At 38.2% G+C, this 71,590-nt stretch overlaps 5 protein-coding genes and 1 long non-coding RNA gene across 7 annotated transcripts in view; 3 read left to right on the top strand and 3 right to left on the bottom strand.

The window, feature by feature from the left end:
- Positions 1-7,775, top strand: part of LOC128022514 (uncharacterized) — an 8,528-nt gene extending 753 nt beyond the window's left edge. Inside the window, exons 1-8 of the mRNA XM_052610154.1 lie at positions 1-458; positions 530-633; positions 717-811; positions 976-1,100; positions 2,911-3,023; positions 3,108-3,297; positions 5,689-5,777; positions 6,295-7,775. The exon at positions 1-458 is cut by the window's left edge and continues 753 nt beyond it. Of these exons, the coding sequence (XP_052466114.1) occupies positions 1-458; positions 530-633; positions 717-811; positions 976-1,100; positions 2,911-3,023; positions 3,108-3,297; positions 5,689-5,777; positions 6,295-6,435 (1,315 nt within the window). The 3' untranslated portion in view covers positions 6,436-7,775. The remainder of the gene's footprint in view (positions 459-529; positions 634-716; positions 812-975; positions 1,101-2,910; positions 3,024-3,107; positions 3,298-5,688; positions 5,778-6,294) is intronic.
- A 131-nt stretch (positions 7,776-7,906) lies between these two features.
- On the top strand, positions 7,907-15,404 carry LOC128022510 (arrestin domain-containing protein 2-like). Of its 2 annotated transcripts, XM_052610150.1 has the most exons (8): positions 7,907-8,036; positions 8,179-8,439; positions 12,264-12,333; positions 12,436-12,583; positions 12,671-13,030; positions 13,112-13,274; positions 13,372-13,526; positions 14,238-15,404. In XM_052610150.1, the coding sequence occupies exons 2-8, from the start codon at positions 8,181-8,183 to the stop codon at positions 14,289-14,291; spliced, it is 1,209 nt and encodes a 402-aa protein (XP_052466110.1). In that variant the 5' UTR covers positions 7,907-8,036; positions 8,179-8,180; the 3' UTR covers positions 14,292-15,404. The 2 variants fall into 2 exon arrangements, with proteins under 2 accessions (XP_052466110.1, XP_052466109.1); XM_052610149.1 differs by lacking the exons at positions 7,907-8,036; positions 8,179-8,439 and adding an exon at positions 10,840-11,405.
- Positions 15,405-21,939: 6,535 nt separating this feature from the next.
- Positions 21,940-22,657, bottom strand: LOC128022515 (uncharacterized). The gene is made up of 2 exons (XR_008185938.1): positions 22,289-22,657; positions 21,940-22,218 (listed from the first exon to the last, which is right to left on the bottom strand). It is a non-coding gene; the product is annotated as an uncharacterized LOC128022515 (long non-coding RNA).
- Positions 22,658-33,140: 10,483 nt separating this feature from the next.
- On the bottom strand, positions 33,141-34,509 carry si:ch211-1a19.2 (uncharacterized protein LOC100142650 homolog). The gene is made up of 3 exons (XM_052610153.1): positions 34,057-34,509; positions 33,913-33,980; positions 33,141-33,830 (listed from the first exon to the last, which is right to left on the bottom strand). The coding sequence occupies exons 1-3, from the start codon at positions 34,116-34,118 to the stop codon at positions 33,475-33,477; spliced, it is 486 nt and encodes a 161-aa protein (XP_052466113.1). The 5' UTR covers positions 34,119-34,509; the 3' UTR covers positions 33,141-33,474.
- An 8,594-nt stretch (positions 34,510-43,103) lies between these two features.
- Positions 43,104-47,489, top strand: LOC128022512 (uncharacterized). The gene is made up of 5 exons (XM_052610152.1): positions 43,104-43,550; positions 44,054-44,150; positions 46,490-46,643; positions 46,820-46,947; positions 47,073-47,489. Coding segments are annotated over exons 1-5 (693 nt in total). The 5' UTR covers positions 43,104-43,238; the 3' UTR covers positions 47,075-47,489.
- Positions 47,490-68,766: 21,277 nt separating this feature from the next.
- LOC128022508 (uncharacterized) lies at positions 68,767-71,271 on the bottom strand. Its single transcript, XM_052610146.1, has 5 exons — positions 71,184-71,271; positions 70,961-71,105; positions 70,279-70,421; positions 69,586-69,802; positions 68,767-69,025 (listed from the first exon to the last, which is right to left on the bottom strand). Exons 1-5 carry the CDS (start codon positions 71,232-71,234, stop codon positions 68,910-68,912), a joined length of 672 nt encoding a protein of 223 aa, XP_052466106.1. The 5' UTR covers positions 71,235-71,271; the 3' UTR covers positions 68,767-68,909.
- Between the last annotated feature and the right edge of the window lie 319 nt (positions 71,272-71,590).

Here is a 71,590-nt window from a genome sequence, read left to right as displayed (position 1 = left end):
GCTTCGCTCTACAATCTCAAATTTACCGTTTTTGGATGGCGCAGACGACATGTTTGCGACAACGAACAAGAGCCACTTCAAACTAGTAGATGCCAGCGTCAAGTCGAAAAGAGATGTTGTCCTTCAGCCCGTCTCACCACTCTTCCAGTGTGAAGAACAGAAATATCTGGCAAAGTACCAGAGAGAGACAGCGCTGTCCTTCCCGTCTCATCCAGCACCCCCCGTCATACAGCCAAACCTGACCCACTTTAACCTGCACTCAGAGGACAGGTGTGGAGACTATGAGACATCTCAATCTGAGTTAAAGCCCCTGCCCAAGTGTGCAGCCAAAATCCGTCCCACCACTGCAGTCAGGACAAGTTTGCCGGAGGACAAATATCCTGAACCCACCTATAGGTCTTCCTACGTCAAACATAAAGTGTCCCGGATCTTCAGAGCAAAGCAATCGGCGAAAACGGGTAAGTACTGCACACTCACACTCTCCACCGACATTTAGTTTTTAATAAGATGCTTTTCTGGTATCGATCAGGTGTCGGATCGAGTCTAATTATGGACAGAAGGGACAGGTTCAGATCCAGTTATCATGAGCAGTTCCAGTACAGATGGTATCTTCGTCCTCCAGAGACAGAGAAGGCAATTTGATATTATTTGGCAGTGGTTTCAGAGAGCGCCAATAATGTTGCAGTTCAATAGCATCTTTTTGTCTTTTATTTTAGCATCAAATTCCGTATTCATCTGTGGTGATGGGAGAGCGAGAAAAGACATACAAACAAACATATTCCACCTCATTCGGACAGTCAGGTGACCACAGGTGCGTCTAGTGTGCCTCTGTATGCAGCATAAACAAACAGAATGCACATTTTCATAATGTACCGTGTCTGATTGTATAAAGCCTAACAAGAAAGCTCTATAAATAACATGAGAGAAATCTAAAACCATGTGGACAGTCAGAAAAAAATCTTTATTTTTCAACAGCTCGGCTGAATTCAAAGAATGTCTGCTTCCCAAGATCAAGAAATCTCGGCGCATCAACCTTCGGGAAGTTCCTGATGACAAATGGACAACAAACTCATCTGAGGAATTTCATGCACACAAATGTGGTATATTTGATAATTGCACACTGTATATATATATATTGTTCTTTAAAGGGACAATAAGTAACTTTTTAGGTATTTTATTATCTAAAATCAATATTTTTATTCATAAATATGCCCTCAATGGTGTACAAATACCTATGCCAATGTTTAAACTAATCCTTGTAAATGAAGAATTTATTATCTTTATATACATGGGACGGGTAGGTCGACGGAGGCTTCCATGTAGTTCCGCCATCTTGCAAAACTATAATAGCAGAGAGGGACAAAAATTACTAAGCCAACGCGTTTCCACAGCGCGTTTTCGGTCAGAGCCAGAAACGCAGGTGCCGAGCAGTGAGAGGCGCTTGAAACTGCACCTGCAAGCTTAAAAGTCTGGATTGCATTCTTATTATGGACCATACATATGCCGCGCCACAGGAGAAGAAAACATCGTCGCCAAAACAGTCAAAAATAGAACGTAAAAGGAAACGTGACCGTAGATTACAGAAAACAAGAGTTAATGTCGGGGAAGCTTTTTCTAGGTGGAAAGAGCTAATGCTTGATAAAGATTTCAAAAGAGACGCTGAAGTGGCCAGTTTTCTTCTCGACAGGTAAGTCAGTGTTACAATCTATATTATAATATTTTTTTTATATCTAACAATGCATATAATTCAGAAAATATAACAAATAAATTAGACATAACTACTAATTACAATATTTCATGTTTTCCAGTCAGTAATTCATACTGTAACATTCGTTTGTTTATGGTCATGTTGCTGTTTGTTTGAAATAACACACCTGTTCACCTGAAGGAAAACTCGACGAAGTGCTATTAGAAGACATCCTGTCAAAGCTTTTTGGTACATATCGCCTACCGTAGATGGAACGCGCATTTGAAAAAGCGAGGCGCTGGAGAGCAAAATTAGTTTGAATGCAAAATACAATTTCACCACTAGATGGGAGTAATTCCTACTTAGTGTCCCTTTAATACAGGACATGGGGCAGGATTATTAAAGTCAACTGAATCCAAAACTAAAATTAAAACCATTAAAGACATTGAAATAAACATTAACAGAAAAAAATATATATTATTGTTGTTATTATTAAATGATTATTTTCCGCTAATTGCAAAGGCAACATTTCAAATTTTATTTAGTTAAAATTGACATACTAAAATAGCTAAAACTGAAACAAAATAATTATATAGACATATAAAAACCCAACGACTTCAAAAATGACAAAAAAAAAACATTAAAATAAAAAAGAAATTATATTTAAAAAAATTTAACTGATTCAAATATTAATAAAAACTATAATAGTATTTCAATGTTATTTAATACTGATTTTTTCCCTTATGCTGTAAAACAGTTTTTCAACTATGAATAAGTGAAAACATTAATATCTAAATTAAATGTAACATTTTAATGCATGTCATGTTTAATATTATTGATTTTTAGAGTCTGCTTTCCAAAGATTGAAATCATGACTTTAATTGTGAACTATGTAATTCTCTCTTATTTTATTCTGACCTTGTAGTGGCCTGCTTGTGTCTTACACTCAATGATTAGTGTTCAAAGTTGGTATCTCTTCTAAATAAACAGGAAGTCAACTTTATCTGTTGCTTTGTGCATGTTAAAGGTAAAAGCACAGCATGAGCAGCAGATGGTGCCATTTCAGTATTCCTGATTTTTTAAATATTCACTTTTGTAAATTTCAAGTAGACCCAAACATCACAAACTATGACTTCTGCTGTACATTCATCACACAATAGGAAAATTTACAAATTATGACATATTCATCAATGACTTTAATAACTGTTTGTTTTTTTTACCAGGCCCTGTTCACTTCGAGCGCAGATGCCCGACTCTCAGCTCTGTGTTTAAAGGAGAGACGCTCACGTGTGACCAGCAGAGACTGTCCACAACAAACCAGTGCTTCTTCCCAAAGGTCTGACCTGTTGCAACTTACTCTTTCTAGAAAATCTAGATAATGCAAAGCATGCCGTTTCTAACTGAGATGTTTGCCGTTCAGATAAACCGCTCACATTTCCCAGTGCATGTGGATGGAGCCAGTCTCAGGACTCTGAGCAGCGTTGAATTTGGGAGGCCTGATCTAGCTGGAAGCTTTTATAGCACAGCAACACAAGAGCAGTTCCCACCAAAAGAGGCGGTCCACCCCAAACCGCCGATCTACCCACCTAGCCATGTGCTGTTTGAGCAAGGTACTTTTACCTGTATGTTCACAATGAAAAGTCTCCTGAAACGACCTGCCCACATTACTACACATTATACCGTTAGAGTGTAAAAAGAGCATATGGGCGGCTGTTCTGCTTTAACTTAACCTTCTGAATGACTCTTGGAGTAACTGAATGTTGGCACTGATTCAGTCATACAAAGTGTTGTTGTTGTTGTTTTTTTGACTAGAAAAAACACTTAATTTAAATGTCACTTGCAGGTACTTGCAGTGTTTTTTGTATTATTTAGATACTATTATATTTTTGTTAATATTCTGAATTTTAATGAATCTGAATTCAGGTTAATTTTAGTTAAAGTTTTTTTTTTTTTTTTCAGTGTCTATCATTTTTATAATTTGTTTTTAATTCAGTTTTAGTTATTTTAATATGTCATGTTGAATTATTGTTTTATTTTATATATATATATATATATTGTCACGGGAGGAGCACAAGACAGACACAGTGGGCGTGGCGTCAGGCCTCGGAGAGGCTTTTATTAACAGAAATCATAAAACACAGGGAATAAAAGTGGCCAAAAGGGGAAAGTGTCCAAAATAACAGGGAATCTGGTGTCCTCGTCGTGCTGCGGGATTTGTGTAGGTCGGGCAGTGTTCATCAAGGAAGGGTCCAGGTAAGGGGCGGAGTCCGGCGGCCGCACGCGCTCCCCTCCTTGGTCCGGGGCGCGAGGGGCGGCGGCTTCTCCTAGCGGCCGCGTCTCTCTCGTTGGCCGCGGCGCTGGTAGGGGATGGACGGCCCGGCATCCTGGCCCGTCGGCCGTGTAAACGGGTGCGGTTCCCATCCGGATCGCGGGTCCGGCAGCTCACGTCTTGGTGGCGCGGGAGTCCCTCAACGCACCCTTCCTGGACCCACGAGGACACCAGTGTGCATGCACGGGGAAGAGACCGGTCTCCTGAGGAGAGGCGCGTTGGGCTTTTAAACAGCGGCGGTAATGAGGCTCCACTTCCTTCAGGTGTGCCCCATCACACGCCGCCAGCCCTGACTCGTCCAGCGCCCCTCCTCTCACACACCCACTCCAGTCGGGAGCCTGGTGAAGGGCGGCGATTTAGGACGGGGGTGCCGGTGATAATCAGGGAGGAGGCAGCTGACTCGTCACATTCCCCCTCCCAAGCGACATCCCCGTCATCAGGGCGCCGCCCACACGGGAGTGCTACCATCCTCAACCAGGCTCCAAACGGTCGGAGTGGGCGGGGCTTCCTCTCCGGGCGGTCCTCCCTCTCGCAGCGCACCAGAGCAGGGACAGAGAAACCGGGTTTTAGTGACAGCCTCAACCAACCACAGGGTAAAATGACAATGGAAAAGTCACTTACCCCTTGTGTGGCTGGGAGGCTGTCCCCAGTTTTCCTCCGTCCCAGTCTGGGTTCTCACGAACGTTTGCAAGCGAGAGGGAGTGACGTCACCAGACGTTTCCCAACTGCGCTGTCTAGGCTCCGCCTGCCTGCATTCTCCACCAGTGTCACGGGAGGAGCACAAGACAGACACAGTGGGCGTGGCGTCAGGCCTCGGAGAGGCTTTTATTAACAGAAATCATAAAACACAGGGAATAAAAGTGGCCAAAAGGGGAAAGTGTCCAAAATAACAGGGAATCTGGTGTCCTCGTCGTGCTGCGGGATTTGTGTAGGTCGGGCAGTGTTCATCAAGGAAGGGTCCAGGTAAGGGGCGGAGTCCGGCGGCCGCACGCGCTCCCCTCCTTGGTCCGGGGCGCGAGGGGCGGCGGCTTCTCCTAGCGGCCGCGTCTCTCTCGTTGGCCGCGGCGCTGGTAGGGGATGGACGGCCCGGCATCCTGGCCCGTCGGCCGTGTAAACGGGTGCGGTTCCCATCCGGATCGCGGGTCCGGCAGCTCACGTCTTGGTGGCGCGGGAGTCCCTCAACGCACCCTTCCTGGACCCACGAGGACACCAGTGTGCATGCACGGGGAAGAGACCGGTCTCCTGAGGAGAGGCGCGTTGGGCTTTTAAACAGCGGCGGTAATGAGGCTCCACTTCCTTCAGGTGTGCCCCATCACACGCCGCCAGCCCTGACTCGTCCAGCGCCCCTCCTCTCACACACCCACTCCAGTCGGGAGCCTGGTGAAGGGCGGCGATTTAGGACGGGGTGCCGGTGATAATCAGGGAGGAGGCAGCTGACTCGTCACAATATATATATATATATATATATATATATATATATATATATATATATATATATATATATATATATATATATATATATATATTCAGTTACATTTATTTCAAGTAACAAATATTTTTATTAATTATTTTTTTCCTTGGTTTTAGTTTAGTACAATAATCCTGGTTACCTGGCATAAATAAATAAAATATTTATATAAATAAATATTTGTTTATTTTATTTAATTGTTAGAGCCAGATCAGATGCTTACAACCATGCAAAAAGATTTTGTCCCCCTGAACTGTAGAAGACAGAAAATGAGCCCTAGCCAGCTTCAGCAGGTAAAATATTTACATTTCACAACAGATAAACTGCAGCTCACCTGTTTCCTATTTATTCTCCAGTCCTTCAGAAGTAAACAGAGGCATTGTCAGTTTTTTAATGTCGTCTTGAGCTTTTCTGGTTGAAACCATGTGATAAAAATTAGTGAACAAATAGTTAAAATGTGTCACAAAATGATATTGTCGAAATCAGGTATTTTGCCTGATACTACCAATTTAAAGGTTAATATAAAAAAAATTTATATCATGGAAAAGGTCTTTATTTTTTGTAATTTAATCTTTCTTATATTCCAGATTCATTGCACACAAACGTAAATATTTCAAGGGTTTGTTTGTTTGTTTTAATTCTGATGATTACGACTTACAGCTTAGGAAAATAAAAAAAATTTAGTATCTCAAAAAACTTAGAGCATTTAGGGGTTGTAAAGTATAATAGTTGTTTCAAAGACCAGTAATTTGTGTTTAAGAGCACAATATGTTTTAGAGCTGATCTTGACTTAAACTAATCTCTTTCTAGGTTAAAGACAGTCATATAAGGCCCCGGCACAGCAAACATGACTTCAGGACAATCCACAATGAAGCATTTGTGCCCAAATCCTACTGCAAGGCATCCCTGGAAAAGCCACCTCTACAACACGTCAGCCATATGGCGTTTTGAGTTGAAAAACCTCCAAATAACATTAAAAAGATCTTTACTCTTTACAAATGTCCTTTTCCGACTGTAGGCCTTTGCAACGTTCATGCATAATCAACACAATCCAGTTATGATTTAATATTTCTTGATGGACTTGGTGACAAACACCTGATAATACACACAGACTTAAAAAAGGACAAGGACATTTGTTAAGAAGGCAGACCTTTTTTGTTTTTGACTTTAAAATATTAAAAGCATGCATGTTTCAAAGCATCACTTGTGTATGGATATCCTGTGAAATTCATGTCATGTTGGAAGTCCAGAATTTGGCACATAACATCATTACCTCTATAACTACAAATGTGATTGGTTCTTATCAACATATAAGAGGCTTGAGGCGTGTTATGACAACAGAACATGGCCTACTTACAATCAAAAGGGTGTGTGTGTGTGTAACTTCAAGGTTAAATGGCAGTCTGGAGCGCAAGGTGTTAATGACTATATGAAGTGTGTCAGAAGGCGACTAACTCACAGACTTCACATGATATATATATATATATATATGTGGCATTTAGACCAGAGCATGTGCAAGGTATCATGGGACAGTGGCAGAGGTTTTCCAGGTGAACGTGCTGCTGTCTGTCACTGAAGAGTCTCCTTGCAGGTCTGTGTTTGTGTTGGGAAAGTGGCATGATCCTGTAATCAGACGGTCTGTTGAGCTGATGGTGTCACGTCTTACTCACAACATCTACTCTTGTTACAAGTTGCAACTTTGAACTTCACGTTTTTTGGTGTTTATGCATACACATTCAAGTTCCATTAAGTTAATGGAATTAGGAATATTGTCACTATCATGTAAATGTTTATGGTTGGTCCAGACTTTTGATATCATATTTTGAAAGTGCTTCTACGTTTGCATGTTTCTAGTTTAAAAAATGTTTTCATTATGAATTTCAATTCAATTCAAGTTTATTTGTATAGCGCTTTTTACAATACCAATCGTTACAAAACAACTTTACAGCAAATTATGTTTCTACGATATTTAGAAATATATTTTTAATTAGTCAAAATCCCAAAACTTTCTCAGACGTTTGGACTCCACTTGATACCATATATAGCTGTGTGTGTATGTATATGGTCTCTCTCTCTCTCTCTCTCTCTCTCTCTCTATATATATATATATACAAAAAAATACATAAATGCATAAATAAATTACCTCTAATATGTTTTAGTATCAAATATTATTATAATATAATACACACAATGTATGCGTGTGTAATACACATAATACACACTCCTCTTTATCCCGGCAGATATACAACAATAAACGACAGGAAATGTTACATAACATATAGAAAGAAAATGTATCGCTAAACAACATTAGGCTATTACTCCTCTATGGGTTCTTAAAACAGACCCGTTATTCACTTCGAAACATCTGCTCAGAGGCATGTTTACACCAGCTCAGGGGCGTGGCTACATCATGAAAGGGCGTGGTCTGTTTCCTATTGGTGCATAATCGAAAGAGGGCGGTCTCCAAACAACATAAAGAATACATTTAACTTTTAGCCTCGTTGCTGTTGCTTTTTGTTTTTCACGCAGTTTGCGGGTTTTAAAGGCTGAAGGTAAGTTGCTCTTCTTTGACCTAGCTGTAATGTCACCCATGTAACTCAGTAACGTTTTAAACTAGTTAACATTGCAGATTTAATTGCGTTTCAATTGAGCACTTAGTTATATGACTTGAACTCTATATTTTGGGCATCACAGTTATGGCTTTCCGAAGCATCAGACTGTTTGCTCTTGAGCTGGACGGTCCGGAGGATGCTGTGTACGGCAGTGGAGATACGATCAGCGGCGTGGTGATCCTGGAGCTCAACCGGGAGATCACGGTCCGAGCCCTGCGAGTCCTGGGCCGAGGGGTCGCTGCTGCACACTGGCTGGAAAACCGCAGCGTCGGCGTCAGCACCGTCTACAGCGACCACACGTCCAAGATCACTTACTTCAGGAAGAGACGGCACCTGATCCGAGGTGGGCTTGCGTCCATTTATATATATATAGTGTTGTAAACAGTAAAACTCAATGAAATCTATTTTCATATATATATATATATATATACACACACACACACACACACACACACATATATATATATATACACACACCTTCATATACCAAAATAAATTTCAAAATGCATTTCCAATTTTGCAGTAGCTTACATGATGGAATAGAATACTAGAGATCAATGCTAGATTTATAATGATTTAATAATGCTTAATTTATAATTAAATATTGTAATGTTTTTGGAACATTGTAAAGTAGGCCTGTGTTCCTCACTGAATTTTTTCTTCTTCTTCAAATGTTTTTTTTTTTTTGGATTGAATTGTTATATAATATATTTTAATTGCTTTAAAAAAATAATGTACATAAAATGGACAGAAATATATATTTGTTAAAATTTGACCTGAACAGACGACGGACATTGAATCCTCATTGAGTCAGGGCCGATATCTATATTATCAGTAATAATGTGCACAACACAAACGTGAGTTTCCTCACTGTCATACCATATGGCTCCAAATGGCTTATAAAGCTTGTGAGGACCATTTTCATGGTGATTTTTATACCCTTTTCAAGGCTTTACATCATCAAGCACCATTCATGTTGAATACGTTAAAATGATGAAGAAAGAAAGTCATGCAGGTTTGGGACAGCATGAGGGTGACTAAACAATGACAGAATGGCACAGCTGTGTTCATGCAGTCACGCAGTGGTTTCATTGTTGACCAGCTTCATTTTCGTGTCCTTTGACAGCTGGCACAGAGTGTGTGATCTGGTTAATCATTCATCTGTTTATGTGAAATACACACGAGCAACTTCACTTCACAAGCCAAAAGCTTCTCGCCAAGGGGATAAAAGCTCAGCTATTGACATTAAAATGAAATAAAGGCACGTTTGGTTTGATGTAAATCGGTACTTCCTATTAACAGGTTATCAGGTCGTGTTTTACTGCTCTAAAAACGAGCCATGTTATGACTAACTACATGATTTCAACACTTTGCAGCAGTTATTGGCAATATCTGTGAATGTAGTACAATATGGTGTTCCAACACTGTTCTGTTTTTGTTTTGAAATGTATTATATAGGATACGTCTGATAAACTGTTATCTAGCATGCAAAGTAGCTTTATACGAAAAATATTCTATTTACAAATAAATTGTACATTGACTTATTGGTGCTCTCTTCATTGACAGTGAGCATTTTTTCCCCGTCAAGTTATCAAAGGTTATCAGAATGCAAACACTCGTTTCTTTCTTCGGTGATAAAGTGAAATGAGGCGGCAGACAGAAGCATAGATCCGTCATCACAGCTAATGTTTAGTCAGATATCACAACTGACATCATGAGTGCTTTTAGGAACATGATTACTAGTATACATGCTTCAATCGAATTGGCCGATATTTGGCTATATTAAGGTTTTAGCCTTTTTTTGTTTTTGTTGTTACCTGAAATAAATAAAATAACTAAATGCAAATAAATGCAATAAATATCACTACTGGCATCTGCCATGAACAACACCATATTAGTTTCTCAGCAGGACACTTTTGTGATTGCAGTGATGCAGGCATCCGGGGAAGCACAGGTCTTTACACAGTCGTGGATATGATACACAGTTTTAGTACGTGTTTACATAGCGCAGTGTCAGTTTAAGAAATCGCATGGCCAGAGTTTGCTTATCATTATCTAAATAAACAGCTCGTGTCTTGGCAGCAGAGACGTGACAGTCCTCACATTGTAATTTCAACTTGAATCCACTAGAGGGGGAACGGGTCACGCTGAAACAGTGTTGTTGCCAGGTCCGTAGATTTCCCGCGGGATTGGGCTAGGTTAACACTGTTCCCGCTGGTAGATTTTCATGTCTGCGGATTGAAGCATCCCCAATTACGTGAATTTTTTTTTTTTTACAACGCCAAAAAACGCTCATTTATCCCCATGAACGCGACAATTGCCGGAGGATCCCCCTCAACCTGGCAACCCTACTCCAACCAATGCGGTTCTCCGCGAGAGGGCGGCACGTGAACTTCATTCCGCTGCTAACAAAGAAAGTTGATTTGTTGTTTAATAACAGTCTTAGAAAAAGTGGTTTTGCTGTTTTGTTTGACAGTTTAATACTTTGGCAGTTCCCTTTTTTTTTTTTTTTTTTTTTTGTCATCAATTATTTATTTATTATTATTATTATTATTTAGAGAGACTGGAACGGCTTTCGTTTAAAGCCTCGTTGTTTGTTTAATCTATAGTATGCAAAGGAACTCCGAATATGCACGTCTTTCAGGAAAGTGATTGACAGGAAAGTAGCACAACAGCACAGAAAGTACCCGTTTTTGTTTTGCTGAACTTCTTCACTGGGAGGTTCCTCTGGTTGGGGCATGCTCAGTCAGCTTGTTTTTGTCTGAGAACCTGTAAGCATCAATCATCCGAGCTCTCCATCCACACCCAGTTAAGATGTTTATGAGCAGGCAGCGATTCCTGACATAATAACATCGGTAAGCCCCGCCCACACGAGTTTAAAGGCCGAGCAGGGAACATGCACAGCTTCAGTTTTGTTTTGAAGCTGAAGTAAGAGCTTCTCCTCTGCACTTGAACGCATCCTTTCGCTCTTTGTTTGACTTCGCACGTCTGAACTCGGACTACTCAAGGGACTGCAAACTTTTGCAAGACCAAAGATGATTTTCGACAAGCTGAAAAAGTTCGACATAGTGTTCGATTCCCCGGAGCTGGACTGTGCTCCGGTGTTCAGCAGTGGAGATGTTGTCTCCGGGAAGGTCGTGCTCGAGCTCTCGGCGGAGAGTAAAGTCGAGTCGCTGAAGTTGCACGCTGAAGGTTTCGCTAGAGTTCACTGGACCGAGTCCCGTAGCGCCGGCTCCAGCACCGCGTACACGCAGAACTACAGCGACGAGGTGGAGTACCTGAACCGGAGAGAGGTGCTGCTGCAGGCAGGTCAGTCCCTCACAGAGATCCTCTCAAGGTTTAAAACCGTGCAGAAGACTTCCAACTCGTTTCTGTCGAGCTCATCGAGGCGACTCTTAAAGCAGTTCACCCTAAAATAAAATTAATAGTTTTATTATTATTCTCCCCATGTCGCTCTAACCCCATACGACTTGCTTTCTCACGTGAGAGGTGATTTAAAAAAAAACACAATGCCCACTTTTTTCACCAAAATGAAAGTGAAAATATATTGAAGCACTCATCTGAAGTCTTTAAACGCGATGTGTGTGGACTTGAGTGATTCTCTTTCAGTTAATGTTAATCCTACAGCAAGACTCTATAACGAATCACTCAGATCTGTTTTTCTATTGGATTTATTGATCATATACCACTCAAACGAATCGTTCATAATTGATTATGATATCGCTGCATTCTTCAAAACAGCAGATTACCGTTCACAATAAAAAAACATGCATTTTATGTAGTTTTTATGCTGTAGAGCCTTTATTTCACATTGTTTTGAATGCGTTTAATTCGAGTCAACTGGAACATCATGCTTTTACAGCAGATTGGTTAATATGTGAAATAACTTTTTAATTATAGTGAGCAGCGTTTAAATAAAATGGCTTTTTCAGTGATTTTTCAAGAGGCTGTGGTTAAATGAGAAACATTTTAGACAAAGTTCAACTCCATGGCTTTATTAACCAACAAAACCTTAACCTGAAGCTTTTGAATTAACTAGACTGACTCAACATCAGCGGTTAATGTTGGGTTTTGTGTCGTGATCCAGTTCTGACATTTACAGCCCCTAGCGCCATGCTTTTATGATTTATTGGTGCAATCATGTTTCTTTACCTTGTTCCCCTCCAGATAACGGTGAACTGACAGTCCTGTCTGCCGGGAGACACGAGTACCCTTTCAGTTTCCAGCTGCCAGAGGAGTAAGTCTTGCTTGCTTTATTACTCATTTATTACAACCTTTACAAAGGTTTAGCTTTATCTGTGAAGGATATGGGCGTTAATGTAAGCGTTTTGTCTGTCAGGACTCTAGTGACATCCTTTGAGGGCAAACACGGCAGCATTCGATACTGGGTGAAGGTCAAGCTGCATCGCCCATGGGCCACCGTCAAGAAGATCAAGAAGGAGTTCACCGTCATCGAGCCCATTGACATCAACACGCCAACTTTACTGGTAGGAACCTCCGGAATAAACGTCGCCTTGTCATTTTCGGTTCATAGTTTTGCTGGCATGCATGCTAAACCAGAGGTTTTACTTCAGGCACCTCAAGCTGGAACCAAAGACAAGATGTCCCGCATCTGGTACCGCAACTGCGGACAGGTGTCGGTCACCGCGAAGATCGACCGCAAGGGCTACACGCCGGGGGAAGTGATCCCAGTCTTCGCCGAATTCGATAACTCCACGTCTCGCTCCGTGGTGCCGAAAGCTTACATCACCCAGACGCAGACCTTCATCGCAAGGGGCACCATGAAACACAAGCGGGCCGTGGTGGCCACTCTGTGTGGGGACATAGTTGGTGCACGCCGTAGGGAGACGTGGCACGGCCGAGCCATCAAAATCCCTCCAGTCGGGCCGTCCATCCTGCAGTGTCGCATCATTAAAGTGGAATACATGCTCCGGGTGAGTTTGAGAGCTAAGCTACTGCTGAACTCCTAAAGCTGGAAGAATGATGTTACTTAACATCTCTTTGTATTTTCCTAGGTGTGTGTTAGTGTTCCTGGGACGTCCAAGCTTTGCCTGGAGCTTCCTTTGGTTATGGGCACCATCCCTTTGCATCCGTTCGGCAGTCGCACGTCTAGCGTCAGCAGCCAGTACAGCGTCAACATGGAGTGGCTTCGCATGGCCATCCCGGAGCAGCCTGAGCGTACGTTTATTCACCTCCCCGAGTTTCGTTCTCTTTCGTCAGCCTGAATGCAATGCAAGCTCATATTAAGTCTTTTTTTGTTTTTTTTTAACCACAGCTCCTCCAGATTACAGCTCGGTCGTGTCAGACGAGGATGCGGTGCTGAACTCCACCACAGTCCCACCTGAGGAGGACCTCAGCGGCGTGCTGCAGCGCTCCCTCTTGGCCTGCATGCAAGAGTTCAGACTACGGCCTCCTCCGGTGTACTGCGAGGTGAGCGGACGGTTACACGCGCGATGGGTTTTTTTCTTTACTAGAAAGTGATTTTTAACTGCTTTTGTCAGTCGGGACAAAGATTTTTGCCTCGGAAGAGATCCCAAAATTTTATATCGAACGGAAAACTGAAATTCATGGAAACCTATTTCCTACTCGCGAGTAAAATTTACCCCAGAAGAGGCCCTTTATTTATTAAACAAAAAGTGAACATTTTTGGAAGCCTATTTCTACAACATATTTAAAGAAATCTTATCTTGTAACTTTTGTAAGTCTTGTGACTTTCTTTTCCATAACTGCAGATTATATTTCATAATTGTGGCTTGTATTTGCCACTTTACATCATCTTATTGTTCATCAGTTGCGACTTTTTTCCTTATAACGGCAACTTTAAGAATTTGACACTTTCTTATTTTGATTATTCCAGTTACCTTTTTTTGTTTTTTACTTAGTTTTTGTAAAAAAAAAAAGTGTTAAATCAAAGCAAAATCACAAAATTAGCATCTTCCCAATTTTTGAATTTTTGAATTTGCATCAGAATACTGAATAAGATTGAATCCACAGCCTTTGACATCAAAGATACAGGAAGGGTTTTGTCCTTCTTATAAAGAGTTGATTCTCACTGATAAAGGAATCTGGTATTTTTAAAGAGTATCATATTGGAAATGATCTGACGTGTTTTTTTTGTTTTTTTTTTCTCTCTCTTCTCAGGTGGACCCAAACCCTCAGTCTATCAACATGCGTCGTCGCTGCATGACCTGTTGAACTCTCTGCCAGCTGAACATCACCTGATGTTCGAAACCAAAGCCGAGATTTGATTCTCCCGGACGCCTCTCTGAGATTGAGATTGGCTCTTGTTCCTCGTTGGTGCCGTTCGCATCTGTGCTTCCTGCAGCGGGGCCGAGAGAAGAGGAGATGTCCGGACTAGGCGAGGCAGATCGCTCTCATCAAACAAAGAGGACATTCAGTACCGGAGCAAACAAAGCTTCTATACCCACATTTGTGTCCCAAAGAGCCATCAGACTCTGGCTTGTGCCTAGAACGGTGTGTGTAGATTCAGGGAATTTGGGCATGATCACTAGAGAATTATAGGTGCGAAGCCATTCTTGATGCTGCACAAAGTGCCTTAGTTTGCTGTGAACGAGGGCCGAGTCCCTCTGAAATCCAGCTGCAGGCTGCCACCTTAGATGCTAGCAGGCATGTGATGCCGTCCTCTCCCAAAAACATAATGTACGTCTCATTTGGTGTTGATGTTCGCCAAAGAGATTGGTTTAATGTTCATGTGAACGGGTAATTCTATGCAAAAGGGAAAATTGCTAAAAATTGCACCCCCCCACTGCCCTCTTGGAGTGGATCTCATGTTGTCAAGTTTCGTTTGGCTCGACAGAGGTCGAGTCCATGACCTGGAAGGTCTACAAACATCTCGCTGAATGGAAACCACAGATAACTTGTGCATAAGCGTTGTTTTTCTTGGTCATTTTTGCCAGTGACTTGAGGTAATGTCAAACCGGGCTAGAGCAGCCTTTGACCGTTAGCTTTATGAATAATGGGGGAAAATACAGAGCCGTGTGTATCCAAGGTGCCTTTTTTGTTGTTTTAGAAGAAACACAATGAATGACTACAGGGATTATGTCATGCTAAGCTTTCCTAGCGTTACGAATCCCTGAAGTGTCCTTCCAGACATTCCACAAAAACCACAGACTCGCTTCATTTCCAGATTATGAGAAAGTGTACCATCAGGCTTAAACGCAATGATTGTTTATGGCACTCATTTTGAATGAATGTATTTTTATAGATTTCTGTATTTGTTGAAATTTGTGATGAGTTTATTTTTTGCTAATCACTTTTAAGTAAATAAAAAAAAAAAGAAAAACGGTACATTTGAATGGAGTGTTTTATTTCATGTGATTTAATAATTTCTAATATTGATATAACTGTTATGCAAAGGAGAAGGTTAAGCAGCATGTTTTGCTTCAACTCATTTCTGAACAGCATAAGTTACAGTTGGAAATGCTTTTATTGGAAAGCGCCTCAAGAGTTAGATTTATCATAAAAGGGTTGTTTTCCGTCCATGGGAATGTCAAGAGTACAGCAGTTTTACCTGGGGCTGAGCTTTTACTGTATATAATAGAAGTGGAGCCTGAGGCACTGAGTGTCCTTTCCCCTTCTCTGCTGTTTTCTGAAACGCTTCCATTCTTATTTAACCCCATCATTTCTAAAGAAAACTTGCAGTATTCAAATCTGAACCTCATGAGAAAAAGAATACAGATGTATCATAATTTGACTTTCATTAGAATCATTGTTTAACATTTTAATACAATTATAACAACAAATAGTAGTGTGTGTGTATATATATATATATATATAATTTGTATTATTTAAAATATTATGTGCACCAGTATAATACAGGCCTGACTGGACTAGTTTAAGGTCATTAGAAGAATGTGTTTTTTATTTATTTATTTTTTTAGTACATATTTCCGTTTTCCTATAATGTAACATGAACAGGAAATAGAACTGAACTGCAAACTATAAGTGATTGATCCTGGAGTTCCCATTCTCTTAGTCTTGCTGTGTTGCTCTCATGTTTTCTACAAGCAAATATACTCTTATGCAGCTGTAATGCCTGGAATGTAGACAAACATTAGATGTTTGTATGAAAGAACAGAATTTGCTGAAGGGCTTTTTTCCCTTTAATGACAATTTAAAGACCTTTGAGCTCATGGCTAACAAAAGCACATGAGACTGCAGATCTGCATGCCCTGTTTTACAATAAATAGTGTTCTATATGTATATATATATATATATATATATATATATATATATATATATTATATATAGTATACCTGTGTGTGCTAGCGTGAAGTTTCAACCCCTGCGCTGTTGATTTCAAGTCTGCTTCTTTCTTTAGGAGTTTTAAAATGGGTCAAACAACGATATTCAATGAGGAAAATATCGAAAATATTGAATTCAGCTCTTGACACATGGTTTTAAAAGCCCAACTTCTTTTAATTTGATATGATGTATGAAAGACAGAACATCCAAGACGGTAAAAAAAAAACAGTGAATCGGGGGAAATAGTGTCAATCACGCTACTAATTAAACAAGCAAAGAAGTGCAATGCAAAACGTGTTCTTTATAGGAACTGTAAGTATTTAAAATGTTTTTTAATCAAATAAGCTGATTTGAGTATAAGATATGTACAGGAAAAAACAAAACCAAATCAAGATTGGAGACTCAGATTAGAAGTTAGAGTTTTAAAGCAAACAGAATCTCTCTCCTGAAACAGAATCTGTGGCTTTGTTTGGTATAAAAGCACAATCTTGTTTAACAGGTTGAACAACACTTAATTACTCAAGAAAAGTGCCTGAAAATAGAACATTAGGGAAACCAGTAACATGTTATATTTGATATATATTTATTTATCAATGTATTTATTGTGCAAATATGTCTTACAGGCAAGCCGAGAGAGCAAGAGAAGGCATTGGAAATCAAAAAGTCACTCCACTGCACAAACAAATCAGCAGTGATATTTGTGTCTGTCTGTCCTTAGAGAGGCTGCCTTATACGGAGACATGACGTTCAAGACTGTGCATGTGGGTGTGAGACCCTTGTTGACTTCACACGGGTGGATCAGTTTGCTGTGAAGCCCGGGTACTTCATGGAAACCAAGGAAACGTTAGGAGCAGATCAAGAGGCTACTCTTAAACAGCCAAGGAATCTCCATAAATATCCCGACATTTAGGCCGAAAAACAAAATATTGACCAGTGTATGTCTTAAAATGCACTTGTTTTGGTTTGCACTATATCTCGAACACACTTGGAGGTTCTGGGAGCGTCTGTAGTCTACGTTGTTTATTGCATTTCTAGCTGCCTGTTTGCTTTGTGCGTGCTGGACAGCACTGAGCTTTGTCCGTTTCCCAAAAATTATGCTGAATCAACACATCAGCTCATTGCCAAATAGATGAGGTCAGATTTTTCCCACTGATGTGGTGCTAGGAGGTGATTAGTCGTGAGCCAAAACATTAGTGTTATCATTATCAATTCAAATCCAGCATTCACTAGTATAATAATACTATTTACATGCACTATTTGCATGTAACATTCTGCACTTGGATTTTCACACAAACATGAATCAAGAAAAGGGGGCATAGGTCAGGAATTTAGAAAAGTGTTGTTGATGCACACCTGCATGCACATGAACAAACACTGCTATGTGGGTGACAAGTGTTAAATGCGTCAAAAGCGCATGCATGTTACTTCCCCCGTCGGGCTGCACGTGGCGACTTGTTCTGCCTCCGCTGCTGGCTCGTGTCCAGCTCTCAGACAGAGCTATGAAGCTATGCTAAATATTGTGAGGAGTGTGTGAAGAAATGGATTCACCTCGGGTCAAAAGAAGGTTTCGTACAAATCTTTCTCTGGCGATTTGAAAAAGCATCAACAAAATATGTGTTTGCAGTACAATTGCACAATTGCTCTACTAGAAGAACAGGATGTTCTCCAAGATTTCTCCCTCTCTTTCGCTCGCAAAAGCTGTGGTCAAACTTCGGCACAACCGCAGTCCTCTAAGAAACCGCCACCGTTTCCCTTGATCACTAAATCTTTACAGGCAATGTTCCAGCGCACTCGAAGTTTAAAGATTTACTACTGTGACAATTTACTCATGTGGATTGAAGCCACTCTGACTTTCTTTCATCCGTGAAACACAAAAACAGATATTGAGCACAATGTCCAGGCTGCTCTTTTCCAATGAAAGTGAATAGATGCTTTTCACAGATTGTGATGACATTTACAGTTTTTAATCCCATTTATCTAACTATCTATCTATCTATCTATCTATCTATCTATCTATCTATCTATCTATCTATCTATCTATCTATCTATCTATCTATCTATCTATCTGTCTTTCTGTCTGTCTGTCTGTCTTTCTGTCTGTCTGTCTGTCTGTCTGTCTGTCTATCTATCTGTCTGTCTGTCTGTCTGTCTGTCTGTCTGTCTGTCTGTCTGTCTTTCTGTCTGTCTGTCTGTCTGTCTGTCTATCATCTATCTATCTATCTATCTATCTATCTATCTATCTATCTATCTATCTATCTATCTATCTATCTATCTGTCTTTCTGTCTGTCTGTCTGTCTGTCTGTCTGTCTGTCTGTCTGTCTTTCTGTCTGTCTGTCTGTCTGTCTATCATCTATCTATCTATCTATCTATCTATCTATCTATCTATCTATCTATCTATCTATCTATCTGTCTGTCTGTCTGTCTGTCTGTCTGTCTGTCTGTCTGTCTGTCTGTCTTTCTGTCTGTCTGTCTGTCTGTCTGTCTGTCTATCATCTATCTATCTATCTATCTATCTATCTATCTATCTATCTATCTATCTATCTATCTATCTATCTATCTATCTATCTGTCTTTCTGTCTTTCTGTCTGTCTGTCTGTCTGTCTGTCTATCTATCTATCTATCTATCTATCTATCTATCTATCTATCTGTCTTTCTGTCTGTCTTTCTGTCTGTCTTTCTGTCTGTCTGTCTGTCTGTCTATCTATCTATCTATCTATCTATCTGTCTTTCTGTCTGTCTGTCTGTCTGTCTGTCTGTCTGTCTGTCTGTCTGTCTATCTATCTATCTATCTATCTATCTATCTATCTGTCTGTCTGTCTGTCTGTCTGTCTGTCTGTCTGTCTGTCTGTCTTTCTGTCTATCTATCTATCTATCTATCTATCTATCTATCTATCTATCTATCTATCTATCTATCTATCTATCTATCTATCTATCTATCTATGTTGAAATGAAATGTTGACCAAACTATGACAACGTCTGCATCTGAGGACCCTGGAAATGTGTAAATGATCATGAAACCTTCCTTTAAACATCTGTCAGAGATCTCTCATGCTTGTGTGGAGAAATGTGTCTTCAGGGTGTAACTGTGGACAATAACACTCTATAATACATAACCTTAAAGGGATAGTTCACTCGGAAATGCTAATTCTGATATTTAATCGCAATTCAAGACGACCTTCATTGTATGAAAAAAAAAAAAAAAAAACGGTTCATGATCCAGAGAAATAAAGTCAGACAGGTTTGGACTCGGTGAAGTTTTTGGATGAACTATCTCTTTAAGAGCACAAGTTGTATGCTGTAAGGACATGCTGTTCCACCTTTGGCCTTTAGGGGGAGTTGCCATTTTCCTCACATGGTAAGCCTGGAAGTGTGTTGAGGACCTATTTTATGCCTAGTTTACTTTCGGTTAAAAACAGACGTTTTTCTGAGCTTCCAACTGGTCGTTTTGTTTCCAAAATGCTGAACTGTGAAGTCCTGAATGAGTCATGTCCACACTGACATCAGTAAGACTTGTTTCTGGTCAGCCCTTCCCTATTTCGACTTTCCAAACAATCATCATTATCCGCAAACCCCCGTCTCAAAACAATGACACTGTGAGAAAAGAGAACAATCTGGGTCATAATTGGTGGGATGTGATGCATGCTAACCCGCAAGGCACACTCCCACTCAGCAGGATCATGTTAAGAGCGCCGCTGGATAAACAGGGAAGTTCGGGAATAATGAGGTTTTCTTTTCATAGTTGTCTCAGGGGACGAGCCGAGCTCCCTGCCTCGCTGGCTTCACACTTCACGTACAAGTAAACAAGAAGTACAGAGGGGAACAACCAGACGTGAACACTGAAGATTTAAAGTGTTGACAAGACTGAAAAACTGTAAGGAAAGATGTTTATGATGGCCAGGACTGAAAGAACTAAGGACAGAAAGCAGAAAACAGACAGGGAGTGTGTATGTAGGTCAGTGTATATTCCTGAAGTGATAGTAAACTCGGTGACCTTTCAGCCGTTAAATATCTCCCTGACGCTGACCACTTTTCCTGAATGTGGACGAGCAGCACACTGATTCGGTTTCACTTCTATATTCTAAGATCTGTTGTGTATTCTGTTTTAAAGTACTTACTGTTCTGTACTGGCTGGAGTCAACGACGGACTTACTACGGCAGGCCGCGTAAAACCCAACTGAACCTGATATTGAAGGGTTTAGGATATCAGGATGACATGTTCACTATGTCTCTTCTTCTAAACTCATGACAGACTTCAGTGTCATGCTGAGCTTGACGTATCCCATCTTCTGGATAAGGGCCTTTTTTCCTTTATAACTAGCTCACTGGTTCATTTAGTTGGTCTACAATGTCTAATGTCTGTAGGGAAATATATGGCATTCTTTGCCTTTTTTTCCCCAAATGTGATTTCAACATGATGCAGGTGGAACAACATGGCCAACTCCTTAGTTTTGTTAAGAATAATTACACAGCTAGCATTTTGGATAATATTGTATATTATTAATATTTTCACTTTTTTTTGTATAGTTTCACAAAATTAAATGTTGATTGGAAATTACACAATGACAATAATTTATTTTATTTTATTTTTTTTACTGAACTTGTCATGTTCACTGAACAATTGTAAATCCTGTGAAAAATTATGTTTATACAAAAATCAAAATGGTTGAAGCTTATTTTAATTTTTTTTATATATATCATAATGTTAATAATAATAATAATAATAATAATAATACAAATAATAGTAATAATAATAATAATAATAATAATAATTATTATTATTATTATTATTATTATTATTATTATTTATAGTATGTATTTGGATCAATAGTAAAAACTTCAGCACATATTCCCACAGCATATTAATTTTTGTTTACATAAATACATGTTCTATATACATATTTTCTCTTCAGTGCGTCCATGATTTAACACAAATGAAGGAATTAATTGAATGGAGGCAACAATGTGTTGTTGTTTTTTCTCTTTCTCGTGTGCAGGGCTCTGTATAAAAGATTTGAAAAATAGCAAAAAAATTTGTTTCAATGTGACGGACGGTTTATTTTCTCTGAAACTCTTGCATGTATTTTGGAGAACTTTCCTTCTCTCTTTCCAGAGTGCTTTGTAAACGAGTTATCACCCCTGTCCTGGCCATACAATGAGATTTTGGACGTGTATGTAGGTCAGACAGCATGCCTGCATCTTAAACTAACAGAGAACGCTTGGCTGCTGAAAGCTGCTAACCAAAACAAGACTCCTTCTCCACTTACGGCCGGCCCTGAACAAACTGACGTTACACAAAGCATGGGCAGGGCAGGCAAACAGGACGGTCACATAACATTAAAGGACATCTCTTCCTACAGCTGAAGACGTGATTTCTGTCAGGCTCTGCTCTCAGAGAGGTCTCAGATGACCCTCTATAGACTGGGATTCAGTGATGTAGTACTCAAGACCAGTCGTGGTCTCAGGATTTTGTTTCAAGACCACAACTGTGAGGATAGCAATAAATCGCCAGTGCATTGTCTGATTTACTTATAGCCATTATTAACCTGATATAAAAATAAACAGATATTTAGAAAGATCTTGAACATTTGTTGTTTTAGTTTATTTCCACAGAATTTTACAAGAAATATCTCAGACCATAATCACTGAGCACTAGAGTAAGGATGTGATTGTGAAGAACTAGCCAATCGTAGCTGATTCTGCACACAGTAAACTGACGTTTCCACGAAAGGCCTGTCGGTCTCATGAGTAACAGAGGTTTGAAAACACAGCCTTCCTGTGGATTTCCTTCTGCCATCCAATGAGACCTTCAGAAACGCAGTTCCCCACAATGGTCTCAATGGGTCGTTCATATTTTCCCTGTGAGATATTAATCTTTGTCACCTGTGAAGGAAATCATGGTGAAGGAATGTTTTGATGGTCTCCTTACCTTGTAAGAAGGTCTCATCTTACAAAAAACATGGGCTACGTTCTGTTAGCAGCAGCTGTGGAGGCCAATCTAAAGGAAAATGCACAAGATATTCATCTACCGACTAAAAACATCCCAAATGCTTGATTTTGCTCCCAGAAGATCACGTGATTCCCTTCGTTCTCACACCAACCTGCTCACATGGATTGTTGTGAGGTATACGGGGTTTTCCCCAGTTAGCTAATCAAAATGAATCTGATTACACGACTGTTGCCTCATCTGGGGACAAAGCTCATGATCTCTGGAGTTTCCCTATAAACCGTTCACTCAAGGCACACTCGCTGTTATGTTGCCTCCAGTTAAACTGCGCATATTTGTCATGTTTTTGTCATTTACATCATTCAGGTTGAAATAAGTTTTCGGTTTCGGCCAGAATACTGTAGTGTTGGAGGTCTGTATCATGTTTTAATGTTTCCCAATGTCTGTATGACTTACTTTCTTCAGGTGAACGTAAATGAAGGTTTTGCTAAAAAAATAATCCATTTCTTTGAGACCATATGATGCAAGTGTATGGGTCCCTTAAAGCTGAAGTTACAAAAACCACACAAAGTGAGCTCTACAGTAATCCATGCGACCCCAGGTGATGAATCAATGTCTTCTGAAGCGGAAAACCATGTGTGTGTGTGTGTGTGTGTGAGGAATATATTATTAATACAAACTTTGTAAACTGCCAACAGTTAATGTTCATGAGTCTTTTGACGTAACACTTCCGCTGGCTGGAAATGATGGTCTGTAGTTAAAATGTTTGAAATATTTGTATTTTCTAGTATCCTTTTCCTAGTTTAAGACTTTCTTTTCAGTGTTGTTTTTGGACCCCATTGACTTTCATTGGACAGTAACATAAGCGTTCTTCAAAATTATTTGCTTCTGAAAAAAAAAAAAAAAAAAAACTCATATCTGTTTGGAACAGCATAAAGTGTTAGCAGACAGAGTTGTCAATTTTGGACGAGCTATCTGTATATCATAAGCGCTGCTTCACCACAACTGACCTACTATTTTTGCCTCCTGCGTGGGAGAAAAGAGAAATTAACCAGCGAAAACAACCAGCAGCGAGTCCCATAGAGCACTTATCTTTGGCTTTATAACCAGACCGACCTGACAGACTGGTTTAGAGTAAGAAGCAGGTGGAGAGAGGTCACCGGTGCCAAACTGCAGGAGAAAAAAGCACATGGAGCTGGTGCCAAACAAATGAAAGCCAAGAACCCGAGTGGTACAAAAGCCCTATTGTGCCATGCTTCACAAACATCAGCAGCAGGAGCGGGGAAACAGAGGGTCAAATCTTACAGTAGAGCTAATCTCGGGCTGAATTTGAGCTGCTACCAAAAGTGTTTCAGCCATGCTGTTGTTTGTTTGTGCGCTGGTGTGCAGTGACTTAACATTTGGCTGACTAACAGCAGTAGAGGCTCATGAGGTCTAAGTGTATTCTCACAGCTGATGACTTCTGGAGGAATAACCCAAGCAGGGCCAAACTCATGGGTCGCCTTTAATGCAAAACAAGGGGAGAAGCCAAGAGGGCAGGAAAGGGCACAGCTGGCCGAGTGCACAGAGAGAACTGTGTGACATTAGACATCCGGACTAGAGCTGTGTGGCTGTTCAGGAAACCAGCATGGTTTAACATATGGTGCAGCTCTCGCTCTCTCTGATTGGCTCTCCTGTCTCCGGGCATGTGTCTGCAGAGAACAAAACAACATTTAGCCAATCAGACGAAGGCATGAATTTCCCTTCTGCTGCAAACCAAACTAAAATTCAACATTAGTGACGTCACTGGCCCTTTAAATGAAACCATAAACATGTTCAAAGCAAGCATGTGATTGACAGTATGCTTCTGCAAACAGGTTTGACACACTGTCTCAGTGGAGCATGATCTTGTTTTTTTTTTTCAAAACAAAATTGGAATTATTTTCTTTTTCTGACTATTCTGTGCAAAGTCGACGTTGTAAAAGAACAACTTGCACACATGATTTAGTGATTCACCAGGGTAGCTTCTGATTTGTTATCATTTATTTTCCCACTTTCTTACTTTTTCCAGTTGGACAACATTCTTTGAATCTAGGTGCTTTTTAATCTTTCCACACATTCAGTCTTAAAGGTGATATGTGGATTTTTTTTTTAATGCTTAAATATTTTTCCTATGCTGTTTTCACTGCAAAAATCCTAAAAGACAAGTTTTCGAGGGAAGTGACAAATCTAGCTATTAACACTTTTTTTCAGAATTTTTTGAAGTCTTGAAAATTAGTGTATTTTTACTTGTTTTTAACGTGTTTATTCTTAAAACAAGTTTTTAAAAAAAATTCCAGTGCTGTACAATAATATATTATTGGATTTAATATGCATTCTCTGAAGACAAGTCTTAAAGGAGAAGATATTTTTAAGAGTGCTGGTAACTAAACACTTTTGGTGACCTTTGACTTGCATTAATGTAAAGTATGTACTGTAAAATATGAATGTGGATAGTATGAATTAAATTACATTCTAATAAAAATATATCTTTAAGCATTTAATGTGCAGAGAAAAGTGCACACAGTGCTGTCAAATCGCTGCTCTTTGTCTGAGAATTCCGCCCAGCCTGACATAGCAACAGTGGTTCGACCAATGGTGTGAGTTTGGGGCGGGGCTTACTGTTTGTTTGGCCAATGCACTGGGGAGCGTTTGGGAAAGCTGTTTGGAAACAATCACTATTTTTGCAATTCTGTTTGACACTGCTGGCATAACTGAAGTGACACACATAAACATAGTCACCGGGTTGACTAACTAGCAGTTAAACTTCTGGTAATCAGTCTTACTTTTCATATTCAAATTAGCCCTATCTACGTTTTATGTAACTGACTTTAAAAAGTGTAATGACCATTCTTGCAGAAAAAAAGTTAGAAGAGTAACTTTTATGTTAAGTCTCAGGAGTTTATGCAGCTGGCCACAGGTTTAACTTATGTTTAAACACAGGTTTATTATGTTTTATTATGATTGATTATAGTAAATATTTGATTGATAAGTGATATTTTTGTTGGGATAAAAATGCATTTTTTCTTTTTCTTTTTTGCCTCACTCTATGTAGAGAGAAATAATGCATGAGTGTGGGGGAAGTGCTCACTATCAGTCTGCCTTTCCTGTTTGTGAGTGATTGGTCAAGTCCCCTGAAACTCTTACTGAGGAGGAAACAGAGAACAGTGAACTGAACTGCTTGCACAGAACACAATATATACAACTCTTTGGGGAGAAGAGAAAGAATGAAGACTGTTTTGCATGCAAACCCCCCAAATAATATGTGAAATAGCATGCACATGATTTATCGAGACCACATATCACCATAAAAAGATTTTATCGTGCACATCAGACTTCCAAGACTGCTGGTCACTCCTCTCAGATGATATCTGATTACTGGGAAAAGATCCATGAACTGCAGTCCTTCAGTGGACATTGATTTGGTTCCTCCACATCCGTTCTGCAGTGGAATGCATAAAAAGTCATTGTTTATGCTTTGTTAAAAAATAGACGTCAAGTTTTCAAGGACACAGCTTGAGAAAATCAAGCCTTCCTTTGTATCACAAAGCAAAAATATAAAAAAGAAATCATGTGTTTCATTTTTCTTTTTAAAAATGTATTGTTTCCAGTAAACATTAATAATAATAATAATAATGATAATAAAATTAATAATAAATACTGATGCACCATGAGTTAGAATAATCTCAAACATTTTTAATTTAAATGATTGAATAAATGTAATTATTATATACAATTTAGAATTTAATTATCATCTCAGTAATTTAAAGTTCAAAAAGTCTAAAGTTTAAAGTCTCTGAAAGATAAATTATTTTGCACAATATTGCTTCTCAAGAAAATTTAAATAGTCAAATAAAATTGTAAAATTGTGGCCATGGATTAAGAATTCATTTCCACGGCTCATAATTTATGGCCATGTTTTATTAATTCATATCCTCGTTAAAGTTAAATAATGGTTACTATAAAAAATAAAATAAAAAACAAGGTGCCATGATTTAATTAAAAAGAGGGGATTAATTTAGCTGTAGAAACCATGACTTATTATATAAAATGAATCCGTAAAAAGCACTAGTCAAGAAAAAAAAAAAAACACTAAAAGGAAAAAAAATCAGTGCAGTAAACTAAAGCTGTGCACAACATTGATTCAAAATATTCTTTAAGATAGGGTTCAAATTTGATGATAAATGATAAATATGATGCTCTTTTTATACTGGACATATTCTAAACTCGTGCAGTGTGAGAAATGCAAACCTGCCTGGTTTGCATTACAGGCCAAGCACACACTCCATATCACTCCTTCATCTGAGCTAATAATGACTTTAATGACTGCATTCATAAATGCAAGAAAGCACAGCCCCATTCATGCAGTACACTGCTCATGTCAACTGCATTTTATACAGCCAGTTACACTCTTTACACTAATCCAGAGTTTATTTTTTATTTTTTATGCAATATCTCAAAATGCATGTCTACAACTGTCTGAACTACAGCTGCTGTATAGTGGCGCTGTGCATTCACATGCACTCTAACTGTCAACCACTTTCACTTGCATCAAATCACCAATTTGAATTGAAAATGACTGCTTTCGGATGTTCTGCAAATCATAATAACTTACAACCTACTGAACACACTGTTCTTCTGTCCCTCACATCCTCCTTTCCCTTCACATCAGATTAAATAGGGCACTAAACCATATTGAAAAGTGAAGAATGACATTGGAACATTAGTATTATGTTTGTCCTTTAGAGGCTGGTTCACAATGCCTCAGCAAACACTGGCAGGGTCGACACACGGATCCAGCGAAACGGTTTGCTGAGCCAGTGTGATCTAGCAGTGTTAACTACTGTCTGGGTTAAAAGTGAGACGGGGACAAAGCTACACCGAGGGCACTACATCTGATGTCTGTGGATGACTATTTCTGGAGCTCTCTGGCAGAGGCTGGTGTGGTGTGAGCAGGGGGTGTGGGGGAAAAAGTCACTTACCAGAATAGAAGCTTGAAAAACACATTTATAAGATGTTTGTTCTGGATTTTAAGTAAACAAGACGACCAAAGTCACTGGGATGCCAGTGTATTCCCGAATCACAGCTGATGTCCCGGCACATGTCAGCTTTGTCTGTCAATGACAGGCCATACCAGTGGTATTCTTCTTACCACAGATAGTTCAAAACAGCGCTAAAACAGCACTTGAAATGCGTCTTTATCCTGAAGTGTTGCTCGGCTGCTATTCTTTGCCAGGAAAACATCCTACAGTAGTTACCCTAACACGGAACCTGATTGAAAGCAGGTGTGACATCAAAATCCCGATGAGTACACATGGGTGAAGCAAGACTGGAGATTGTAAACAGTTAAAAGTTAATTCTCATATTTTCTTGTTTTCCAGGCAGGCCATTTCTGGGAATCAGCAAAGCATGTCTATATTAGTACACTGAGCTTGGTGAACAATCTATCACTAGTACAGAGGCTGAACTCGATCAGGAGTTATTAACACTTCAACCGGACAAAACACTGTGTTTGGGAATAACTAACTAAATCTAGTGATGCTACTAACTCAAAGGGATAGTTCACTCAAAAATGTCATCATTTACTCACTGATTTATCGTTTCTTTCTTCTGTTGAACACAGAACATTTTCTTGAAGAATGCAGATAACCAAACAGTTTCCCGTCGCCTTTGACTTCCATAGTATTTTTGTCCCCATACTATGGAAGTCAATGGGAGCCGGCATTCGATAAAAATTTTGAGATGTGATTTATTGCTTTAACTACAATTTCTGGTTGTAATTCAACCAAATCATAGATTTTCTAGTAATTCTTCCTTTTCTAGAAGCTTCTGTCATCTTTTACTCAATCTTCTGTTGTTCCAAACCTGTATGAATTCTTCCTTTTGAAACGTAAAAGAAGATATTTTGAGTACGGAGCCCCGCACATGACATGCAAGAAAAAATAAATAAATTGTGCACGTGATTACTATTACGTTCTCTCAATTTACTATTGCGTTCCCTCGATTTGCTATATCCTGCGCACGATTTAGCAAATCGAGGGAACGAATTAGTAAATCGTGTGCACAATTTATAAATCGAGTGAACGAAATAGTAATCGTGTGCATGTTTTAGTACATTGAGGGAATGAATTAGTAAATCGTGCACACATTTGTGGGACTCTGTATTTGAGAATGTCAGTAACCAGAGAGTTTCTAGATTACACTGCCTATAGTACTTTTTTTCATACTATGGAAGTCAATGGGTGCCGGCACATTTTCAAGTCAGATCTAGAAATTAGAGTGTTTTTGTAGTTATGTTGTGTTTAGAGAAATGTATATGTGTGAAATTGAATGTGGTTTACATAAATCATAAATATATTTTTGGTAATACAGTGTTATTTTAGTATAATGGAGATACTATTATAGTTTTTATTAATATTTTGAATAAGTTTTATATATTCTGTATATTATATTTTCTGATTTCATAAGAATTTTATTTGAAGTTTTAGTGATTTTGTTTTTTGTTTTTGTCATTTTTAGCGTTTTTTATCACTGTCAAATTTTTATTAATTTTTATTACACTTGTAGTTATTTTAGCACATCATAAAAATACATTTTATTTAATATTTATTATATTTCAAGTAATTTTTTTTTTTTGGGGGGGGGGGGGGGGTGTTACTCAATAGTTTTAGTTTTAGTTTTAGTCAACTTATCTAGTAACTTGGAAGCAGTAGGACAGTGAGAAAAACATGCAATATTTGAGTCCTAGAAGTGACGGGAAGGAGAGAGAGAGAGCCTGCCAGAGTGAGCAGGAAGTGCCAGCATGTGTTCGGGTGTCACAGGGGAGCGGTGCGAGGTTACAGCGATCTCTGCCTGGCTCTGGATCACTCTGCATTCACTTGGCTGTGCTCCAGGGCGAGGGGCTCGACAGCGGCTCAGATCACACCTTGTTTGTCCTTTTCATTCTTGTTTTCCATTCTGGATGTCGTGTCAGACTCAGAATTTCATAATATGTCCTTGAGGTATTATTAAACAGCAAGTAGCGACAGAGTACTGTAATTATACTTAATTTACTCTGTTAAAGATGTAACATAGAAAAGCCAAAAATAGCCTTATGTAATAAAAAGAAATAATAATACACACCTGTATGATTATATGAGCAAACATGCAGAAGCAGAGGCTTTGGGCTTTATGTAAGGGTTTCATCCAATCAAGATGTGCTTACAAGGCAAAAAAAAAAAAAGAAAAAAAAAAATTATATATATATATATATATATATATATATATATATATATATATATATATATATATATATATATATATATATATATATAAATAATATTTATATATTTATATAAAATAAACAGGATTTTAAAAAATATAATTAAATTTGATGAATAGAATGAAGAAAAAATATTTTGCTCTAAGTTTGTATTATTATTTGGTTATTATATCCACTTTATAAATGACTTTTCTATGACAAGACAAGGTTAATGTGGGTTGTAAAATTGTATTTGGTGTGACTTTAACAATATAATATTTTTTTCTCAATAAAATTTGTTTACCATCAAAAGTATATTTGAGATCTTTTTTGGTAAAAATTATTAAGATATGAAAACTTATTTATTTTTACTTTTTTCTTCACGGTTACACCACATGGCCTTTTTTGAGTCATTTTTAGAGTTATATACATATAATGTATATATAGTGTATAAACTTATTTTTCAACTTTTCTGAACCTTTTAGGTTTTACATTCGTTGTCAGGCGGCAGTATAGTTTCAAGCAACCTTGAAAATACCATAATCTCATAATATTATATATATTACAGTTACATAATTAACTAGCATTAACAGTTTTCTGTTCTGGAACCTTGTCACAGTTGTATTCTAATTCGGTCACATATCAGCAGCATATAGTTGGTGACACTATAATAGCAAAAGTGATAGTCTGCACTATATTACTTTCCTGACGTGGATGTGACTGAGTCATGCAACCTCAGAAATGTTTGAGACATGCCTGTGCTGATCGAGACCTGTGACATCCCCATGATGCTCAACCTGGAGAGGTCAGCTGGGATTAACTGGGGATCCTCTTACACTTCCCACGAATCTGTAACATAGACCCGTCCAGGAGACAGAATGTCACCGGAGCGCTTTAAGGAAGTTTGTGCACTCCTACGTCTGAATCAATGACACACACACAGAAAGAGAGAGAGAATGAGTGAACAGATTTCTGGAAAGGCCCTGCGAGTCGGTATGCACTGGTTCAGACCGGTTTCTCTTCCACAGAGCAGACATGTAAATAGCGGCATGGAAATCCGCCAGCATTACTCACCATTTTCTCTTAAGGGCTGAAGAGAGAGAGAGAGAGAGAAGGGGGAAGTGAGCGTGGGCCGAGCGAACGCTTCCCAGAGTCCATCAGTTCGTCTCTCTCTCTCACACGCATGCTGTCAGTGTGCTGAGCCTGTGAGGAGGATCTGATCTGATACAGCTCTGCCTTCTCTTTTTTGAAGAAAACTCAATCTACAGACCTAAAAAATGCTTTAAAGGAAGGGGACTTTTGTGCATTATTGGGACTAATGTGTTATGATGCACTGAAATTATTATTATTTTTTTATAATTATACACACACACACACACACACACACACACACACACATATGTGTATTATATATATATATATATATATATATATATATATATATATATATATATATATATATATATATATATATATATATATATATATATATTTGCTGAATAATATATATATTTAAAAGTATATAAATTGCACAATATGTTCGGGCTATATGCTACTATTTATATCTGCTTTAAATAACCCTCTAAGCATAAGTTTTTCATTATCATTAAATTAATTATTAAAACATAATTTAATTATTTAATAATAGAGTTTGACAGTTTACAATATATATAAAAGACATCATTACTTTTATTCAGCATTAAATTGATCAAAATTGGCATCGCAGACATTTATAACATTACAAAAGCTTGAATGTTATAAAAAAAAATAAAAAAATAAAATAAAAAAAAACCTTGTTTTCACAAGAATATTAGGCGCCACTGTTTTCAACACGATAATAATAATAAGAAATGTTTCCTGAGCACTGAGAGCTGGAGTAATGTCTGCTGAAAACTGAGCTTTATCGACACACAGGAATAAATCACTGTTTAAAATATATTCAAACAGAGCAAGAGAAACAGTTATTTTAATTAAAACAATATTTCAAAATATTACTGTTTTTTTGATAGGCCTATTTTTGATCAAATAAAAGCAGCCTTAATTGGTGAGCATTCTTTTAAAAAACATTAAACCAGCCCAAACCTAAAGTTATATACCTTGTGTATATATGTATATATATATATCAGATTTATATAGGTCAGATTTATTCTGTTAGCCATGCTTCACTTCTGAGGCATGTCAAGGCCTGTCTCTCAAACAGAGAGAGGAACCAGTTTAACAGGATCTCTGGTGAGTCTCATGCACTGATCTGACAACATTTCTGAATCCTGAATCGCTCTGTTCCTGATGTTCTGCAGATTAGTCAATGAGGCTGTAAACACGTACCATAATGTTCCTCTGGCCATGCAGATATTTTAACCCTGTAGTCTGAACACCAGTCCTCCTTCCCCCATCAGCCTCTGTATCTGAGCGCCAGTCTCCATGGGATTCCTATACTTCCCATAGGACAGTGATTTATAAAAGTCATGTTTAAAAAAGGTGCTTTTTTAATGCTGGGTTGAAACTAGATTTGAATCAGTTCTTATTTTTATGAACTGATATTTATATATGATATTTTTGTGTTTTTGTAAAATACAGCTGAACACACACGCTTAATTTTCCAGCGTTCTTACATTTGTTTTCTGTGATTTATCAACAAGGGCTGGACTTGTGACTCAGATTTTCTGCAAACGCATTCTGAGGTATTGTTGTTTTCCATTTTAAACAAATGTAATTGAACAACTGATTACAAACCTATTTGAAAGAATAAATCTCAGAAATGTTTTTTTTTTCTGCTGAAACTGAATAAGCATTTTATTATATTAGTAACAATATTCAAGTCACAATTTTTTAAAAGAAGAGAAAGGAGAAAGTGGCACGCCACTGTTTCTGAAAACATGATGTGTCTGTATCTCTGAACTGCTCTCCTCATGACCTTCAATGAGCTTTTTAATAATCAGATCTTACATTAAACCTCTAGCGCCCTCTTGTGATTCATCAGATGTAGTAACCACACAGCAACTTCACACTGATGTCTGCAAATATATATATATATATATATATATATATATATATATATATATATATATATATATATATATATATATATATATATATATATATATATATATATATATATATATATATATATATATATATATATGAATGAGGCATTGTTGGATGGGTAGGACTGAAAAATAAATTTGTAAAATAAATATTAAACGGATTTCTTTAATGTCATTTTGTACTACAGACAGTATGACAAATAAGAAGATAGTACTGTATAATAAACAGTTTTTGCTTTACATACACAGAAAAATATGGCTAGCTAAACAAAGAAAAGCTGCAAAAACAACAACAAAACAAAAACAAATCAAAACATATAAAAAGTATGTAAAAGTATTAATTGTTTTCATGACAATTTGCAGGCAATAATGTAACAATTAAACAATTATTTGAAATATATACATAATATATATATATATATATATATATATATATATATATATATATATATATATATATATATATATATATATATATATATATATATATATATATATATATATATATATATATAATCCTTTAATCCTTTTTCTCTTTTGATTTTTAATTGAAAATCTTTATTGAAAGTTTTGTTTGCTTCACATAAAGAAGAAAAAGGGGGCGAGCTAACCAAAGAAAATGAAACCAAAAACAAAACTGTATAATAATTATAAGAATGTTTAAAGCAAACTAAGCCAAGTTTTATATAAATCAATTGCATGTTTATAAATAATATTGAAACAATACGAAAATTCAGAATTTTGAATTTAACAGCACTCTCCAAATTGTTTTGAAAATATATTGTCCTTTTTTTTCTCTCCCTCTGTTGATTTTGAAGTGAGCTATGTGCTCCGGCTCCAGCGTGAATCTCTAACACAGGACACAGTTACAGTTCCTCAGGAGGAACACACAGAGACGACTCTGCCTTATCGTAGTAAAACGCCGCTTTGTAAGTCACCTCACACCTGTACGTATTCCCATGACTCCATTTATGAGCGAGCACTGAGTACAGGCCCACAGCAGAGAAGGTGCCTCCAGGCTCTCGGTGCACTTGTGCAGGGCTGCTGTGTTTCTTGAGACCTGTTGCTCCGTTCACCTTCCATGTGATCCTCACGGCTTTAGACTGTAACCCGGTGATGACACAGGCCAGCGTCACTCTCTCTGCACGCTGCTTCTGAACGCCAGAAGGCAGAAGAATATGCACCTTCGGAGTCACCAGGTGGTCAACACGGACGTGAGGAACTGTTGGTGAGATCACGATGAGCATAAAATCAGCAACCAGGAGTAAAACTACATTTCCAAACCTCCCGAAAGCAGCTCTTACCTTCCACAATAAGTCGAAGTCCTCTGCTAAACATCTGGTTCAGTTGGTCCTTCTCACCTGATGCAATGCTGTAATAGAAATCTGCAATGAGCTTCATGATCAAATATTCATTTGCATTCATTGACTTAACTGTTAAAATCTCACCAGAGCAGAAGAAGGGAGATAATAATGACGATAAGACCACTTGCTTTTCTGTTCTTGTTCATTTCTGTTGCAGTTAGTTTCTTTATATGCCTTATTTACTGTGTATCAGCAGTATATTTCCCTCTAGAGCCAGTGAAGCTTGGTCTGTTTCAGTGTTGACTCTTATAAAGTTGAGACAGAGGTTGACAGTTGAGGGAAGAACGTCCCATGTGCTCACATGCTGGGTGCAGATGGTCCATTTAAAAGCACTCAACCATTAAACTGCTGATTCCTTCACAGACTGTGAATCAAGTTCTAGGAAATTACTCATATTTTTTATAATATTACAAATATTTTTTTCTTACAATGAAGTCTTTTAAAAAAGGCATTATATTTTTTTAATATTTTAAAATTAAAATGTTATTTTTAATAATATTTTCCAATCACACTGGTGTTTTCATTTGACTATCACTGAGCTATTAATATAGTTAGTAATGTTTTTAAAGATTTAGTTGTTTTTTTAATATTTAGTATTTATATTATTTTTGTTTATGAATTATTATTTCAGTTTTTTATGGTTTTAGCATGATGGGCATGCATTATGCTGTTTTATGCAATCACTTCTTTCTTTTTTTTTTTAAATTGCTCTGAAGTGTTTATATTTCATAGTTTATGCTACATGTGTGAGGAATAGTATGCTTTTTTCTTTTTATCCACAGATCCAAGTGCTTCATCAGTTTGACTTACGTAATATAATAGAATAGAAAATAGATATTATATAGATATACTATATTAGTTATTAGATTAACTTCTCTGAACTGCAAGTATACATTTGGTATGGTGTTAATTCATATTTTTGCATGATGAGCCAATAAGAGAATACCGTTTTTCTTTTTTGTTATACATGTTGAAGGATCAGTTTGTTAAAAAACATATTTGACTGTTATTCAGTTAAGAGGGACATAAAAACAGGAAAGAGCCGTTGGTTTAATGGCAGAGACAGATGCTCGTCACAACACTGCCAGCACTTCTGCACAGATCTCCTGGGAACCAACTGATCCAATTAGTGCAAAGTCTGCAGCTTTTGAGATGCAAGCCAAACTTTAGAAAGACAGCTTATATGAAACAGACACTGATGGAGAATTGTATGATACAATGGGGAAAAAAAAGTTTATTGATTTCCATAAATAAACGTAATATATAATACAGCATTTGCATTCAGTTGTTCAACATTTGAGTCTGGTTTTTATCTGAAAACCCGCAATAATAAGTGCCAGTATCATTTCGTAAAGTTGTGGTGATTTGTAAGAGGTGACGGGGTTTTAACCCTTTCCTGGTTAAGATGGCATATCTGCTGCGGTCCAGTCCTGTGCCGTAGCGCACACATGAAGTGTTGGTGATATTGTAGGAGAGGATCAACTGTGGCCCGTGCCATAGAGTCTGCTTATACCAGCTCAAAACCCCCTTGCTGCTGTTGAGTATCAGTGGGCAGCTCAGCGTGACATTTTGCCCCTGCTGCACAGAGACGGTCAATGAAGTCTTCCATAAAAAACCTGAAATTACATGCACACTGAATTTCAATATAGTCAAAGTGAGTGAGGAAGAAATACATTCAGGTTAGGAATATTTTCAATCAATAGGCTATTGTACATAAAAAAAATTATGTATAATATATATATATATATATATATATATATATATATATATATATATATATATATATATATATAAATAATAAACATGTGAATATTATATAATTCTTAAAAGCAGAAAAAAAATTACAAAAATGTATAATTATAAAAAAAAAATCACAAATTGAATTAGCATTCTATTTATTTAAACATCAAAATACAAACTTAAAATATTCGAGGAGAAAATATGAGTTGAAAACACTTACAGTGCAGTGCCAGATACACAAGTGTAAACAGCTTTATGTCGCAGCTTATGCGAAGATCCATTGTTTTATTATTTCTACAAGTGAACTTGGGTGAGAGCTGCTGAAGTGTGGCTGTCTGTATGAAGCTGCTTCCTGTAGGACGGTGGGTTCAGTTCTTACAGTCACACGAGTCTCTCAGGAGAAATTAAACTGCTGGAGGGAGGGTGCAAATGATGGGGTCATGACCCCAAAATATTCTCAAACAGTGTCTTTTATGTTATGCTATTTTTGTTATTTCTTTATGTGAAAGGGGACAGTGTACATTAATAAACATTAAAACAATGTAAATGTACCCGAGTTAGCTCAAAAGTGCTAATTTTAATCGGTAGTCCCCCAGCCAGATTTAAACAAGGGAAACTTTAAAAATAATCACAAGTACAAAATCACAAACAATAATAAAAATATAATTGCATACAACACATTATGGTACATAAGTACAATTCATATAAAAATTATATAATATTTAAATACACACATAAAAGCATTAGTGCCCACAAGTTTGGCTCTCTACAAGCCATTTTTTTGCATTATTTTTGAATGAAAAGAATGACAAGGACTCTCTAATGGTTGCCGGCACTGTGTTCCATTGCTGAACTGCTCTTACGGAGAAGACGGCCTGACCAAAAGCTGTTTTTAGATCTAAAATGTTTTGGATCTAAAATGTATAAAATAAACATAGTGGAGGAGGTGCTAAGCCATATCTAATTTTATAGATTAAACAAATGTTTTTGAATTTAATTAGATTATCCCAGGTAAGTAACTGATATTTACTCAGAATACTACAGCGGTGGTAGTGATATGTTTTTTATCCAGTATTTTTAATGCTTGTTTGTATAATCTTTCTAATGGTTTTGTTGTTGTAAAGTGAGTATTGGACCAGGTTATTAAACAATATGTTATGTGGGATAAAATCATGGAAAAGAAATATAATTTGGCAGCTTCTGTTGACATGAAATCTCTAATGAATCTGAAATTTGCTTAAAAACTTTTTTATGTGAGTTTTGACATTGAGATTTGAATCTATATATAATCCTAAATATTTATATTCTGTGACGACCTGTAACCTTTCTCCAGATATAAAAATTTCAGGTTCTATATTTATATTGTTTTTAGAAAAAAACATGGTAACTGTTTTAGATATATTCAATTGCAGACAGGATTGTTCAAGCCAGATTGAAATCGATGACATGGCCTCAGTTAGTTTAGAGGCAACTTCCTCTGCAGATTTCCCATAGGCCAAAATAACTGTGTCGTCTGCATACATCAAAGTGTCACAGTTCTTACACAAAGATGGTAACTCGTTAAAGTATAAACTAAAAAGAATTGGACCTAAAATTGAACCATGTGGATAATAGTAAGGGGGTGGAATTACATTAGTCAATTCTTACACTTTGTGAACGGGATAAAAGATATGAGTTAATAAGACTAATAAATGTAAAAGAAAAATTAAATGCATGAAGTTTGTGCAGTAAAACTGAATGGTTAACTGTATCAAATGCTTTACGAAGATCTAAAAATATTCCTCCCACTATCCCTCCTTTGTCTATATTTGATTTAACCTTTTCCAAAAAATAACATGTTGCAAATAACATGTAAAAACATTTTACTTTTGTGTAATGATGTGCATCCAAACTGTAGTATTTTGGTTTAAAATTATGTTAATGCAATAAATATGAAAAAAAGCTCATTCACAATGTTTTGAATGTGGAGAAACATGCATTTTGTCGTCTGGGGGTGTAGTCCCAGCATCTTCCGCCAGGGGTCTGTATGTGTGTGTATGTATATATACATAATAAATATTCACAGTTCAGGCACATATATTATGTAAACAAACCCTGAGCTAAACAAGCACAGTAAATTTGAATTGCACACTCCTTGCACTAGGTGCTCAGTATGTTATTGAAGTGAGCTTATAATAACACAAAGTGAGTTTCCTAGGCTTTTAGATATGGTAGTGCAACATTACATTTTTTGACATTAATAAAACTGAGGCTGTGTTCTGTACTTTACTTGAGTGTTATTATTTTTTTCTGGAAACTTATGACTTCAATACACTGGAATGACAAATATCGTACTTTTTACTCCACTACATTTCTGTCAAGGTCCTCCAAGTAGAAGTCATTACAATGTAGCATCTTTAAAAGTCAGTGGGTGATTTTTTTTATTTTTTTTTTTATCAGTCTATTAGTAATCACTCTTGCAGTGTTAAGGGAAGTGATTTCCCAACACTGACTAGTTACAAGTGCAAACGAGACGGGACATTGTTGAAGCGTGTGTGAGTGCCTTTTAAGTGTTGGATGATGGGCGTGCAGATGGGCGGCAGGTGTGCGTGATCAGTATTCCGGTGAGGGTGTGCGCTGTGATTGGGTGGTGTTAGAGCCTGGCGTGTCTGTGGCAGTACCCCCCCATCACCCCCCCCCCACGGCCCGATCCTGAGGGCCAAATACCCAGTGGTGGTCTACCTCTTCCTCGAGGGGCCGGGTCTGTGGTGAAATCCACTCCTAGGTCTGACCATGGTCGGTTGGGAACAGGTAGGAGCTTACCTGATGGTAGGTGGCGCGAGCTCTTCGAGATGGCGCATTCCTTACACCCTTGCATGTACCTCCTGACATCAGATGCCATGTTGGGCCACCAGAAGTGCTCTTTTAGCAGAGAGAGGGTTTCATTGACCCCCGGGTGGCCAGAGTGGATGAGTGGAGTGCGCCGAGTCTTGTTGATGTACTGTAGACCTGGAGGGCCTACCGGGTGGAGCAATGGTGGGAGTATCGGAGGAGGGAGCGGTTTCTGGGGACCAGGAGATTGGGCTGACAATGAGCTTTTCGGGAAGTATTGCGTCGGGTTCTTCAGGGCTTTCCGCGGGTGAGTAGCAACGGGACAAGGCATCCGCCTTGACATTCCTGGATCCGGGACGATAGGAAATTGTGAAGTTGAAACGGGTAAAGAACAATGTCCACCGAGCTTGTCGGGGGTTAAGTCTCTTGGCCATCCGCAGAGACTTGGGCTTATTCCGGTGGAGGCTCATAAGGGGACTGGTCATGGAACTGTAATTTTGGATGAAGCGGCGATAGAAGTTGGAAAAACCGAGGAATCGTTGGAGTTCTTTGATGGTTGAGGGTGTTGGCCAGTTTCTGACAGCATCCACCTTCCCCTCATCCATCCGGATGCCACTGCTGTCGATGTTGTATCCAAGGAACTGCATTGAGGACTGATGGAAGCTTCCTGTTCAGGAAGCGGAGAGGATGGAACACGAAATCAGGACAGGCAGTCCAGGAAACAGTTGTCGCCCCACTTCAGGACTTCGCCAGATTTCCAGGAGATGACTGGGTTGTGTTGCTCCAACCACAGGTGCCCAGTGATCATGTGAGTGTTGAATTCCTCCAGAACCAGCAGATGAATCTTCTCCTTGTGTAATATGCCGATTTGCAATGTAAGTGGTCCGACACAACGGCGAACCTGTCTCCTGCTTAGCGGTCGTCCAGTTATTGAGTGGATTTGATAGGCAGACGGCATCGACTTGGTTGTAAGGTTAAGCTGGCAGCAGAGGGCACCGGAGATGAAGTTGCCAGCTGACCCAGGATCGAGGAGTGCGTTAACTGGAATGGAAACATCAGCAGCAGTAAGTGTTACAATAGTGGTGAGTGGCTTCATTTGATTTGCAGAAGGAATAATAGCACTCACCATGGGATGAGGAGGACGGATGGGGCATGTGGAGAGAATATGCCCCGGAGATCCACAGTATAAACACATATTGTCAAGTTGCATGGGTTCGGAGGCTGGTTCTGTAATGCTGATGGATTCTGGTTGTGTTGAAGCTGGCCCTGGTGCTCTTCGAGACACGACTGCATACAAGTGGCGAAGCGGATGGTGAGCTGGATAAAGCGTTAAAGCCCAATGATATCCTCGTTTGCAGCGAGATGCAACCACACTTGTGTTCAGAGTCCTGAACTTCAGAGCATGATCATTAACAGACATCTTGCCTTGTTTTAAATTATATAATTTCTTACCAATCGACGAATCCCACACGGGTTTTCCAAAGACTTCTCTGAAGTGGTCTACAAAACTGGGTCTGTGTCCACATAGAATCGGCCCATTGAAGAGGTTTACCTTGCAGTTGGGAGATGAGAAATGCCACTTTCTATCTTTTGGTGGGGTATAAGTGCAGCTGCATCTCCAGGACTAGCGAGCATTGGAGAAGGAATCCACTGCATTCCTCCGCCGAACCAGAGAAGGACGCTGCTTTGGCCATGGTACTGGTATGTACTGCCGAAGAAGAAGTGGTGAAGTTGTTACCGGAAGTGCTTGCTGGTAGTGAAGGTGATGGAGTCGCGGTGAGAGTTCGCCGTAAGGCATCGACGAGGTCCTGGAAGTGGTCTGGATGGCTCATGCTTGCGTAAGGCGGTCTTGGTCCAGTCTTCTGTTACAATACAGATAGGTCGAGACAAGAGATGGCAGGTAATGGTTTTATTTACACAAGCATAAGTGAGATGAATGGCTGAGAGGAGACCGGGAAGTGATACTGTACTTGGTGTAGAGTTGAGTTGAGATCCGAATGGCGATAGTGGAGATGGAGATGAGGACAAGGGAGACACACACACTCACGGTGGAGACAGGAAGGAACTTGGAGACGTTGGAGACAGGTAAGTACAACACTTTTGAGTCCTTGAAGTCAGCCGGTAGGAGAGTCCTATGTTCCAACGAAACCGGACAGTGGTGAAGCGTGTGTGAGTGCCTTTTTAAGTGTTGGATGATGGGCGTGCAGATGAGAGGCAGGTGTGCGTGAACAGTATACCGGTGAGGGTGTGCGCTGTGATTGGGTGGTGTTGGAGCCTGGCGTGTCTGTGACAGGTTCGGGGTGTTAAATAATTGTATTTATAATTTTGTCGACTAATTTCTATAAGTCTGTAACATTCTAAAAGCTCTTTATTCCAAAGACACTGTGAGATAGTGAGTGTTTTCAGCAGTTAAAATGTATTGTAAGTTGCTTTAGAGGCACAAGATATGGCAGAAATGACATCAAACAATAAAAAAACTGCATTGACATTTCTATTGCATATCAGTGTTATAGATATATTATTTATTTAGTCTGGCATGTTTTATGATGCCAGTTATTAATATTTTATCACTGACTGCGTTTTAGGATAAGAGAGAAAGAGAGGGATTCAAACACACTCAACACATGGTCCTACTAATTTAAATCAGTTTATATGCTTTTTGCCTTATCTCTGTCTTGTGAATGCACCAGTTGTTGTATTTAGCATCTTCTCCATTATGAATTATTAACAGAACATTAAATAAGGACGTGTGTACATAAAGCTCACTGTGAGTTTCTCAATCTGGAATCTGAACCTGATGTTTTCTGCCCAGAATAGACATGAATGGAATCTAGAGATCTGGAGTTCAAATTCATTATGTTAGTGAGTCAGAGTGCTCTTTTATTGCTGGCTGGCTTTACAGCGCAGGGTAGATCTTGACGTTGTCAATGTACACATGCAAATGTTTTTTTTTTAATGCAAACAAAGAGCAAGAGTAATATGGAAAACTGCTTTGGTGTGGAGCGACTGCCAACATTTTGTTTATTAACCCCATACAGCTTGACATATGAAATAATAGTCTTTTATTATTATTATTATTATTTTTACAGAGCAGTTTATAGTTTTTAATTGAGCATAGTTTCTTTTGCGCCTTTTTTATGTAGTTTAGTCTACATAGGAGAATATGGATCTCATAATCAAGGTGGTTTTATTTCAATTATCAGATCCAAATTGATGAGAGAGAGAGAAAAAAAGCAATTTGATGCAGTTGCTGATATTTCAATGGCCAAAGAGTAGGATGAAATTTCAATAGCTTGTAATATAAATCAACGAATAAGTATTATAAATAATAGTTGTCAGTCTATATCTCCCAGTAATTTGTTTTAATAAGATGATATTTAATTATTTTATTTAATAATAATTTAAAAAGTTTTAATATTAGTTTATGTAGTTTATATTGTGGGGCAAAACGAAACAATGCAATTCCATGATAATTGAGAGATGAGCAAATAAACATTCATCAATAACCGGTTGTGTTTGATACTCATATTTGAATATTTTTTCTTTGAAAATGATTTAAGGGTAATCAAGTAAACCTTATTTTTATTTATTTATTTTTGTTTATTTTTAGTTCAGTAAGAGGTAATCTTGAAATATAAAATATTCTGACATTTATTCAGAGATGATTTAAAATCAAAAAGATTTTTTTTTTTTTTATACAACTATAAGGTCTTTTGTTTGCTAAAAAAAGTATGAACTAGATGACACAAGACATGTCCTAAATTGTGTACAACAGGGTTTTCAGCTAAATTTTCATCATTCTGAGAATTTAGAGGCCTTGGAAATTTTCATATCAGAAACTTTACCTTTAGTGTATTATAAAATGATTACATTTTATTTATTGAAATTAAATAGTTTGAAAAATGGATGGATGGATGCAACAATGAAATATCTTCTACCCCAGAACTGTGCAAAACTGACAGATGCTATTAAACCTCCCAAGTCTGACGAAATCTAGAATGCACCAGAATCTTGCAAGAGTTCATAATTCAACCACAGGAATTCAATATAAGGGGGCCACAGCCCAAAGAAACAGCCTGCACCCTTCAGTATTGTGTAATCACCCCCAAACTGATGACTCATCACTCCGGGCAGCAGAATTTTAAAGGTCCATTCTAACTCAAACCAGCTCAGCTCTTTAATCAGCAGAGGATGCAAATATGAAGCCTAAGAAAGATATATCAATATATACATACCAGCATGTCTACCTTTATAAAGACATTATCTAAACAGAGATAAATAGAGTCCGTTCTCCTCTAAGCTGCTGTATGTGTGTTCATGTGACTCAGAGGGGCATGGACAATCTGTACCTGGCAAAAGTTCAGGAAACGCTGAGTTGCTCCGGTTAAAACCGATCAGAATAAGACTCAGCAGAGGTAAAACGCTCTTCTGAGATCTGGGGCCTCTGCCAGGACACTCCCCAGTACAGAGGAATGGAAACTGAAACACACTCTTTTAGTAAAAACAGGAGGGAGGCGCCTTTTGGTTTCCCCACTAACGGCGGAGGAAAACCTCTAGCTGATGTCACGTTGATGTCTGTATGTTGTGTAGCTGGACGGCAGGTCCATCTCAGAAGAGAGCCACTCCCCCTTCCTGAGCTGAGCTTGAAGGGGAAACCCAGGCTTAATAAGTTTCATTTCACTTAGAAGACAGTCAATCGTCGGATACATACCCACATGCCTGCCTTACTCATACATCACCAACCTGAAAAGATGTCAAACTCCAAATCTTCTCAGACCAAATGTAACATCGTCTTGAGCGTGTGGTCCATCATCTCTCTTATCGTTATTGTGGTATTGGCCATTTTGCTCAATATGAAAGGAGACAGTCAGTGTCAGAAGGAGATGCAAGTCGAGTCGACCAAAGCCTTCGATGAGCTGCTGAGACAGGGATTGAAGAACCAGTCTGCTCTACAGAAGCAAATAGACCAGTACAAGGAGCAAATACAGTCTGAGAACATCTCTTTGAGCGCCACCCTCCAAGAAAATGTGAGTTTATCTTCTTGTTTGGGTTTCTTCTAGCCTTAACCTAGGTATGTTTACATATTGTGTTGCTATGAAAAAGTTTTCTTCTTGTTGAAAGTCAGATATAAAACTGGTTTTGTTTTCCATAATGAGCCCCAACAGGAAGTAGAGAACAAATCAGGTTGAGTTCAATCTTAACAGTTATGCAAATATATGCCAAATCATATGATCCGAACATTAAACACATCTCTTGCCCATTGAGGGGGGTAGGGTATCAATCAAAGCTCTTCCTGGAATAAACGTTCCTGATAATCTTCACATCGTTCCAGACAAAACATGGGTGTTATGTTGTATTAAAAGAGGTTCTTGTCTTGATTTATGTGGCCTTGTTTTGTCAAGTGTCGTTTGGGATCTTTGGAGGCGGTGGTGTTCACTCACACGCCCGTGAGATCTGACAGCCACACCTTAATGTGGTCGTGTGAACATTATGAACTTGTGGTTGATTAACTTTCTGTCTCTCTCCGCAGATCATTCTGAAAGGAAACATCACGTTTTTGGCCAACAAAATCGAAGAATACAAGCTCATCAAGGAAAACCTCACTGCTGAAATCAGACTGCAGAAAGGTAGGACAATTCACATCAGAGTTTTCCCTCCCTCTCTCTCTCTCATTTTCCCAAATGTAACCAAAGAAACTCGGAAGAGACAACAAACAGGAAATGCTTGTTTGTGACATGGACTTCTTTACAGTATCATGAAGCACCGTGCTTTAAAAATCTGCTATTTTTGGCCAGATTTATTTGCCTTGTTTATATATGTGTGTGTTTTTATGTATTATATTCACTGAAAAGGTTGTCAAATTTAATACGAGTAAAATTATACAGCCGTTCGAAAGTCTGGAACTGTAACGTTTTTGAAAGAAGACTGCATTTGTGTGATTACAAATCAAGTAATATTGAGAAATATTATTATAAATTAAAATATCTATAATATCTATTTGAACACATTTTAAAATGAAATTTATTCTTATGATAGCAAAGCTGAATTTTCAGCATTATTAGTCCAGTCTTCAGTTACACATGATCCTTCATAAAATCATTTTAATGTGCCGTTTTATGACGGTTTCATATGATTATAAATGCTTAATATTTTTTTTGTGGAAACATTGCGGATAGAATTTGAAAAAGTTCACATTTTCATTTAGAATTTGAAAAAGTAATTATTTAATAAATATGGAGTTCAAAAGAACAGCATTAATTCGAAATCATGAACTTGATCAATTTAATGCAATCCTTGCTAAATAATTACTTTCTCTTTCTTGTGTATGTATTCTAAAATTGTATAAGATAACCTAATTTCATCTACAACCAGACTGACCTGGTTAGAGAACATCTAGACCAGTTAAACACCAGCCTGGTCAGACATGGGACACCATAGACCAGTTTAAGGCTGACAAACCATTTTAAACTAAGCTGGGGACCATCTAGTTAAAGTCACCTTTGACAGGTGGGAGATCATCTTAAACTACTTGAGACCATCTTAAACCAACAAACACCATCTTAAACCATCTACAACCAGCTCAAACCAACCTGTTTAAGACTTTAAAACCACCTAAAGTCATTGTTTGTTTTTCAGCAGGGATCAGTACTGTTTATCCAAATTTATACTGAGCCAGTATTTCATGGCTCACTAAACAATTGCAGGAAATGACTCCTGAATGCATGAGATATGAAAATAACTGGGAATACAAGAGCGAGAGAGACCGCCTAGCGTGGCCCTTTTTCCTCAAAGAATGTTTGGCATACTGTTAAGAGTACTGTTTAAATGGGGGGTGAAATGCTCGTTTTCACTCAATATCCTGTTAATCTTGAGTACATATAGAGTAGTACTGCATCCTTCATAAATCCCAAAAGTCTTTAGTTTTATTATATTCATAAGAGAAAGATAGTCTGTACCGATTTTTCCCGGAAAAACACGAGCGACTGGAGGCGTGACGTGTGGGCGGAGCTTAAGAATCACGAGCGCGAATAGGCTTTTGCGTTGAGAGCATGTGGAAGCTGTGACATAACCGTGAGGGAAAACCCATCATCCAAAACAAACCATGGGTTACAGTCAGATTCAGCCGTTTATTTATGATCCAGAATCAGATCCCAAGGCTGAAACTGAACGAGAGCAGCAGCAGCAACGACTTGCTCCGAGCGGGGCTCGAACCCGGGTCTCCTGCATGGAAGGGGAGGCACTAACAAGGAGGCAGAGATATTTGAAGCAGTTTTACTCACCGCCTGCGGTTCCAACACACGATCGTGACCCTTTTTCATTGGGATTGTATCATCCTTAAGAAATAAACGATACGCAAATCCGTCGTCAAACTGGGCCTTGTGAACAAGCATCTTCGAAATGCAGGGAACAAACACAAACACTTGCACAACTCTGTTGATGCTCTGTAAAAATAAACTCCATCCACTTGTCCCTTAATGCTGTTTTTTCTTTTTTGGTAATCTGTGCAGGGTTGTCTTGCCCTGGCAACCAAAAACACACTTCTTTTGTGACTTTTCGCGACGCTCTCGCTCTGATCAGTGAAATGTCTGTGCTCAGCCTCGCTATACGGGAGCGCGCGCTCTTCCGGGAGAAGTGCCCTTAAGACCCATATAAGGAAATTCCGCTCCATCTAACGTCACACAGAGCCATACTCGAAAAAAAACTTTCCGAAACTTGTGACAAACCGGAAGGAGTATTTTGGGAACAAAAATACTCCTTCAAATGTACAACTTAATTTTTGAAACTTTGTCCATGTTTAGCATGGGAATCCAACTCTTTAACAGTGTAAAAAACTCAGTATGCATGAAATAGCATTTCACCCCCCCTTTAAAAGGAGCGCTAACATACTATTGGTATTACACCGAAAACGATCTGACAAAACCTTATGAGTTGCGTTGTCTGAGGAGTGTTTTCATTATCGTTTCAGGCCAGATTGAAGCCCTGGAGCACAATTTGACTCTGAAGGCTAAGGAGCTGGCATCTTGTGAGGCTCTAGGCCTTGCTTCCAAACAGCTCCAAACTGCAGCAGAGGAACAGAAGAGGGCTTGCGAGACCACCAAGCAAAATTTAGAGGAGCAACTGTAAGTCATTCAGCATCTCTTTCACCACTTCCAACTCTATTCCATCACTCTTGAAAGAGTTCTTGTTTTATTAAAGCAACCGTCTAATGCCTAAATTAGATTATAAAGCATGCAATGCGAAAATATCCTGCAAAACCGAACTGAAATGATATGAGATTTCTGTCCCTTCACCACAGCACAAAGTGCAAAATTGTGGAGCAACATGTAAATCAAGCTGAACACAGTGGCAGCAGAGCCCAAGGAATCACCATGAGTAGTGTTTCACTGGCCATGATCGTTTGCCTTACTCTGCTTTTGGTACCATGTAAGTGCATTCTGTGTTTAAGTGAATCATCTTCAGAGTATTCATGCTGATCACAGTTTTTGTTGTGTCGTTGTTGATGATGAATCAGTATCTTGTGTGCTAATGAGACTCTGGTTTATTCTCAGAGAGGAGAGGAAGGCTGGATGATGGAGTATTTGGGTTTATGATTCGGTGCAACACTGTTCTGAGGATACCGCTCAGCTGCACTTGTAACCCTGGACTTGGAGCACATTTAAATCTTTACTTGGATGTGCTATTGCCAAATTCATGATCACATGTAGTCAATGAAGGAGTTTGTGTTGCAAAAAGTTTTGGTGGCACGGTTGAGAGCAATGGAGAATTTTTTTGTATCTAAAAAACATATGCTGTACTTCACTGGTGGTAAATTTTTAATGTCTAGATGTATCTGAATTGTATTTATTTTAGTTTGGAGTAGCAAGGCCAATACGCCGATGATATTTTAATGTTAAGAGCCATTTAAAAAAAAAAGAATTTCATGAAAACCTTTTTAGAGCTATTTTTGAATAAAGTTAAAATGTTGACTCTCTTGTTGAATGTTGAATTTTGACTTGATAAAAGACAGCCTTAATGTGTGTAACCTTTCCATCACTACTGTGTCAGTCTTATAAAACAAGAATATGTTCAAAGAGTTCCTAGAACGATACTGAGAGAAAGGAAAAAAGACACACACACACACACAACAATAAATGGTACAGCATATTCTATGATATACATTTAAATTTAACCATAAAATGATTGCAACATCAGTCAAATGTGATTAAAATAAGAAATCAAACAATGTGACTTTTTTCATAAAAGATACATGTTTTTAAGCATATTCTGTATTTATTTATTAATTTAGTATGATACTGAAATAAAGTGAGTAATAGCCTGTTTGACTGGTAATGTGGCTTAACATGTTCGGGCAGCGTGAGGGGACGACCAACTGTAAATGATAACATTATGACTACTGTTTTTCAGTCTTCTCCTATTACAGCTTTTCTGAATTGCTAAAACACATTTCTTAAAACCTTAAACACAAATCCCAACCTTCAAACTAAGTTCACAGAACCCCAGACTCTTCTGGCAAAATCTAAAAATCGCTTCAAAACCATCTCACCTGTACTCAGTTTTTTTCAAATCATACACACACATTAGTCAATACACTACAGATCATTCATTTGACACTTAATCAAAAATGGAGAGCACAGTTTCCAGCACATGTAGTTTATATATATATTTATCTTAGAGAATTTAAATACATGTTACTTAAAAAAAGAAACACACTCACACACAGATATGGGCTACACACGAATCGCGGATGACTATGTATAATGCTGTGTAGTATAATAAATGATAAGACACTTGTTAATAAAAAAATAACTTTTTTGCCACCAAATAAGGAAAAGGGTGGCGAGAAGAAAGAAGCCATAGACTGCACATGTTGTAATCGCACACACACAGAGAATAATTGCCCCACACATAATAAGCGATGCAGGAGATGCAATAAACTGGGACATTTTGCCACTGCATGTAAAACGAAAAATGTCAAAGAGCTGGTATGTGACAGAGACTTGTGTGATGCATTTTTCCTGCTTCTGAGGACAGGTGGTGCATTACTCTGCCTATACAGGGCAGATCTGTCAAGTTCAAAATTGAAACTGGCGCTGACATCACCATCATGTCTCGCTGTACATATGAGAGCTTACAAGGGCGCCCTCCACTGGACAAAGCCAGTATAAATGTGAGAAGTTCTGGGGGAAAAGTGAGCTGTATGGGAAAATTCCTAGCAGATACTGAAAGTAAAGGGAACATTTTTGAATTTGGGTTTTGTTGTAGATGGGCCATTTGCTAACAATTTGCTCAGTAAAAGCACTGCTTGGAAGATGGGCCTATTAGAGAGGGTGGATGAAATCACAGACTACGATGATGTATGGAGACATTGGCTTGCTCAAATGTGAACCAGTCAAAATTACACTTAAGTCAGATGCCACTCTTTATAGTCCGGGGGAGCAGTTGGGGGTTCAGTGCCTTGCTCAAGGGCACCTCAGTCGTGGTATTTTAGGTGGAGAGATCGCTGTATGTTCACTCCCTCCACCTACAATTTCTGCCAGCCCGAGACTCGAACTAGCAACTAGGGCTGTGCAAAAAATCGAATGCGATTTTCCATTCCATCTCATCAGTAAAAACGCTCCTGTAATTAGAAGTATATCTCAAGCACGTGCGTTCAGATCAGGGTTGCCAGGTTTTCACAACAAATCGTTCGCAGTTGCTTCTCAAAACTAGTCCAAAACCAGCCCAATTAACCCAATTAAAAACTTTGCTAATTATTTCTCTTTTGTTTTCAATATTGATTGTGGTTCTTAGTCTTAATGAGTGTCAGCAAATCTACAGAGGTTTCCTCAGTTATCAAAGCTACACATGCAGGAAGTCATATTGAAGTGTGTTTTTGCCTTTTTGACTTGAGTAATGAACTAGTATTTGTCCAATAAATACATTTTTTTCCAGTACATTGTCCTTGCTCCTCCCATATTACAGCAAGCCCTTGAAGCGACATTTAACAACATGCATTTAGTTAAAAACATGAAGAGTTTTAAAGATGACATTGTTAAATTGCTGATCCACTTCTCATCTTCAGTGTTTGGCAGGAGTGTGTAGTCGAACTCTTAAGATATGAGATCAGAATATTAACAACTCAATGAATTATTCCTTCCTTCCTTCCTTCCTTCCTTCCTTCCTTCCTTCATTCCTTCCTTCCTTCATTCATTCATTCATTCATTCATTCATTCATTCATTCCTTCATTCCTTCCTTCCTTCCTTCATTCTTTCTCATTGGATTATTACAATTACAATGTATGGAAATGTAATCTGATATTTCCTACTGACACACCACATCAAAAGATAGAAATAAATGGCTTGATATTTTCTTTAATTTTTTTGCTGTTTTGGCACAGTAGTGTACATTATACAGTGTGTGTGTGTATATATATATATATATATATATATATATATATATATATATATATATATAAATATATATATATATATATATATATATATATATATTGATTTTTATGATTAATTTATTTATTTAAATTTGAAAAGTATTTAAAATAAACAGATTTATATATATATGTTTTAAAATGACTTTAACAAAGCACAACAAATACTTGTCTGGCGTAATCATTATTATTATTATTATTATTTTTTTTTTTTGTAATTATTTTTTTATATAATGTCACAATGCAAAAAAAAAAATAATAATAATAATTAAAAAAAAAACAACCCTAAAAAAACCCCACAATGTTCAAGAAAAAATACATATATAATAATACAATTGTTTTTGGAGAGGGTGTGTGGTTGAAGTCACTCAGACGTCCTCCATGTTTTCTGAAACAGGGCTGCTTCCATGTTCTGTCCAGTAGATGGAGCCATGAGTGTTTTCAATGTTTCCAGCTGGTGCAGATGGTGAAATAAATCTAGATCAACAACCTTACATCTCCACTTTGTTTCAATATGGCTTTCAGAACATCTCAACCAGAGTAATTAAGATATAAAACGTGAAAAATGACTTTCATTTTTTTTTTAAACTGCAACTCTCGTTTCTCTAACCTCAGGTGTTTTCCACAGCTTTCAGATACGTTGCTTCAATTCGTCCGTCTTTATTGTGCTGTGCTGTTATTGTTATTGATCTGAAATAATGTACGTTGAAGCCGTAGAGGTGAGACTGATGAGCAAAGACATTCACCTCAAAGCTGTCTGAACATTATCAATCATGAGAGATTCCCGAACTTGAGGTGTGTTTTTGAAGACTTCCTGCTGTATTTGACTGACGTCACAGCTGGTTTTGAACTGAAGGTTGAATGAGAAGACCAGCGATGTCTCGCAGTCGTGTTTGATTGATGGCATTAGTTACGGTAAACCAGGCTCATGGGCTGCTATATGTGAAAGGAGGCAGGCGAGAGCTGCACAGCTATCAGACCAGAATGAATAATTCAGCGTCTGTTTCTGAGTTTTAAAAGGAGATGACGTGCATCTATTATTCTGTATCTGTATTGCTCGATAGCCATCACCAGAATCAACGTTCCCTGACCCTCACATGATGCTGAGAGGTCTTGACTTCAGAAATCACACACAGCCGTGTGAGCTCACTACGCTCTGTTTCACCTATCTAAATGGCATTTCAGGGCCCAGAAATGCATAAAATGCTTCTGAACGTGCCCATGATGACAAAATAAGCTCAAGTCTGCAATAAATGTCACATTTCTAATCATTCGGTCTATAATGGGTTAATGATGCTAATTTTTTGTCTAATTTATTCATTTAATTAAAAATACATTTAAAATGCAATTCAGACACACAGAATACACATCATGTTTTTATTTCTGATTTAAAATTCACTTTTATGTATTCTTAACGGATTTAAACTCAAAAACGGCCACTGTCCTGAAAAAAAAAATCTTATTAAAATTATTTTAATATTGTTTTCTTTTCAAGAACTGAAGTAGTTTGACAATCTTCTGTTATGCCCAATCATCCTTATTAAACTAGCAAACTATTTGAGATGTTTATGACACCGCATGGTTAGCTCAGGGTGTTAAATGTTGTTCAGTAATGTTAATGTTTTCTAAAACTGAGACTAAAAATAGTTTATTAATTTAAAGCTGAAATATTGTCAGATGAAAATTCTAATAACACTGATGTCATGTGGTGCGACTCGCCAAAAATGGTATTTATGAATATTTAGAAAGTAATGTTTTTTTGTAACCTTTTGACTTGTTAGTCCACATGACATTAAAATTGAACTTTTTTCTCTTGAAAATGATATTAAAGTTTTTACTTTTTTTTCTTAACTGTCATTGACACTAATACCTGGAAAGAGCTTCTCCTATCTCTGTGCTGGCGCATGCAGCTCTGGAGCTATATCGCTTCATTTGGATCAGGTTTTGTAGTTTGCTGTTGTCACCAGTTTAATCACGTTTGCCTGTAAACATCTAAGCACACGGGTTTCTGCTGGAAGTTGAATGGTGGCGTTTGTGTTGACTGTGACCTTGCTGTTGAGTGAGCGATGCTAAGTGCAGCGCAGCATGAAGAATGAAGCGCTGTGAATAACGAGGGGAATCTAAAGTGTGAGAGGGGGACACGGACTCCCTGATGGACGCTGGACAGAGCCAGAGCTTCCACTGAAGGCAGTCGACACACTTTCTGCCAAAGAGATGCTCAAAGCTTTTATGTCGAACCAAAGACTCTTAAGTGGACAGTCAGTCACAACAAAGTATCTTTGTTTTCATTATGTTTTTGCTTTTATAACTTGTAATCATATCATGACCCCCCCAAAAACAAATTATATCATGACCCCCCCCCCCCCCCCCCAAAAAAAAAAAAAAACCCACAATTAATAATAACTATTTACACTGATGATCAAAAGTTTAAAATCAAGATTTTTTTTCCTGCTCATCACGGCAAAGAATCCTAAAAAATTGCATCCACAAAATTATTAAGCAGCACAACTGCTTTCAACATTGATTATACATCCACATTTATGTGCCATTAGATCCACTAGATTTCCATTAGAACTGAAAGCATAACACTAGATAAAAGTTAAAAGCTAGATAAATACAAATAAAATCTTAAAAAATAAAATAAATACAAACTTTCTGATTTCAGGTTTTAAAGTAGTTTTTTGTAAATAAAAAGTAAGTAACTTATTTAAAAAAAATAAAATCTAGATATTTTAAAGTGTACAAAAATAATTTTTTAAAATATAAGATTGTTTTTTTATACATATTTCTTTCCTTTTATTTTTAATTTGAAAAACCTGGGAGTGTTGATATATACAGTATTGTTCAAAATAATAGCAGTACAATGTGACTAACCAGAATAATCAAGGTTTTTAGTATATTTTTTATTGCTACGTGGCAAACAAGTTACCAGTAGGTTCAGTAGATTGTCAGAAAACAAACAAGACCCAGCATTCATGATATGCACGCTCTTAAGGCTGTGCAATTGGGCAATTAGTTGAAAGGGGTGTGTTCAAAAAAATAGCAGTGTCTACCTTTGACTGTACAAACTCAAAACTATTTTGTACAAACATTTTTTTTTTCTGGGATTTAGCAATCCTGTGAATCACTAAACTAATATTTAGTTGTATGACCACAGTTTTTCAAAAGTGCTTGACATCTGTGTGGCATGGAGTCAACCAACTTGTGGCACCTCTCAGCTGTTATTCCACTCCATGATTCTTTAACAACATTCCACAATTCATTCACATTTCTTGGTTTTGCTTCAGAAACAGCATTTTTGATATCACCCCACAAGTTCTCAATTGGATTAAGGTCTGGAGATTGGGCTGGCCACTCCATAACATTAATTTTGTTGATTTGGAACCAAGACTTTGCCCGTTTACTAGTGTGTTTTGGGTCATTGTCTTGTTGAAACAACCATTTCAAGGGCATGTCCTCTTCAGCATAGGGCAACATGACCTCTTCAAGTATTTTAACATATGCAAACTGATCCATGATCCCTGGTATGCGATAAATAGGCCCAACACCATAGTAGGAGAAACATGCCCATATCATGATGCTTGCACCTCCATGCTTCACTGTCTTCACTGTGTACTGTGGCTTGAATTCAGAGTTTGGGGGTCGCCTCACAAACTGCCTGTGGCCCTTGGACCCAAAAAGAACAATTTTACTCTCATCAGTCCACAAAATGTTCCTCCATTTCTCTTTAGGCCAGTTGATGTGTTCTTTGGCAAATTGTAACCTCTTCTGCACATGCCTTTTTTTTAACAGAGGGACTTTGCGGGGGATTCTTGAAAATAGATTAGCTTCACACAGACGTCTTCTAACTGTCACAGTACTTACAGGTAACTCCAGACTGTCTTTGATCATCCTGGAGGTGATCATTGGCTGAGCCTTTGCCATTCTGGTTATTCTTCTATCCATTTTGATGGTTGTCTTCCGTTTTCTTCCACGTCTCTCTGGTTTTGCTCTCCATTTTAAGGCATTGGAGATCATTTTAGCTGAACAGCCTATCATTTTTTGCACCTCTTTATAGGTTTTCCCCTCTCTAATCAACTTTTTAATCAAAGTACGCTGTTCTTCTGAACAATGTCTTGAACGACCCATTTTCCTCAGCTTTCAAATGCATGTTCAACAAGTGTTGGCTTCATCCTTAAATAGGGGCCACCTGATTCACACCTGTTTCTTCACAAAATTGATGACCTCAGTGATTGAATGCCACACTGCTATTTTTTTGAACACACCCCTTTCAACTAATTCAACTAATTGCCCAATTGCACAGCCTTAGGAGCGTGCATATCATGAATGCTGGGTCTCATTTGTTTTCTGAGAATCTACTGAACCTACTGGTAACTTGTTTGCCACGTAGCAATAAAAAAATATACGAAAAACCTTGATTATTCTGGTTAGTCACATTGTACTGCTATTATTTTGAACAATACTGTATATATATATATATATATATATATATATATATAGGAGTTTTGAGAACTTCAGACTTCTATAACTCGCATGAAAACAGCAGAAGTGAACTGTGGACAGAAGGATGCTCAATCATAACTGTGAAACTCAATTAATGCGAATGTAAAATTGAGTACAAATCAGGATTTCTCCTCACTCCATAAAAACACAGATGTGCATCACAGATGTTGGTTAAGACCAGTCGGCCCATGAGCTCACCCAGCGGTGCTCACCGTATGGAGTTCGGTTCGGTCTCATCTCACTTTATCTGTGTTTATGTTTCTGTCTGGATCTCCTTCTCCTGTCTTTTTCTTTAAGCTGATTGTTAAGCAGGATGCATGCAACTTTATTTTCAACAGTCATTAGCTGTGTGACTCTAAACTGTGATTTCTAACAAGTGCAGTTTACTGTTTACTGCTTTATTTTTAAGCAAACTTCAGGAGAAAATTGAAGTAATCAGCTAAAAAAGAAGAAAACAAACTCTTCCTGAATAAATAAAGTTATAAATATCAAGTTTAACATGTACATTTCATTTTAATGTATTCTAGAATGTTTACTATTATTCATATTTTATAGTAAGATACTGTGTTAATTCATTAATATTGTTACATGTTGTAATGCAAACATGCAAAATGCTGTTATTCTTGGCTTGGTCTTCCATTTTCAGCAATGAAGATATAAAAATATGTGCAATCCATTTCCAGCATTTCTACTGAACATGTTTTAGCATAATAAAGGAAAATGGCATATGAACTGAAATCAAATATGAAAATAAATATGCAATCATTTCAAATTCCATTGCATAAAGTTAATTACATAACAGTAATAATAATAAAACAATCACATGTACAGTATTATCTATATTGTGCTTTATGTACATAAAGTTGGATAATTAGACACTTGAAAATAATCAATTGAAGAAGAAAAAAAAGAAAAAATCAGTATTAAAAGCACACTGATCTCTTATTAATATGCTGGCTGATTAACTGGTTATGCTTTATACGAGTTGTTAAAATTTTCACGTTTTTCAAAATAAATTGTTGTGAGGATGGGTTTGGGACGAACTCAGATGCAGACAGGATGTACTGAACACAAGATTTACAGTATTGTTCAAAATAATAGCAGTACAATGTGACTAACCAGAATAATCAAGGTTTTTCGTATATTTTTTATTGCTACGTGGCAAACAAGTTACCAGTAGGTTCAGTAGATTCTCAGAAAACAAATGAGACCCAGCATTCATGATATGCACGCTCTTAAGGCTGTGCAATTGGGCAATTAGTTGAATTAGTTGAAAGGGGTGTGTTCAAAAAAATAGCAGTGTGGCATTCAATCACTGAGGTCATCAATTTTGTGAAGAAACAGGTGTGAATCAGGTGGCCCCTATTTAAGGATGAAGCCAACACTTGTTGAACATGCATTTGAAAGCTGAGGAAAATGGGTCGTTCAAGACATTGTTCAGAAGAACAGCGTACTTTGATTAAAAAGTTGATTAGAGAGGGGAAAACCTATAAAGAGGTGCAAAAAATGATAGGCTGTTCAGCTAAAATGATCTCCAATGCCTTAAAATGGAGAGCAAAACCAGAGAGACGTGGAAGAAAACGGAAGACAACCATCAAAATGGATAGAAGAATAACCAGAATGGCAAAGGCTCAGCCAATGATCACCTCCAGGATGATCAAAGACAGTCTGGAGTTACCTGTAAGTACTGTGACAGTTAGAAGACGTCTGTGTGAAGCTAATCTATTTTCAAGAATCCCCCGCAAAGTCCCTCTGTTAAAAAAAAGGCATGTGCAGAAGAGGTTACAATTTGCCAAAGAACACATCAACTGGCCTAAAGAGAAATGGAGGAACATTTTGTGGACTGATGAGAGTAAAATTGTTCTTTTTGGGTCAAAGGGGCACAGGCAGTTTGTGAGACGACCCCCAAACTCTGAATTCAAGCCACAGTACACAGTGAAGACAGTGAAGCATGGAGGTGCAAGCATCATGATATGGGCATGTTTCTCCTACTATGGTGTTGGGCCTATTTATCGCATACCAGGGATCATGGATCAGTTTGCATATGTTAAAATACTTGAAGAGGTCATGTTGCCCTATGCTGAAGAGGACATGCCCTTGAAATGGTTGTTTCAACAAGACAATGACCCAAAACACACTAGTAAACAGGCAAAGTCTTGGTTCCAAACCAACAAAATTAATGTTATGGAGTGGCCAGCCCAATCTCCAGACCTTAATCCAATTGAGAACTTGTGGGGTGATATCAAAAATGCTGTTTCTGAAGCAGAACCAAGAAATGTGAATGAATTGTGGAATGTTGTTAAAGAATCATGGAGTGGAATAACAGCTGAGAGGTGCCACAAGTTGGTTGACTCCATGCCACACAGATGTCAAGCAGTTTTAAAAAACTGTGGTCATACAACTAAATATTAGTTTAGTGATTCACAGGATTGCTAAATCCCAGAAAAAAAAAATGTTTGTACAAAATAGTTTTGAGTTTGTACAGTCAAAGGTAGACACTGCTATTTTTTTGAACACACCCCTTTCAACTAATTGCCCAATTGCACAGCCTTAAGAGCGTGCATATCATGAATGCTGGGTCTTGTTTGTTTTCTGACAATCTACTGAACCTACTGGTAACTTGTTTGCCACGTAGCAATAAAAAATATACTAAAAACCTTGATTATTCTGGTTAGTCACATTGTACTGCTATTATTTTGAACAAAACTGTATTATACAAAAAGGGGAAAAACAAAACCCACGAGGGGGAAAACAAGGGCTAGGGTAGACACTAAAAGAATTCTACAAAACACAATAAACAAGGTAAACAATGACTCTGAACACTAAATACTAACAAACACTCACTGCAAGACAAAGACTTCTTAGAGGGGTTTCTAGGACAAGGTATCTCAGGAGGCTGACAGGTAGGAACACATAAGTAGAACAATGAACCGACGAAAGACAGAGCACACTAGGAGATCTAAATAGGGGAACAATTAAGACACGACAGGTGGCACAGATACGGCAATCACAACAAGACTAGGATAACAAGGGGGGCGGGGCAAGGGAATGAGACAACACAAGCACATGGCCCAAAGACAAGGCCATGTGCTTGTACATAAAACACGGGTCTGTCATGATCCTGCCTCAAGACTAGAGAAAAGTCGGGACATGAAGGCAGAATCATGACAGAACCCCTCCCTTAAGGAGCGGCTTCCAGACGCTCCCCAAGGGAACATCAAACGCGGGACAAGACTGACTGGGACAGAGACAAAAACCAACAAGACATGACAAATAATAACAAAGGCAAACATGAATAGACAATGACAGGGTGACAAATAAAAAAAAAACAAACAGGAAAGGGGAGGGGGCGGGACCACAAAGTTCATGGGGGACAGACCAGGGTGGGTGGGTGGGGTAGGAATCTTAGGAGGACAGGACGAAGGCTGACGACGGGGGTACGGGCAGGTCTGGGTGGTGAGGGACGGGGAGGGGTCTCGGGACAACTGACAGGGGACATGACAGGAGCAGACACGGGACGCGGGGCAACACTTACGGGACGCGGGGAGACGACAGCTGGACACGGGGGGACAACATCTACTGGACACGGGGGGACAACATCTACTGGACACGGGGGGACAACATCTACTGGACACGGGGGGACAACATCTACTGGACACGGGACATCTACGGGACACGGGGCAACATCTACTGGACACGGGGGGACAACATCTACTGGACACGGGGGGACAACATCTACTGGACACGGGGGGACAACATCTACTGGACACGGGGGAACAGCATCTACTGGACACGGGGGAACAACAGGACACGGGACACCTACGGGACACGGGGCAACATTAACAGGACACATGACCACATCAGCAGGACACGGGGCAACACTCACGGGACACGGGGAGACGACATCTACGGGACACGGGGAGACAACGGCAGGACACTCGGGATTTCTGGGGACAGGGTCTGGGGACGAGACAGGACTGACGGGGACTTCTAAAATCTGAACAAGACGGGACAAATAATCAGAAAAAGACTTTACAGCTATTATAATGGGCATCTCCTTGCGAGATGAGACCGATTGTAGTAAAGCCTTGGCTGCAGAGTCGGCCGCGGCTCTCTCCTCCGCCCTCGTGACTGCTGACTTAGTAACAGTTCTCATCTTTGCCGGCCCGGGCACGCCAGCGCTCACCGCTGCTGGCTCGGGCACAGTCACCGCTGCTGGCTCGGGCACGCTCACCGCTGCTAGCTCGGGCACGCTCTCCGCTGCTGGCTCGGGCACGCCAGCGCTCTCCGCTGCTGGCACGGGCACGCCAGCGCTCTCCGCTGCTGGCACGGGCACGCCAGCGCTCTCCGCTGCTGGCACGGGCACGCCAGCGCTCTCCGCTGCTGGCACGGGCACGCCAGCGCTCTCCGCTGCTGGCACGGGCACGCCAGCGCTCACCGCTGCTGGCACGGGCACGCCAGCGCTCACCGCTGCTGGCACGGGCACGCCAGCGCTCTCCGCTGCTGGCACGGGCACGCCAGCGCTCACCGCTGCTGGCTCGGGCACGCCAGCGCTCACCGCTGCTGGCTCGGGCACGCCAGCGCTCACTGCCGCTGGCTCCGGAGACCTCGCCGATTCAGAAGGAGACAGGGTTACAGGAACGGCAGGCCCCTTCTTCTTCCTCTTCCTCCTTGGCCGCGGTGCAGGGGCCACAGCTGGGTCATAGGTGGGTTGGGGGAGTTGGGTCTCGGGCAGGGCAGACTCGGACGCCGAAGACTCTGAAGCCGACTCCCACGACAATCGTCTCCCACGCTTCCTGGGGAGACTGATGGCTGTGGAAGGCGCCTCAGGACTCTGGGAGGGAGCTGCCTGTTCCCCCAGTGTAGTAACTGCCAGGAGATGACCCTCGGGGATCACTGGCAGCTGGGTAGATGGTTGGGACCTCTGGGGGGTACCCTGCGGCGCCTCCTGGGAGAACTTCTCCCACAGCCGGGCATAATTGTAGAGAACCCACTCGTTCTCAGGCGAGTATGGCCGGGCAACCCTTTTCTTCTTGGCGGGGGACAACATCCAACACTGTTGGCGGAACTCCAATTGGGATTGAGGAGTGGGGGACATCCTGTCTGCTGAGTTCCTATTTGGTCGGTTCATTCTGTTGTGAGGATGGGTTTGGGACGAACTCAGATGCAGACAGGATGTACTGAACACAAGATTTATTATACAAAAAGGGGAAAAACAAAACCCACGAGGGGGAAAACAAGGGCTAGGGTAGACACTAAAAGAATTCTACAAAACACAATAAACAAGGTAAACAATGACTCTGAACACTAAATACTAACAAACACTCACTGCAAGACAAAGACTTCTTAGAGGGGTTTCTAGGACAAGGTATCTCAGGAGGCTGACAGGTAGGAACACATAAGTAGAACAATGAACCGACGAAAGACAGAGCACACTAGGAGATCTAAATAGGGGAACAATTAAGACACGACAGGTGGCACAGATACGGCAATCACAACAAGACTAGGATAACAAGGGGGGCGGGGCAAGGGAATGAGACAACACAAGCACATGGCCCAAAGACAAGGCCATGTGCTTGTACACAAAACACGGGTCTGTCATGATCCTGCCTCAAGACTAGAGAAAAGTCGGGACATGAAGGCAGAATCATGACATAAATAATATTTATTAATTTTAATTAAAAACAAAAGCTATAAATCATAAAATGTCACCAAAATGTTAATGTTTATGCGTTTTTAGTTACAACATGAATAATGAATTTCATTAAAACATTATTTGCAAGAAAAGTGCTTGACAGGAGCAGAGAGCAAGATGTGCAGATGAGACGTAAGAGGTTATATATTATTTAAATACACATCATCCAAAGAAAACTAAAGAAATGAACAGTGACCAGTCAACACCAGTGTCATCAATCAGTGAGACTGAATACTTGATACTGATGGTAATCCAGTATATGGAACCAATTTTTAATCATTACATAATACTTGTGTTCATAATTTATTAAAAATAATTATTACTGCTGATATGCCATTAACTTTTCTAAATGAGAGCAGCTTTAAACATTAAATAATTTGCATTAATGACTAGTTTGAAATTTTGTTATTCTTGGATGTTAACCACCAAAAAAAAGAAATATATATATATTTGGATTTGGATTCGTCCTGTGCACCAGAACCACGTCACATTCTTTCTCTACACTCCCTCCCCATCACTGACCTCTACTGCGGCCTGATGGGACCCCCGTGTCGCCACCGCATCCCTGGACCAATCCGTTAAAGTGAGTTTTGCTCAGTCTCTCCTGATGTGGCCAAGTATATATATATAATTATTATAATTTAGATAATTTATATAATATACACATATTTCCAATTCCTGTTAAAATAGAATGATTATGTCATGAAACATTGAATGTTGGTGCATACTGTTCAAAGTAATAATATTTTGCCCAGAAAGCCTTAATTTAATTACATAAATTCATTTTTTTAAGTGTATAAATCAATCATAGATCAATAAATTAAAATAGATATATATGCAGCTCTGTGCATCTTAATATAGTTAAAGATGTTTAATACCTCTGTTTGTGTCCATTTGTTGTTCCAAATAATATTTACTGTAAATGCTAGAGCACTTTAAAATGCAGGTCCACATTCTTATGGTCTGCATCTGCCACTTACACACATCTTTTTTTGTTTTTCTAATGCTTTAAATGGGATGCCCTTTTTATCATGTATAGAAGACTAGTTTAATATGCTGATGTCTTCAATGATTCTGTTCAGCTTTTGAAAAATCACTTGAAAAACATAAATATTTATGAATGCATATTTGTCTGTGGTACGCACCTAAAGCTGTCTCACTTGTAATCCAGTTTGTAGCTTATTTAACTTGCTAAACTCTAATGGCATCGAGAAATCATGTTGTCAATGGGGTACTTGGCTTGAGATGATGTGCTGTCTTTTCTTCCTTGTTCTATGTGGGGAGATGCTCTTAAATTAATGTTTGCTGTGATGAGACCTTGGATTGTCATTCATGGGAAGTTTGCATCCCATTTGCGCTTATTCTTTCTTGACGTGCACTTTTTATAGACCTTGTTATGCTTTTACATGCTTCCTTTCTTCCAGCTAAAACACTTAAAATGGGGTAATTTAGTTTTAAACGGACAACAATGAAAGCTTCTCCTTTCTCAAGTCCGAAGCTTTGCTGAAATGTGATTTTCCAGCTAATGAGTGTGACATGGGGCAGTAAGTGTCTGGCAGTGATGTAAACTGCATAAACAGCAGATGACTCTATGCTGCTGTTCCTCCTGTGGCTTCAGGCGACTTGGTAGATTTGACTGAGAAGACTGTGTGAAGATCAATTCGAGAGAGAATGATGTCTAGTGTGATGTAGTGGTCGACCGATATATCGACAAGGATGATATATCGGCCCGATATTTGTCATTTTTCAAATATCGGCATCGGTCGATATGTTTTTCTGCTTGGTCAATGTGTTTGAGGCGGGGCTTTTATTTTGACGGTGCTGAGAGCGAAATCAGCCCCTGAGCGCACACAGTGCTCACACTCTCTCTCTTTTTTTGTCGTCGTCATTAGGGCTGTGCGATTAATCAAAATCGAATCAAAATCGCGATTTCAGCCGTTGCGATTTGCTAATCGCAAAAGCCTGCGATGTGGATGCGATATTACGCTGTTCCAGAGCATATGCATGACTGCCAGCCTTGAATGGCAGTCTTACTACCCAACAGAGTGAGCGCACCTCCGTTCTCCCCGATCAGTACTGCTCTAGCCAACTGTTTAAACGCCCACCAAAAAAACAAAAAAACAAAAAACAAAAAAGAAAACATGAGAGAGACAGGGTGGGATTATAAAACTAAAGAAAAACGTTATGTAAATTAAGCTCCGAACAGACACACAACAAACAAAAAAAAGATAATTTGCAAGAGCAACCTGCGTCGCAACCTGCGTCGACCTGCGCCTGTCTCTACGGTTAAAACGAATGTAAGTTCAGTCTAACTGCTTGCTAATTTCACTCGGATGAAATTAAACATTCAGCACATTTTCCACTTGTTCTAAAAATCCCAAATACAATGTAACAATTAATACTTTAATAATTGACTAAAGAAATACAGTTCTTTGTTCATATAAAATATAAATCTTTCCATTGAAATTCAGTAATTAAGTTAAATCTGTAAAAGTAGTTATACCATTATAATCTTGTCTGCTGAATATATATATTCTGCAGACTGCTGCTGAATTGGTGGGATGTAATATGGCAGATTGCAACCAATAGAACAACAGTCATACCTATTGGAATGATGCCTAAAACAAAAATAAATTTTGTAATGGTTTAATGGAAACTGTAATTCCTGATTTTTTCAGCAGCATAATGATATACGTACTGTGCTGCCCATATCGCACAGCCCTAGTCGTCATTAACAGTTCTGTCTAATACAAAAAGAAGTCTGTCTAATAATCAGAATGGTTAAACAAAGAAATTAATGTATACAGAAAGTATTATAACGACTGCTTTTATATTAGGCCTATTATTAATAGAAAGGCAAACATTATAATACTTTCTCGTTTGCCGTCAGCATTAAGCAAATACATATTTACATAACTTATAACAAATCTTCAATTTCACAAACCTTGCAAACTCAGTCGAATCCAGCTGTGTGATCTTGTGAAGTGTGCATGTGTATCCAGCATGATCGTGTGTTTTCTGTGCGATGGTCATTCTGTGTGAATTGTATGCTTTAAACTTTAAACTCGTGATTTTTAATTATACTGCGCTTTATGCATTTGCCCACTGTCATATTCATGTCATTTTCACTGTGTGCTGTATGTAAAATGAGGGTTACCCTGAATTTCTTAAAAAAAAAAAAAAATTATTCCCAATGCACACAAACTTCCCAGAATACTGAGTTCCCTGTTGGTTAAAGTGGTTACTTTCTTTTTAATTATATTTTTTATTAAAAAAAGTATATGTTTCTTTTACACATTTATTTTTTAGTCTGTCAAATGATTTCCTATTTCTTAAATATTAACAATAATAATAATAAAAAAATCATATCGGCCTTATATCATTTATCGGTCCCCTGCTTTCCAAGATATCGGCATCAGCAGTGAAAAAACACATATCGGTCGACCACTAGTGTGATGGACTGTATGGTCTGCTCTATAAACCAAGATCCATTCAATATTAGACACATCTGATGGATCAATAGTGTTGATTTTCTAGTAAATAAAAAAAGGGTTAATTTAAAGCCAAAATGAAAATTCTGTCATCATTTACTCACCCTCAATGGGGACCAGAAACTGTTTAACTACCAGTTTTCTTCAACATATTTTGTTGTATGTTCAAGAGAAGAAAGTAACTCATTCAGGTTATACCAGGGTGCTGGTTAATTAGTGCCTTGCACAGCACACAATTTTAAAATGCCTAAAATGTTAAAATGTTCAAAATGGTTGTCACCTGCTTTCTTCTCTATTGCATTGCTATATTTTTTTAAATAATGGTCAAGGGGCATGATTAACTTTGGTTAATTGTATTTATTTATTTACATTTATAAGGTTATAAGTTTGGGATTGGTAAGATTTTTTAAAATAATGTTTTTGAAAGAAGTTTCTTATGCTAACCAAGGTTGCAATATTATGAAATATTGTTAGTTTAAAAACAAAATATTAATAACCAAGATTTCTATTTGAATATAAACGTAAATGTAATTTATTCCTCTAATGCAAAGCTGAATTTTCACGTCAAAAACCTCAAAACCAAAACCAAGATAATCTCTTTATTAGGAGACAACAACACCAAACTTCAGGAGATGGAGGAGGCCAAAATACTTAACAAAATTAGCAAACTAACTTTCATTTAAACCTCTTCCCTGCATGAAATAAACAACAAAGAAAACACATAATCTCACCTCCCAGAAAAACAAAATCACCCGCCTCCCATGTGGGTCTCCGTACATTAAACAGGTAGTTTAACGGTTATGTACACAATTAAAACAAGCAAGCTTTAGTGTAACATCGGTGGTACAACATAGTTTGACAACATAAATTCAAACTAAACAACCGAGCAGGGAGCGAGGAGACTCCCGAGTGATCTTCCAGACGGCTTTACATCAGCTCTACAGAAACGCCACCTCTGGCCATCTCCGATGCCACTGTGACTCCATGCACCTGTGCACACTAACAAGCGCTGCTTAGTGCATAAGAGCATAAACTACACTTTTTAGATCAGACTCCAAGAAGAGAAACTCCAAGCCAGAAGCATCAAAATATCAAAGGAGGCATCAGCAGAGCGTCCCTCCAAGGTCATCCAGACATCGCCCCTTGGATTCGCTTTGAGGATTTCCTGTCTGATCATTGAACCTCAGCGATGAATCATTTCCAGTGCTTTATATTGATACCCTGTGAAGAAGTGGAGGACTTATTTGATTTTTCATGGATCTTTAAGCCCGAGTAACACTTCAGCTCTCGCTGCTGAACTCATGTCTAACGATATTCTAGTACGATTTTGGATGAGACTTTATTCCTGTTGTCATTGACATTGCTTTGACAGGATTACGCCGATAATCAAGCCCATTATAAAGAAGCCACAGGCATGACTGATCTACAGGCCACATGCTCTGAGGATCTGTCATGAACGACTGGCTGCTTAGTCTTTGTTTAATCTGGAGGTGTGCCCGGGGCGCCACGGCACACAGGCGCTCAATGTCACACTGAGTGCTCTCTCTCATTACCCACAATCCTTCATGGGGCTTTTGAAGGACCGGTTGCTGTCATCACAGAGCTCTAGTGAGGAGAAATGGGTGAATGAGGTGTGGGTGACTGCGCTAATAATAAAGAGGTGTTTACCTCAGGGTGACTCACCTCTCTTTTTCTCAGCACCATGAACCGTTTCTGAGATTGTTGTTAGGATGAATGTCCTGACAAAAAACTGCTTATAGGTCTCGTATAATCAGCCTTGTCTCATGCTGTCCAAACCCATTTGAACGCTGTGCCTGCCGTCAGGGTCTCAGGACCGATCTATACCTGAATCGATCAACCCCTATCCTGCCCCGACCCAAGGAGCCAGCGACTAAAATTAGTTTGTGGTGTCTGTGGGAATGCGACTCACACTGTTAAATTGGGTCCGAGGTTGCGACACGTTCTGCTCTCGGCTGTTTTGAAGGATGCTTGTGTCATGGGCTTCCCGTGGAGATATTGTCATGGCTAGTTTAAGACTGATTTTAGTGGCTTGACACTGCTGTGGAAGATAGCAGTGGGTTGCAGTATTTTGACGTTGGTGTGTATTAGCCAGGCGTCGTCTTATTCTTGACAGCTGGATGTGGATGTGAGCGCATCCAAAAATGAGCGTTATATCCCCAACATTTATGAATAATAAATTAGAATAAGCATTTCTTCTGCCAAGCAGTATACTTCATTAGTCTAATTGTAGACTGTCAGCGGTTGCCAACCAACTTGGTGCATTAATATAGAATTCAACTGATGCAAAAAAAGTTATTTTTTTTTGGCATACAGATTACTGTTGTATCTACTGTTTTGATGAATAATGTATTAATATTTTTTAATCCAGCAAGGATGCTTTAAAATGATAATGTTACAAAAGATTTAGGCTAGATTTCAAACAAAAGCTTTATTTTTTTTTTTTGGAAAAGTTCTATTCATCATAGAATTGTGAAAATCATAGTTTACACACACACAAAAACAGTTTTTAACAATGATAATAATAATTGTTTCTTGAGCAGCAAATCAGCATGTTAAGTATGATTTCTGAAGGATCATGTGACTCTAAAGACTGGAGTAATGATGCTGAAAATTCAGCTTTAATAAGTTATATTTTAAGATTGATCAAATACAACACAATTATTAATAATATTTCAAAATTTCACTGTTTTTACTGTATTTCTGATCAAATAAATGCAGACTTGGTGAGCCAAAGATACATAAAATCTTACCGACACATTTTCAGCTGGGATAGATGATGTTGGCTTATCAGCCATAGCATTAAAATGATGACCATTATCACAATATTTATAGTTTGACTTAAACAGTTCACTCCTAAAATACTTACATTATTTGTCTGTTTAACTTAATTGTCATTGTTATGAACCTGTGCTACACTGTGAATGAATAATTTCTTGTTATTTAAAAAAAAGCCTGTGTTGTAATAACGTGTGTGGCAGCTTTCTGAGTGCTGATGAACATTTCAAAGACAACACGAGGCAGCAAGGTGCTGAAAGGACTTAAACTTAGTCATCTGCATTCAGCACTTCCCATCCGCCACTTTACTGGTCTGTGAACGACAGGGAAACCTTTCTGTTAGCTGAACCGAAGAGTCCTGAAGATCCCTTTTAAATTAGATTGAAATGCTGCCAAAATCTCCTTGGAAAGTGTTCAAATGCAATAGTCCTTCATTTGATTTTGGGATAGATTAATTTGCACTTGAAGTAGTCTTGTTAGCAACTTAGATGTATTTTGCTATGTTTCTTTCCAGAGTTGCAAAATTAACTTATGCGCAAAACTGGAATATCGCATAAAACATTTACAAATGAAACATTGTTTCCTTCCAACGATACAAAGATAACAAAATAGTCACTTCCTGATAAACTGGCACTAAACATCACTAAGAAAATTAGGAGAAGCCACTGAATATAATAATTTTCATACATAATAAATGACTTGCGCCTCAGAGCGAGCAGAAGAAACACAATAAATGCGGTCATTGGTTTTGGAGGTGGATGCTGCTGTTTGGGAACACAGTCGTGTAGGAGGCATTTCAGAAAGACCAAACCCTTACGAAAAAAAAGTATACTTCAAGTTCATTTTATGAAGTATACTTGAGTAATGTTCAAGTATATTTATAAGTATACTTTATGTAGTAAGTATACTTATGTCAATATTTACTAGTAGTAAACTTGAAAGTGTACTATTTTAATACCGCTTGGGACTAAATTGGCCCAATTGAAGTATATAAAAGTATATGTTTAAGTGTACTATAAGTGTAACAGTAGTAAACTCTAAGTCTACAACTAGTTCATAATTATGTTTCTCATTTGTACTGCAAGAGAACTTATGAGTGTACTAGTAGTTTACTATTTTATTACTTGTAGCATTTTTTTAGTTTATGAAAGTTCACTTTGACGTATACTCTCAGTAAACTACTAGTTTAGTAGTTTTACACTGCAAGTATACTTACACGTTTTCTTTTAGTGTACTCTGAATAAACTACTAGTTTAGTAGTTTTATACAGCAAGTTTTCTTTAAGTGAACTCACCATCATACTTGTAGATTACTAATAAAATATAATTTTTGCTCTTTTAGTGTACTCTCAGTAAACTACTAGTTTAGTAGTTTTAGACTACAAGTTTACTAATTATGTATTGCTTTTGCTCCTTTAGTGTACTCTCAGTAAACTACTAGTTTAGTAGTTTTAGACTACAAGTTTACTAATTATGCATTGCTCTTGCTCCTTTAGTGTACTCTCAGTAAACTACTAGTTTAGTAGTTTTAGACTACAAGTTTACTAATTATGCATTGTTTTTGCTCCTTTAGTGTACTCTCAGTAAACTACTAGTTTAGTAGTTTTAGACTACAAGTTTACTAATTATGCATTGCTTTTGCTCCTTCAGTGTACTCTCAGTAAACTACTAGTTTAGTAGTTTTAGACTACAAGTTTACTAATTATGCATTGCTTTTGCTCCTTCAGTGTACTCTCAGTAAACTACTAGTTTAGTAGTTTTAGACTACAAGTTTACTAATTATGCATTGCTTTTGCTCCTTCAGTGTACTCTCAGTAAACTACTAGTTTAGTAGTTTTAGACTACAAGTTTACTAATTATGCATTGCTTTTGCTCCTTCAGTGTACTCTCAGTAAACTACTAGTTTAGTAGTTTTAGACTACAAGTTTACTAATTATGCATTGCTTTTGCTCCTTCAGTGTACTCTCAGTAAACTACTAGTTTAGTAGTTTTAGACTACAAGTTTACTAATTATGTATTGCTTTTGCTCCTTCAGTGTACTCTCAGTAAACTACTAGTTTAGTAGTTTTAGACTACAAGTATTCTTTAAGTGGACTTAACATCACAGTTTACTAATTCTTTATTAGTTTTGCACTTTAAGTACACTACGATATTTAGGTATTAATTATTATACTTTAAATATACCTTTAATTGCACTTTAAATTATAAGTTCTCTTGTACATTATCAGTGGACTACACAAAAATTCACATACTCAGAATTATGAACATAAGTTATCTTTATAAATCAATAATTTCAAACAAATCTATTGTATAGGATTCCACATAAACTTAAAATAACAATGACACTCACATTATACAGTTCAAAACAAAACAGTAAACACAATGTTTACGGTAGTGTCATACAAGATATCAGTTCCTAAAGAAACTACAAATCCAAACAATAATTGTTCAATATATGACAACAAAAATTTTTGATTCAAATGGGCTTCTTTGTAGTAGCTCGCTTGATGTAGTTTTCGTTGTTGCATTTTTTTCTTATGATGCGTCTCACATCTTGCATGGTGATGTCAGGGAACTTTGACAGAGCATGGTCTGTGAGTTAAAACACACACACACACACACACACACACAAAAACACAAACACACACACAAACAGAACAAAATAAAACATAGTTTATATTTTTTTTATACATCATCCAGAATTAACACAATAAAACAGTCAAAGTAGCATGTAGTGATATGCAATTCAAGTTTCTAAAAACTAATGCAATAATTTCTATATTTAGCAACAGACAGCTGAAAATGACCTTTAAATGTCTAACTTTACATAAATTAAGATTATTTTTGGGGCATCATCAAAGGGGTCTTGGTTCTTTTGTTTCCTCCATTGTGTGATTATTTTCTTTTTTTTTTCTTTTGTGACATTCACAAATCCAAACTGATGATCCAAAATTAAACTTTTATAGATTAGAACTTTTCACAAAATGTTTGGAATGTTCCTTTTTGATCCATGTTGGAGGTGACAGTAATTTAACACAATCACTGTCACCTCCAACGTCGAACATCAATTTGAAAAGTAAAAATGTCCGAGAAATGTGTAGGAATTTATTTCATTTTAAAAATGAAATTTCCCTTAAATTAAAAACACTCACCAAATATAGCATCAAGTTTTGTGCTATCAAGCCGTGGCTTTGATTCCACATCTTTGTGTGCCCCTGACTGTCTTCCTGTCAAGCTTGAATGAGACAGGGTTTCCCTTCCATAGACAAGCACGGCAAGGTCCCCGATGTATACTGACGGATTTGCCGTCCGCAGAGAGTTAAGCTTTCGCTTGGGGACCTTGACATCACAGCCTGGCATGAGAAACACCTGAAAAATAATTGTCAGTTTGCAATTGTTGATACATTGTTGTTAGACACTAAACTAATGAAATGATAATGAAACACATTCCCTGGGATATATATCTATTCATCATCTGTGCATTAATGCATATAAACCAAGTTTTTATTCCCCAACCAAATAGGAAATCTGAGATACATTACCACATTTCCCAATAAAATGAACTAGGGTGCAAAATAATCCTGTGCAATGTAAGATCCTGTTTAAATCCTGTCCACACTGCTTTTCCACAGCATTAAACATTTAATTGGGTAATATGGGAATGCTTCCTATATTTCCTGTGGTCAGGCAATATTCATAATAACCACTTATCACGCACATTCACCATGCAATTGAACATGCAGATTTTTCAGGTAATGTTTATAATTACTGCCAAGTTGATTTACTGGGACATTGTATAATCACCTTCCCACATGGACCGTAACACTTGCATGTGTGGTACTTACCATATCATCAGACAACACTTGAGGAGAAACAGATGCAGAGTCTACTGATGTTGAAGGTGTTGCAGAAGTGGATGCAGTAGGTGAGGTCTGAAGTGTTATTTGTCCAATCACTTCTTTCAACTTCGTCACTACTGTGGGAAGCTCTGTTAAAAAAATGGAGATATAAATGATTATAAGAAAATTGTGAAAAGGCCTCATAACTGCATGTTGACACAAATGCCAAAATAAATCACTACTCACAACAAAATGTTTTTTAAAACATTTAAATATTATTCAAAATAAATACTGATTAAATCACTGCCATTCACCACACTTGTTTGCGCTTTGTATAATATTAAAATGGTTTAATTTGAGTTACGTTTGGTAAGGAACACTGTTAGTTGCAGCAGTCACTTTGCTATAGCAGCCATACATGCTGCAATGCTTCAGATTTATAGAATGTGGTATTTGTAAGTATTTTATGAGGTTGCACGTGTTTAACCCTAAACACAACTACCTTTTAAATGTATTGCTTTTAGCTGCATTTTCATTAAGTTTAGTAAAGTGAGCCCACACTTTCTGTAGTTTTGCTCTGTCAGCCATGACTGTAGAGCACAAAATGTAAACACACTGTTTGCAATGTCAAGTTGTGTGTTTGCGTTCAAAGGGCAGATTATTATTATTTTTTAATTCATATAATTACCTCTCATGGCATCAAGTATCTCTTTAATGTTGTCTTCTTTTAGCCTCCTGTTCTCTCTTTTAAGTTCCTTCATTTGCTGTTGTACCTTACTCCAGTTTCTCTCAAGTATGTCCTCATCTGATGAAAACTCATTTTCGATAGCTGACTGGAACACAAAGAGCAAAAAGAAAAGAAAAAGAAAAAAAGGTTTCCACTAAAATTGGCAAATCTTAAAATAATTTACCTGGAAAGAAGTTTGCTTTGCCATCAGCTCCTTCTTCAGGTTTTCAATCATTTGGTCTGCTGCCTCTTTTGGGGTACATGTTGTCTTTTTACACTTTTGCTATCAAAATGACAATTTGAAGTTGTTCAATACCAGGGATTCAATTCAAATTGATTTGTATAGTGATTTTCAAAATATAATTCCAAAGCAGCTTTACAGAAATGCATGTTTGTGTTACAATTAAAGCAGAGTAATATATTGCTTCATTATAGCAATGGACATTTGTATTTGTCCTAGATTCACATACAGATGTATTTATCCATAATTACCTTTTTTTGGGGCTGTTCATTCTCCTCTTCTTCTACATCCTCCATCAACCAACTGTTTGGCTTTGTCTTCCTCCTCAGTGTTTGTTTCCAGATGTCTTC

Source organism: Carassius gibelio, chromosome A11 (genome assembly GCF_023724105.1).
Source record: "Carassius gibelio isolate Cgi1373 ecotype wild population from Czech Republic chromosome A11, carGib1.2-hapl.c, whole genome shotgun sequence".
NCBI lineage: Eukaryota > Metazoa > Chordata > Actinopteri > Cypriniformes > Cyprinidae > Carassius > Carassius gibelio.
Note: the sequence above shows the minus strand (reverse complement) of the source record. Positions and strands in the feature narration are given on the sequence as shown.

What these genes read in the sequence shown, in the direction of transcription:
- LOC128022510 (XM_052610149.1), top strand. Translation starts at nt 11,132, where the DNA reads ATGATTTTCGACAAGCTGAAAAAGTTCGACATAGTGTTCGATTCCCCG. An exon ending in AAGTGGAATACATGCTCCGG is followed by an intron (nt 13,031 to 13,111) that starts GTGAGTTTGAGA and finishes GTATTTTCCTAG; the next exon opens with GTGTGTGTTAGTGTTCCTGG. An exon ending in CATCCCGGAGCAGCCTGAGC is followed by an intron (nt 13,275 to 13,371) that starts GTACGTTTATTC and finishes TTTTAACCACAG; the next exon opens with CTCCTCCAGATTACAGCTCG.
- si:ch211-1a19.2 (XM_052610153.1), bottom strand. Translation starts at nt 34,118, where the DNA reads ATGAACAAGAACAGAAAAGCAAGTGGTCTTATCGTCATTATTATCTCC. An exon ending in ATCTCCCTTCTTCTGCTCTG is followed by an intron (nt 33,981 to 34,056) that starts GTGAGATTTTAA and finishes TTTCTATTACAG; the next exon opens with CATTGCATCAGGTGAGAAGG. An exon ending in ACTTCGACTTATTGTGGAAG is followed by an intron (nt 33,831 to 33,912) that starts GTAAGAGCTGCT and finishes TCTCACCAACAG; the next exon opens with TTCCTCACGTCCGTGTTGAC.
- LOC128022512 (XM_052610152.1), top strand. Translation starts at nt 43,239, where the DNA reads ATGCCTGCCTTACTCATACATCACCAACCTGAAAAGATGTCAAACTCC. An exon ending in GCGCCACCCTCCAAGAAAAT is followed by an intron (nt 43,551 to 44,053) that starts GTGAGTTTATCT and finishes CTCTCTCCGCAG; the next exon opens with ATCATTCTGAAAGGAAACAT. An exon ending in TGAAATCAGACTGCAGAAAG is followed by an intron (nt 44,151 to 46,489) that starts GTAGGACAATTC and finishes TTATCGTTTCAG; the next exon opens with GCCAGATTGAAGCCCTGGAG.
- LOC128022508 (XM_052610146.1), bottom strand. Translation starts at nt 71,234, where the DNA reads ATGATTGAAAACCTGAAGAAGGAGCTGATGGCAAAGCAAACTTCTTTC. An exon ending in CAAAGCAAACTTCTTTCCAG is followed by an intron (nt 71,106 to 71,183) that starts GTAAATTATTTT and finishes TTTGTGTTCCAG; the next exon opens with TCAGCTATCGAAAATGAGTT. An exon ending in AAAACTTGATGCTATATTTG is followed by an intron (nt 69,026 to 69,585) that starts GTGAGTGTTTTT and finishes TTTAACTCACAG; the next exon opens with ACCATGCTCTGTCAAAGTTC.